General features: G+C 38.1%; 1 protein-coding gene and 1 long non-coding RNA gene across 2 annotated transcripts; one reads left to right on the forward strand and one right to left on the reverse strand.

Moving 5' to 3' along the window:
* Positions 1–331: 331 nt before the first annotated feature.
* On the reverse strand, positions 332–7,139 carry LOC127547373 (uncharacterized). The gene is made up of 2 exons (XR_007950168.1): positions 7,031–7,139; positions 332–685 (listed from the first exon to the last, which is right to left on the reverse strand). It is a non-coding gene; the product is annotated as an uncharacterized LOC127547373 (long non-coding RNA).
* Positions 7,140–35,107: 27,968 nt separating this feature from the next.
* On the forward strand, positions 35,108–60,684 carry LOC127547374 (C-type lectin domain family 4 member F-like). The gene is made up of 6 exons (XM_051974255.1): positions 35,108–35,233; positions 49,787–49,897; positions 50,537–50,638; positions 51,343–51,494; positions 56,973–57,088; positions 58,059–60,684. The coding sequence occupies exons 1-6, from the start codon at positions 35,173–35,175 to the stop codon at positions 58,273–58,275; spliced, it is 759 nt and encodes a 252-aa protein (XP_051830215.1). The 5' UTR covers positions 35,108–35,172; the 3' UTR covers positions 58,276–60,684.
* The last annotated feature ends 264 nt before the right edge of the window (positions 60,685–60,948 follow it).

A 60,948-nucleotide genomic window follows, 5' to 3' on the forward strand; every position in this document is an offset into this window, starting at 1 on the left:
TTTATTGTTTTTAGGGCCCTATGGTCCATCCCTCAACCCTTCCCCCTCCACCACGACACCAAAATTTCCAATTCCCATGGATTGACCGGGAGCTGACCCAAGAACATTTGGTCAAAGAGCATCTTTGGTCCTGTTGTCCTCAAATGAGTTTACTCTGATGAACTATTTCATTTCTAGGTTACTACAGATGTAGAAGAATGAGGTTCCAGGTGCCACATAAGCATTAAAGTGAACAAGTATATGGGACAGATTTAATGTTGATTCACAGAAAATTCATAAAATGCAAAAAAAAAATGAGAGTAACCTACAAACAGATAGAGAAACTACATAATGTACTCAGAGGACTTTAATGAAGGGATTTCCCTGATTAGCCAACCTTATATCATTGTTATAGTATTATCATTTGAAATGAGTAACTCAAAGTCTGTTACAATGATTGGGAACCCCCTTCCCTCTATCCTTCTTTTCATCAGAATCTCCATATTCTCTTCCCTTGGCCACTTTCTCTTCTACCCATCATCCTTTTTTTTCCCACACTTTCCCCTTTTTTGGAGAGGAAGCATGGCGGGGAAGGGAGCGTGTATCCAAAGACAGAGTCAATATCTAGGTTTAATCCTTGATTTTGATATTTCTTAGTAGTTCCGGTCTGGGACAAGTCGATTCATCTCAACCTCAGTTTCCTCTGCTGTAAAATGAGACAATATTAATGGTGCTTAATCAGAATCCATCAGTTTTTTATTTATTTATTTAATTTTTAAAAATTAATTTAATTAATTAAGAATTAATTAATAACTATTTTGATGTAATGATTTCTTCGCTAATCAGACAGCTCTCATTTTATGTATTCGGCACCTCTCTTACGAGAAGGCACCCACAAGCTTCATCAGACCAAGGAAGCCCTTCCAAATTCCCTCCAGCTCTGCCATCCTGGGATTCTGAGCAAGAACGCGCTGCTGGCCTTCGGGAGCCTGGCCGTGGGTGGCGTGGGCCCGTTGCCACATGCTGTGTGAATCATGTTTTTCTTTTGTCTTCCTCCCTGACCTTGGCTGCTGGGGTCCCTTTTTATCCTATATGCAAATGTTTTCTGGTTTCTTTTTTTGCCCTTTGTTTCAGTGAGTTCCTGAGAAATACAGTTAGCAGTATCTAGGAGACATTTTAAGCAACTGACCTATAACTACGGAAACACCTTCTCTCCCCCACCCTCATCTCCCCACCCTGCCTAAAACGCTAGTCAGCTCTCTCCCTTTAAGTTTGAGCAAAGATTGTGCGCACAGAGACCCAGACCATGGCATCTCTGCTGTTCTTTGCTGGAGCATCCTTCCTCCTCCTTCCCAGACTCCTCCTCTCCAAAGCTTCCCTGGCCACTCAAGTTCACACTAACCCCTCCTCGCAATCACAGACTGTTAGAGAAAGGGACTTTTAAGACCATCTGTCTGGCCCAACCCTAGAACTGGAACTTTACAGATGAAAAGACCGAAGCCCCCAGTGGTAAAAATAACAGTGTCTCAGGTCATGCAGGGACTCTGTAAGCTGGGAACTAAAATGCCTGTTTCCTGACTTCCAGTGCCTTCATTTCCACAACACGCATCCACTTGTAAAGGGCCCTGGTACCCAAGGATGCTGTTTCCAGGAAGTGGGCTCCCTCTCAAAGGGGGAAATCTTTCAAGGATCTGGGAAAACCAGGACAGAGAGACGGTGCCATAGTGACCAGTGCTAGACCTGGAGCTGGGAAGGTGCATCTTCCTGCGTTCAAATTTGGCCTCCTTAGCTGGGTGACTCTGGGCAAGTCACTTACCCCATTTGCCTCAGTTTCCTTATCTGTATAATGAGCAAGAGAATAAAATGGCAAGCCACGTCAATGTTTTTGTCAAGAAAATCACAGAGTCAGACACAACTGAAAATAACTCAACAGGAATAAAAACCAGGGCAAAAGGTTTATGGATCTCACGAGGCATAATGGCAAATGTGAATCATTATTATTGGGGTTTTTGGTTCATCTATGAGGATCCCCACTGGCGTTTTTCATAGCTGGTTACTCCATTCCCCTGAGGTCTCTACAGATGAAGTAGTAAGCTTCAGAGGTTCCTGCCCCCACCTCCGTTATGGACCCCACCCCCCAACCTGGGCAGTTTGCCTTAGGCTGGTCTTCCCAGATTTTTCCACCCTACAGGAGGTTACCAATAGCAGCTCCATCTTTACTCAAATCTTAAGCTGATTATTCTACTCACAGACGACCTCCTGACCCCAAAAACCCAACTAGCCCTAGTGAATGGGCACTCCTTGGCACCCATATACCCAATTCCACATTGCTTTTTTCCTCCCTGGCACCAGGGAGTCCAACTAGCAGGTAGCTACGTAGTTAATCTGGAATCAGATAAAGCTGAGTTCAAATCCAGATTCGGACATCTACTAACTGGGCAAGTCACTTAACTGTCGTCTGCCTCAGTTTCCTAAGCTGTAAAATGGGGATAATCACGGCATATCTCTCTCACAGTCATTGAGGATCAAAAGACACAATATGTGCTTTGTAATCTTATTATCATATTGTTGTTATTGTCATTGTTTGTTTTCTACAAACCCCAAAATTTCCCAGTGACGGTCTATCTCCTAGCCAGAGTTTCTTGCAGTGAATTCAAGAACCCCACGGCTTTTTATCACCACCCTCCAGGAGTTTCTATTCCATTAGAAAAGTAGAAATGAATGAATTGGAGGGAGTTATCATTATATGGCTTAGAATGGGCAAATGCTAAGTGCTCTGGGTACTAATCAAAAAGTAAGACATCCTTGTTTTAGGACACCTTCCTTTGTAATGAGGGAAACAGCACAGATAGCTTGTTAAAAAAAATCTTAATGCAATCTTAGATTTTTTTTAAATAAATAAAGACAATGATGGAGAGAGCCATCTGCATCTAGAAAGAAAATTGTGGGAACTGAATGTGGATCACAGTACAGTATTTTCACCTTTTTGTTGCTGCTTGCTTGCTTTTTGTTTCATTCTCATTTTTTTTCCTTTTTGATCTGATTTTTCTTGTGCTGCATGATAACTGTGGAAATATGTAGAGAAGAATTGCTCATGTTTAACATATATTGGGTTACTTGCTGTCTAACAGAGGGAATGGAGGAAGGAAGGGAGAAAAAATTTGGAGCACAAGGTTTTACAAGGAAAACTGTCTATGCGTATATTTTGCAAATAAGAAGCTAAAAAATTAGAATTAATGAATGAATGAATAAAAATAAAGGGCAGCTAGGTTGCACAGTGGATAGATTATGACCCGGATCAGAAGGACTTGAGTTCAAATGTGGTCTCAGACACTTGATACTTTCTGTGTGACTCTGGTCAAGTCACTTGATCTATATTGCATCACAAAAATAAATAAATGAATTAATGAGTGAATGAATGAAAACCATAATGGGAAACCCTATAAAGAAGCTTTCAGCTTGTAAGTCATGGACAAGTCACTTGATCCATATTACATTACAGAAATAAACAAATGAATGAATGAATGAATGAATGAAAACTACAATGGGAAACCCTATAGAGAAGCTTTCACCTGTAAGCCATATCATATATGGATGCCATAGTCTTGAGGATGCAGCAGCAAAGGAGATGATCATGTTTCTTGTTTAAGGACAATTCCACTGATAAAATCCTATCTGTCTCTCATGTTGAACCAAGGACTTTGGTGGCCTTCGGAAGCTATCACTACCGCACCCACAGAAATCATTGCCAGACCACATTACCACCGAGGGTTGCTTTCTAGGCTGTGAGAACTGAGTTGGAAGACTAACCAATGGTGGGGGAGCTCCATCACTCCTAAACTGGTGGGCTTACCTGCCCATCTCAACAGTTAGAATAAGCAGTTGTGGGTGAAAAACAGATCCTATCTCCTCTGTCTCATTATCAATCATTCCTCTCAATTATGGCTGCAAAGCATGAACTGGAATCAGAGCAAGATGTCGAGAGGTACTGCAGTCCCAAAGGATCTTGGGTTGAGCTGGTTCCTGGGGGAGATGGTGCCTGAGAAGAGGACCTTGGTTTTTGACCTGCGGCCACACAGTATCTGGCAGCTCTTTTCTCTCCCCTAGGATGCTCTATTGATATTGAAAGGTAGAAAAAACTGGTCAAGTCTCCTCATTTTAAATTCCTTGAACTCACACAGAGTGAGCCTCCATTCAATGTGTAGCCCTAATCCCACAACTCATTATGAAAACAACCAAGTCTTTCAGCTGAAGGGTAGCCTCTGTCTCTGTCCCCTGCAATCCAAGACCAGCCTGGCAGAGTAGCCCATGGATGCCCATTTATTGGCATCTCTACCTTCACCATTAGAGTCCCTAAAGACAGCACTGACCTGCTGCTCCTCCATCACTGAGGTTCGTGGGGGGCTGAGAGACACAAAAGTGCCATAGGATGGAGGAGAGGTGTCCCAGGGGGGCTTCTGGGATGCAGGAGGAGGGTAATTTAATATTCAGGATCATAGAGTTAAAGCTGGATTCAACTTGTCTGACTCCTTCGTTGGACACATCCAGCAAATGAAGCAAGAATAGGCTAAATGAATTGCATTTTCATTTTAAATAAGAGCATACACAGATGCCGCATTCAAGGGAGTGGGGAGAGAAGTCACAATACAAATATAATCTTACTAGACTGATCTAATAAAGATGTTTAGAAGGTGATGGTGACGGTAAAACATAAGGGAGTTTCACAATGGAGATGGTATTTTAGGCTACAGGTTCTTTAGAAAATCTACAAAGGACATGATAGAGTTTTTATTTAGCAGACCAGGTGGGGGGAAGTATCATAGCCACCCCGGACAATGGTGGTACTCATTTGGAAAACAAATTTGTTTAATACTAGTCAAGGTTTCAAGGTCCACATCTTTTAGTTAGGAAGAGGAAACATTGCTTCTTTAATCTATTTGCATTTTTTTTTTACTTAATCCATATTTTCAGTATGATACCTGCCACTGAATAAGGCTTGTAGCAGAACAAGGCTTGTGTTTCCCAGTTCACACCAGTTTTTTCCCTACATTCATCTGTGTGCCCTGCATCAATGACCAAAAAGCAAGAACTGGTCCTTGCACTAGTAGATATGCTTCTCTCTGCTGAAGATCATTTCCTTCTTAACACTTAAACTTGTCTTTGGAGATCTAACTAGTACAAAAAAAAAGTCTTGAGGCAATACATCACTCCCTCTGGTCTGTAGCGTTCCCTCTTCTGCTGCAAAAAGTTGGGAGTCCAATTACAATTGGTCAGAACCCCCAGTTAGGAAAATTCCCAACATTTAGACAAAGGTTTGGTTCTCTGCCCTAATTTAAATTTGTATATACCTCTGGCTGAGAAGCTTTTTCCATCAGTGGCTCTTCTTGGATTCAATTAAGAAAAGCTGATCACCAAAATCTCATCACTTTACAATGGATTCAGTTTTTGATGCTCCACCCTTTCCCCCCAAGAGCTGCAGTTGGAGAGCTACCCTTCTCCCAAAGCCTTCTTTTATAGAGAACTCAAAACTTTCCAGCTAACTCTTCATTTTCCATCAATAGCTGTGTTTGCTCCATCGAGCATCATGTTCCTGACAAACCTATTATCTGGGCCAAGAAGTTGGAACCAAACAAAGAACACTGATTATTTATGAACAGAATAGAAATTTGACAAGGCTGTATATTGTCACCATATTATTTAGCTTTTATGCAGAGTACATCATGCAAGGTGCCAGGCTAGATAAATCGAACGCTGACATTAAGGCTGTTGGGAGAAATATCAATACTCTCATATATCCAGATGATGCCATTCTGATGGCAAAAAGTGAAGAAGAGTTATGGAGCCTCTTCATGAGGGTGAAAGAGGAGGGTATAAAAGCTGGCTTGAAATTTAACATTAAGAAGTAAGATCTTGGCATCTGGGCCCATCCCTTCCTGGCAAATAGAGGGAGAAGAAATGGAAGCGGTGTCAGATTTTACATTCTTAGACTTAAAGATCATTGCAGATGGTGACTGCAGCCATGAGATTCAAAGACTCTTACTCCTTGAGGACAAGTGACTGTCTTTCTTTTTTTTATTTGTATTCCCAGAATTTAGCACAGTTCTGTGCTACTATGCAGCACTTACTTTATAAATATTTATTAGTAAGTGTTTTATAAATATTTATTAAATTGAATTGGTTTCTTTAGGGTTCAAATAAAATTCAGGTTATCAAAAATATTTGAGTAAAGAAATAAACAGAACATATTATAATGGAGAAGCACTCTGAGGGAAATCGGGGGAAAGAGAAGAGCTTTTCTTAGAATTTGCCTCAGTCCTAGAAAACCAATTGGTGGTTTTAACCCATGTTTTCTTCCCTGAGATGCTTGTAGGGTCCAGTGGTCATCCTTTATTTCTCTTTTCTCTGCCACAGTTTAATCCTACTCTTTCTTTTTTTCCCTCTATTTCCCCTATAATACTAATTCTTTCTGCTCAGCTCACTTAGTCTTACACAGAGTTAAGGAAGCTACCACTCACACATTAATAAAAGGAGGTCTCTATGAAAAGCCCAGCACATCATTCAATCCTGCTTTCCTACTCAAAGATTGACTTCATGGCTCCTGGAGCTAAATGAGTTTTTTTTTTTTAATCACAGGTAGTGAAAGGCAGAGCCTGGCTTTGAGCCTATTCCAGATCTATAGTCTTTTCTGCGTTATGAACGTATACATCTATATATGGAAATTTGCATGTGTATGAACTAGGTGTATATAGATTGATAGATACCTACATCTATATCTATTGATCTATATTTATATACATGTCTATAGGCAGCTAGGAGGCACAGTGAATAATAAAATTGTCCACGCTGGAACATAGCAGAACCAGAAATTTAGGAATCCACTTAGGTTTATTGAGTTTGTTAGCAAGAGAATCCCACCTACATGGGTAGGGACTCCTTAACAGGACAAGGCTTATGCAGGTTCAATTTGGCAAGAGATAAACTGGTCACTATGCACTAGTGCATGGTGATGGGCCTGGAGCCAGGAAGACTTCCCTTGGCTTCAGATACTTACCAGCTGTGTGACCCTGAGGGAGTCACTGAACCCTGTCTGCCTCAGTTTCTTCATCTGTAAAATAAGCTGGAGAAGGAAATGGCCAACTACTCCAATATCTTTGCCAAGAAAATCCTAAATGGGTTCAAGAAGAGTCAAAATAAGTGAAAAACAATGGAATGTTTCTCTCTTTATTATTTTTAATTCAACCATTTAGCCTATTTTTATTGTCGCGTTGTCTATCATCACGATTGCTACTCCTGACTTCTTTTAGTTCATCTGAAGTATGATAGATTGTGCTCCAGCTCCTTATTTTAACACTGTGTGAGTCTGGAGGGGAGGAAGGAAAATAGCAACCGCAATCATCTTGTAAGATCCTGGTAGACTGATTCCCCAACCATCTGGTGGTCTAATAATGGAACTCTTCAAACTCTATAGAAGGACCACCAAACTTGTTGATCCTGCCAACTCTGAATTGTTGCATCTGAAAGGAGCCCCACAGCAACTTAATCTGCCTCAGCATCAAACCCACTCCCACCTCCAGATCACAACCTTCCTGGGCCATTAAATTAAAAACTCAAGAGAAGAGTAAAAGATGCCACATTTGCTCTCAGTAGGAGCTGGGGATCACCATGTTGTGGTAAGTTTCTCCAAAGGCCGTGGACATGAGGGATAACGCATTCCCTTGCACAAAAGGCCATCTTTGAAGTCGTTTTCACATCATGCTCCAATCTGGATGCTTTGAAGCTTTACAGCATCCTTTTCTTGTTTCCAGGCTTCTCAAGACTTGAATAATGCTCCAGAGCATCTTTTAATAAATCTCATCTGAAAACCCAAGTCTTAGGTATAGATTTCTCTCCTTTTCTCCAGTCCATTTTTAGATGCCCAGTTGTCATATAATTGCTCTTTTGAAGAGACCATATCACCAAAGAGAAACACCAGGAGAAACTAAGCCCTTTTTTATTTCAAATTTCTAAAACTCACATAGAGTGAGCTCTCATTCAGCTCCAGTGAATGACCCTAATTCAGCAAATCATTATGAAAACAATCAAGAAGCCCCACAAGCGAAGGGGAGCCTCTATCCCTGTCCCTAAAATCTAAGACCAGCCTGCAGAGAAGACAAGCAAACTGCCCATGGATGCACTCTTTACTGGCATGTCTGCTTCCCATCCTTAGGACTCCCAGGGAAACTCTGACCTGCTCTTCCTGGGGGGTCACTGATGTCAAATGGGAAGCAAAAAAGGTACAGAAACATTCAGCCCCAAATCAGGAATTTTTGCTATTAGAAAAGTAGTAGACTTTTGTTGTAGAAAAATTAATTCTCTAGCTATATCTGCTTAGAGACTACTTTAAAAATGGGAGGGAGAATGGTGATAGACAGAGGCAGGAACTTCTCAGGGTCTCCAGAGGAAAAGATGGGAACAAAAAGCTGGTTCAGCATAGAGCAGGTGAGACGGACCTGCCCTGGTACAGAATTCTCCAGGAGCCAGAACATGACAGACAGGGAGGGTGGCTGGCGGTCTCAGGATGAAAAGACTTCCTTCTTCTTTCTTTTCTCTGAGGGACAATCAGGAGGAGAATTACATATATTTTAGATGTCTCAAAAGAGGAACCTGGAAATAAAAGAACTAGTGGAGGAAGGTCAGAGTCAAGGGTCATCAGGGTGAGTGATATTGCAGGTTCAGTTGCAGATTCACCACAATAAAACAAATATCACAATAAAATGAATCACATGATTTTTTTTTTGTTTCTCAATGCATATATTATACTAGAACATCTTATTCCAGTAACAACAGAGAGGTCATCGTCACTGGATGATAGACTCAGCAGAAGCAGGGGGCGGAGAGAAATGCTGAAAGAAGAAATGGAAAATAGTGGGAAGTCAGGTTTGAAAGGCTTTAAAATCAAACAATAGATCCTGAAGGCAATAGAAAACAATAGAGTTTCCTGAATAGAGAAGTGACATAGTCAGACCTGTGTTTTAGAAAAATTACTTGAAAGGTGGACTGGGATGTGGAGAGATTTGGGTCAGTCAGACCCACGGGTAGGTACTCCTGGAATCGTGGGAGTACAGATGTAAGGTGATGGGCATCTGCCCAAAAAGGGGGGGGCAATGTTGGAGGTAAGGATGAAATCAATTCCAGAAATGTTACAAAGGTAAAATCCACCGTACTTGATAACGGACTGACTGCCCCAGAGCCAAGAAAATTGATGCAATTCTCTTTTGTCTGTAGTTCCTCTATTTTGTTTCTCACCCTGTCTGTTTTGCAGCCCTACCCTAGCACTGTAATCTTTCTTTCTGCTGAAACAAGTATTTAAAAAGAAATTGTCTGTTAGGGAAAGTTAAGAGAAAAAACCCAAATAATTGCCTTTTCTGTTACATATCTCCAGTCTTACCACCAAGACCCTTATAACAAAGCCTATTCAATCAAGGGTGACCCTACACAATTTTTGTTATTCTCCAATCATTGTTCGTCATGTCTGACTCTTCATTTGGGGTTTTAACTTGGCAAAGATGCTAGAATGGATTGCCTTTTTTATCCAACTTATTTCACAGATGTGGAAACAGGGAAATGGGCTTGACTCTCCCAGAGTCCCACAGCTCTGTCTGATGCCAGATTTGAACACAGGAAAGTGACTCTTCCTGACTCCAAACCTGGTACTCTGGGCACTTTGGTTACCCAAGTTATTTCTTGCCAAATTGAGCCTGTAGAATCCTTGTCCTTTTGTTCCTTCAGGGGATCTCCACCCATGTGGGTGAGAGTCTCTTTCTGGTAAACTCAATATGGATTCCTAAATTCTAGTTCTGATTCTCATAGATTCCCACATTAATAATTTTACCTGCTGAGTCTTTTCTAGAATTCTTGTCATGGCAACTGAGCAAATCGTGACTTCTCTACAAATAATTCCTAGGAAAAAGGAACCTAGACCTCAATCAGCTGTTGGGGGAAGATGTCAGGCAAGATCTTACGTCCTCTTCGGTAGTTTGACTAGAGAAAGAGGTTTAGAGCTGGCAATGTTTTAAGAACAGAGAGGGCTGGGAGGCAAGACTCACCCAGAATATTCACCAATATTAAAGAGGGCCCCCAGCTTGTAATCAAATGAGTCAGGAAAGCTTGACATCCAGGAACTGAACTTTCCTTCTCTTTGAAGATCATTTCTGTGAAAACCAAGGGAGAATTCTCATTCTTTTTACCAGCAATTAATAAAAATAAACACAAACCCTTGAGCAGGAATTCAAACTTAGTTCCTGTCATTTAGATTTTTGGACCTCTTCCATTGAACTTGCTAAGTATTAGAACAAGAAATATCTGAATGATTTATGTCAGAAAAGTAATGGAAACAGACATCTTTTTATTTAACTTGGATTCTGTTTTTAGAGTGGTGTGCCTCCGTGATTCCTTGTTGATCGTTGACCTGGAATTCCTAACACTGGTCTGGTCTCAGGAGCTCACCCCCGCTGGGTGACAGACACAAAGCTCTGAGCTCACAAACACCCATCTAAACATTTCCCCTCCCATTTAGCACCTCAATCCGGGCCCAGTAATCGCTAAATGTGGCCTCTGACAGCATGATGCCATCTTAGAAGTGTAAATAGCCGCCACGAGGAAGGAGACTCCTTCACAGACCTAAGGAAGAGCCACAGGTCCACCTTTGCATGCTGCAGACTTCTGGTTCACATCCTAGCTCTTGAAACTTGCCCCTTTGAGATCACTAGTGACCTCAGAGTCAGAGATTCCCTGAACAACTATAGCAATATGGCCCAGGGAGAAGTGATCCCATGTCTTCATTCAGCTCATCTGGGAATAAAAACCCATAGATTACAGCCCTGAAGAGGTTTCCATTTATTCTTCTTCAGATTAATAAATTTTGCACTGGGTTTCTCTTTGATTTCCTGCTATAGCTGATAAAGTGCATTAAAAGAATACTCATCTAGAAAATAATTTCTACTAATGTTTGGGGGCTAATTAAACCCTGACGGTTCAGTAATACAGAAATCCTTAGAGGAGCAGGGCTATGGAGTGAGGGAAAAGCCTATCTTGAAAGCAGACCACAAACTCTCACCATTTTCCTAGCAAAAAGTCACTTGCTGTACATTGAGAGTCATGAATACTATCCAGAATGGTTAATGGAAGAGCGATATAAGCCAGAGAACAAGCTAAGAAGGGGCCAGGATCGGAGATGATGCTGAAGTTTCGCCAGAGTTGGGTAAGAGTCAAGCTTTTGTTGGAGAGAAGGAGGGAGCAAGACATTAAAGGAAAAAGTGTTTCATAGCAAATCAGAGGACCTCAACCTATCTATATTCAGCCAATGTGACCTTCGAACCAGCCAATATACCAATGGGGGTCAAATGTGCTCATCTGCAAAGTGAAGCAATTGGCCCATTAGCCAAATAAAAAACAAATTATGAAACACCCAACAATGTACTGAGCCCTAGAGATGCTAATAAAGACAAAAGACAGTCCCTACTTCAAAGAAGCTCACATTCTAACATGAAAGAGATGATCTCTAAGGTTCCTTTTTGCTCCAAGTTTTGTGATCCCATGATAGAAGGAAAATATAATGATAAACACTGAAATCCATACAGCCCTTAAAATATATTTTTAAAAATTACATCCTCGACTAGTATGGCAGAAACTAGGGATTTGCCCACACCTAATACCACACACCAAGATAAGGTCAAAATGGGTTCATGATGTAGACATAAAGAATGATATTATAAACAAATTAGAAGAACATAAAATAGTTTACCTCCCAGATCTATGGAGAAAGAAGGAATTTGTGTCCAAAGAAGAACTAGAGATCATTATTGAACACCAAATAGATCATTTGGGTTATATTAAGTTAAAAAGGGTTTGTACTAACAAAACTAATGCAGACAAGATTAGAAGGGAAGCAAAAATTATAATTAGAGACCAAAGTCTTCCACTGCAGCAGGGGCCATCTCCAGTCTTGCTGATTTATATCTTGCCATTGGACCCAGATGGCTCTGGAGGAAAGAGTAAGGGTAGTGACTCTGCCCAGGACTGCCTCACTTAAATATAATTCATTTGCAAAGGATGTAATTTTCATTTATTAAAACTTTTTAATTTTCAAAACACATGTATGGATAATTTTTCAACATTCACTCTTGCAAAACCTTGTGTTCAAATTTTCCTCCCCTTCCCCTCACCCTCTCCCCTAGATAGCAAGTAATTCAATATATGTTAAACATGGTAAAAATATAGATATTAAATCTAATATATCCATACATATTTATACTATTATCTTGCTGCAAAAGAAAAATCAAATCAAAAAGAAAAAAATGAGAAAGAAAATAAAATCCAAGCAAACAACAACAAAAAGAGTGAGAATATTATGTTGTGATCCACACTCAGTTTCCACAATCCTCTCTCTGGGTGTAGCTGGCTCTCTTCATCACAAGATCATTAGAACTGGTCTGAATCATCTCACTGTTGAAGAGAGCCACGCCCATCAGAATTGATCATTGTATAATATTGATGTTGTGTACAGTGATCTCCTAGTTTTGCTCACTTCAGTCAACATCCGTTCATGTAAGTCTCTCCAGGCTTCTCTGTATTCATCCTGGGGAGCATTTCTTATAGAACAATAATATTCCATAACCATATTCCATGGTATATAATAATATACCATAACTTAGTCATCCATTCTCCAACTGATGGCCAGCCACCCAGTTTCCAGTTCCTTGCCACTACACAAGGGCTGCCACAAACATTTCTGCGCATGTGGGTCCCTTTCCTTCCTTTAAGATTTCTTTGGGATCCAGACCCAGGAGAAACAACGTTGGATCAAAGGATGTGCACAGTTTGATAACTTAATCATCTCTCTAAGCCTTGAGTTACTCATCTGAAAATCTGAGATCTGGATTACCTGTTACCTAAGGCCATGTGCTTCATTGATCCAAGTCCTTGAGCAACAATGGTCTACATTTACAACCCTGACACATCTTATTTGCTCAGAGGATGATTATTGGACTCTATCCTATGTAACATTTAGACCCAGAATAGCTGAAGTAGCCTGTGAAATGATGCTCTCCATTCTATTAGGTCCATCACAAGTAATGTTGATGAATATTTTCTGGGATTGGTGCCCTGGCTCTGATGCAGAGCTAACTTTCTTTGTTCTGTTCAATTCCAAACTCTAGAGTGAGAAGGACTGGGAACTCCAAGAGTTGAGGCAGTAACCATGGGAAAATAGCATCCCCAGAGCTGCCATCACCCTCGGTATACCATCCCAGATTTAATAAACTCAATTCAGTGGCACAGGAGCACCTGGCAAAAGGGAAAGCCAGAAGGAAAGACTAAAAGGAGAGGAGCTATGACCAAAAAGGGAAAAATCAAAGTGAGCCTTTGGTCTTCAAGTGTATCTCAGAGCAGAAGAAATGGGCTGAAGTTACTAGTTATACCCCTTTTGGAGAAGTAAGAAAAGTTCCCGAAAAATCCTGCACTTTCCCCAAATTTTTCTCCCTAAGCCTGTCCAGTAACAGATCCTAAAATAGATACAGTCTGCTCACTTCCTTTATTTAAATGTCTCCTGTATCCTGATTTTCGTCTCAAAAATAAAAAGACCAGGACTATAGCTAAGGATAAAAATTGAAATTAGGACTAAGAGCCAAACCTCTAGCTGAATGTTAAAGATTTTAGGAATTTTCTTAACTAAGCGTATTGAACCTCTAGGATTGCTACAGTTACAGCTTTTCATCTGATAAATTCAATTAAATATCCATAATAGGAAAAAAAATCAAGAAATAATAACATCAGGTTAGATAAATATAACCCCTTTGTGCATAAAACTAACAACAGTTAACAACTATACAATACACATATCTACATCCCTGTGATGATGTTAATACAAAGCAAATAAACAAAGAGAGAAAAACAATAAAATGCAAGTATATTGAAAATAGCAATTCTTAGGGCAGTTAGGTGGTACAGTGGATAGAGCACCAGCCGTGAAGTCAGGAGGACATAAGTTCAAATCTGGCCTCAGATACTTAATACTGCCTAGCTGTGTGACCCTGGGCAAGTCACTTAACCCCAAATGCCTCAGGAAAGAAAGAAAGAAAGAAAAAAAGAAAGAAAGAAAGAAAGAGAAAATAGCAATTCTAATGTGAGTCAATGAATACTTATGCAGATACATGCAACATTCACATTGCATGTAAACATTAGCATCATCACCTAGCTCCCTATGTAACCTTTCCATCAGTCTCACCTGATCTATTTTAAGTTAGTCTGGTCATTGGTCAAACCAGTGACTCTGGTGACTTATCTTCCCTGTACCTATCTAGTTACGAGTTCATCATAGTTCTCATCAGAATTATAGTCCTGCTTTCCCAGCCCATACATTGCGGAGAGCTCCAGCTGACTAGCAGTGTTATTATGTTCTATGGTACACATGCAAATTCTAGGAAGTCTGGACAGCTGAAATGCTTGGTAGAAAAGATATTGCCTCTGAGGTTAGTCCTTTCCCATTGTTTGAACTAGTGACTGGGTTATAATATAATAAGTCTCTGGTGGAATACCCCAAGGCATGAGGAGAGGTGGGGTACACCCAGCATTTAACACAGTGCCTGGAAAACAGTCAGTGCATAATGAGTGCTTAGTGATTTGACTACACCTTCTAAGACCGCTGTTTTTTAAATAATGATTCTAAGACAGTAGGTGGTAAATGTTCAAGATATAAAGAATAAATTAAAATCACCCCTTCCAGGAGCTTACTTTTAATGCAAAAATAAATTAATAGAAAACATAAACTGTGGAATCAGAATTCTGAACCTCCTGTTTTTGTTGTTGAATTTCCCATAGATTAACACTAGTACAGAGAGGTATCTGGGTAGACTATGTATTGCTATCCTGAAGGACTATGGGAAATCTAGGTGGTACAATTGTTGGAGCACTGGTCCCGAAATCAGAAAGATGAGTTCAAATCCAGCCTGTGATTCTGAACAAGACATTTAACTTCTATCTACCTTAATTTCCACAACTGTAAAATAAAGATCATAATAGCATCTAAATCCCAGGTTTGCTATGAGATCAGATAAATATTCATAAATACTTAGCACATTGCCTGGTATTAATAATGCTTTTTTTTCTTTCCTTTTGGATATTTTTGCCTCAAGATTTAACAATAGGGGGTGGTAGAGCCAAGATGGTGGGGAGAAATGAGGAGTTGCCTGAGCTCTCCCTGGTTCCCCTCAGAAACAATGTTAAGTCAAACAAATGATAGAACCCAGAAAGAGACAGAGCCAAACAATTTTCCAGCTTAAGAAAGCTTGGAAGGACTTCAGGAAAGGTCTACCTCACTTGGGCAAAAGGGGAACAAAGCCCAGCACAGATAGTGCCCAGTGTCTGGACAAAAGGAGATTCTTAGCCACAACTAAGCTAAGGTGAGACCTCTTTGTCCTGACTCCACAGGACAATGGTCAGTCCCAGCATAGAAAACAAACCCTAGAAACCAGGAAACAACATATGTGATTAGGTTGGGCTACCAGAGAGCAGTAAGCAGGTCATCAAGCACATGAGACCCCATCATCCAAAGCCAGTGATCCTATCCATGTTCCCCAGCACAAGAAGATTGGGACAGTTCCCTTTGTACTCTAGAACAGTTCGATTTTAAAAGCCATGACAGAGGCCAAAAACAAGAAAAAAAAAAAAAGACCAAAAAACGAGCAAGGAACAAAAAAGAACCTTAACCATAGAAAGTTACTATGGTTACAGGGAAGCTGAAAACACCAGCTTAGAAGAGAACAAAATGTCTGAATGCAAAATCTCATAGCAGGATATGAATTGCTTTCAAGCCAAAAAAAGCCTTTTTGGAACAGCTCAAAAAGAATTTTGAAAGACAAATAATAGAGGTAGAAGAAAACTTGGGAAGGGGAAATAAGATATGCAAAGTCAATAATTTGGAAAAGAAGGACAAAAATTAACTGGAAAAAAACAACTCCTTAAAAAACATAATTGGCCAAATGGGGGGAAAATCCCTGAAGAAAACAACTCCTTTAAAAGTAAAATTCACCAAATGGAAAAAAAAGGTAGCTTTTGTAAGGAATAGAAAATCAATCCTTAAAAATTATAACTAGGCAAATGAAAATTAATGACTCTGAAACACCAAGAATCAACACAAAATATCTCATTGGAAAAATGACAGACCTAGAAAATAGATTCATGAGAGATAATTTCAAAATTATTGGACCATCTGAAAGCCATGATCAAAAAAAAAAAAAAAAAAAAAGAACCTGGACATCACCTTTCAAGAAATCATCAAGGAAAACTGCTCTAGTATCCTAGAACCCAGAAGATTAAAATGTCTTTGAAAGAATCTACCAATCACCAAAATGAAAACTCTAAGGAATATTGTAGCCAAATTTCAGAATTATCAAGTCAAGGAGAAAACACTGTAAGCAGTCAGAAAAAAACAATTCAAATATTGAGGTGCCACAGTCAGGATTACATAGGACTTAGAAGTTTCTACATTAAAAAACTGCAGAGTCTGTAATTTGATATTCCAGAAAGCAAAGGAGCTTGGACTACAACCAAGAATTAACTACCCAGAAAAAGTGAGTATATATTTTCAGGGAAAAAGATGAACATTCAATAAAATTGGGGATTTAACAATCCTTTCTGATGAAAAGTCAAAATTCAACAGGAAAGAAAAAATGTTATTCAAAGGTTAAATTGTTTACATCCCTACACAGGAAGATAATAATTATAATTCTTAAGAACTGTATTTTTATAAGGGCAGTTAGAAGAAATATACAAAGACAGAAGCTGACTTTGAAATGATGATTTTAAAAAGAAATTAAGGGATAGGAAAAGGATTGTACTGGGAGGAGAGAGGTAAAATAGGGTAAATTATATCACATGAAGAAGCACAAAAGAGTAGAGGGGGAAAGGGAGGGGGATGAGCCCTATCTCATCAGATTTTAAATAATCAAATTTGGCTCAAAGAGGAAATAATATATACACTTGGTAGGGATTTATATACTTACTCTACCGGGAAGTAAGAGAAGAAAAGGGGAGAAAGGGAGAAGTGGATAAAAGAAAGGGTAGAAGTAGCAGTAGACAGGGGAAAGAAAAGGGAAGGGGAAAAGGAGAGCAGAAAGAGCAAACTGAGGGAGTGATCCAAAGCAAAACACTAGTGAAGAAGGACAAGATGAACAGAGAGAAAAAACCATAAACAAGGGAGAAAATGCAATGGAAAGAAATACACAGTTGGTAATCATAACTATGAATGTAAATGGTCCCATAAAACAGAGGCAGATAGCATAGAGAATTAAAAAAAAAGAATCCTACAATATGTCGTTTACAAGAAACATATTTGAAATATAGTGATACACATAGAGTAAAGTTGAAAGACTGGAGCAGAATATATTATCCTTCTGCTCAAATAAAAAAGCAGAGGTAGCATCCTGATCTAAGACAAAGCAAATGCAAAAACAGATCTATTTAAAAGAAGTAAGCAAGGAAACTACATTTTGCTAAAAGGTACCACAGGCCATGAAGTAATATCAATACTAAATATATATGCACCAAGTGGTAGGGCAAAAGTAAATTATAGGAAGAGATGGAGCAAAATTATACTATACATCAGTCTCTTCCTCTCATAACTAAATAACTCTAACCACAAAATAAACAAAAAAGAAATTAAAGAGTTAAATATAATTTTAGAAAAGTTAGACATCATAGACCTCTAGAGAAAATGAAGTGGGTATAGAAAGAAATACACCTTTTTCTCAGTGGTACCTAGCACCTACACAAAAATTGGCCATGTATTGAGGCATAAAACCCTCACAATCAAATGCAGAAATGTAGAAATATTAAATACATGCTTTTCAGATCATGATGCAATAAAAATTATATGTAATAAAGACTCGTGGAAATAAAAAACAAAACCTAATTGGAAATTAAACAATCTAATCTGAAAAAATGAGTGGGTCAAACAACAAATCATAGAATATGTTCAAGAGAATAATAATAATAAAACAACATGCCAAATTTATGGGATGTAGCCAAAGCAGCTCATAGGTGAAATTTTATATCTCTAGATGCTTACATGATTAAAATACAGAAAAAGGAGATCAATAAATTGGGCATGCAATTTAAAAACTTAAAAAGCTCTAAAAAGAACAAATTAATTAAAAACCCAATTAAATACCAAATTAGAAAATTTGAAAATTAAAGGAGAGACTAATAAAATTGAAAGAAAAACCTATTGGACTAATAAATAAAATGAAGATCTGGTTTTATGAAAAAATAATAAAATAGAGTATTCTTTGATTAGTTTGATCTAAAAAAAGAGGAAGACAAAACCAAATTGACAATATCAAAAATCAAAAGGGTGAATTCACCACTAATGAAGACAAAGCAATAATTGGGAGTTATTTTGCCCAACTGTGTGCCAATAAATCTCACAATCTAAGTGAAATAAATCAATAGTTACAGAAATATAAATTGCATAGATTAACAGAAGAGAAAATAAAATAATCCAATTTTAGAAAAAAAAATTTAACAAGAAAATAATGAACTCCCTTAAAAAATCACCAGATGTACAAGTGAATTCTAGCAACATTTAAAAAACAAATAATTCCAATATTATATAAACGATTTGAGAAAATAGGTGAAGGAGTCATAACAAATTCTTTTTATGGCATAAATATTGTCCTGATACCTAAACCAGGAAAAGCCAACACAATGAAAGAAAATTGCAGATCTAGTCTTCTAATGAATATTGATGAATATTGACGTTGAATAATATATTAGCAAAAAGATTATAGCTATTTCTCATCAGAATAATAAACTACAACCACATGGGATTTGTACTAGGAACGCAGGGTTGGTTCAATATTAGGAAAACAATAGCATAATGGACCATATCAATAACAAAACAAAAAAACATATGATTATCTCAATAGATGCAGGAAGAGTTTTCTGACAAAATACAGTACCCATTGTTATTTTTAAAAAATACTTCTAGAGAGCTTAGAAATAAATGGAGTTTTCCTTAAAAGGATAACCAATATCTACCTAAACCCTTTAGCAAGCTATATGAGGATAAGCTGGAAGCCTTCCCAATAAGATCTGAGGTAAATCAAGGATGTCTATTATCACCACTATTATTCAATATAGTACTAGTTTTAGCAATAAGAGGGAAAAAAGGAAATTGAAGGGATTAGAACAGGCCATGAGGAAATAAAACTATCACTCTTTGCAGATGATATGATGATATACTTAGAAAATCCTAAAGCATCAACTAAAAAAAACTATCTGAAATAATTAACAAGTTTAGCAAAGTTGTAGGATATAAAATAAACCCAGCAAGAGATAGTGAAACTCCATTTAAAATAATTGTAAACAAGATAAAGTATTTGGGAGTTTACCTACCAAGACAAAACCAGTAACTATATCAACACAACTACAAAACACTTTTCATATGAATAAAGTCAAATCTAAATAGCTAAAATATTATCAGTTGCTCATGGGCAAGTGGAGCTAATACAATAAAAATGATGGTTCTCCCTAATTTAGTGCCATACCAATGAAACTAACCAAAAAGAATTTATAGAGCTAGAAAAAAAAATTAATAACGAAATTCATCTGGAATAACAAAAGATCAAAATCATCAAGGAAAATAATGTTTTAAATGCTAAGGTGACCTAACTGGACCAGAAATAAAACTAAATTATAAATCAAAATTATCAAAACTATTTAGTACTAGCTAAGAGTGATAGATCAGTGGGATAAGTGAGGTACACAAGACATAATAGTCAAAGACAATAGTAATCTACTGTTTGATAAACCCAAAAGCTCTAGCTTTTAGGACAAGAACTCACTATTTGATAAAAACTGCTGGTAAAACTAGAAAATAGTATGGCAGAAACTAGGCATAGATCAACATCTCACACCTTGTACCACAATAAGCTCAAAAAGGGTACATGATTTAGATATAAAGGGTGATACCATTAGCAACTTAGGAGAGCAAGGAATAGTTTACTTGTCAAATCTATGGAGAAGGAAAAAATTTATAACCAAACAGGATATAGAGAACATCATGAAATGCAAAATGGATACTTTTGATTACATTAAATTTAAAAGGTTTTGCCCAAACAAAATCAATACAACCAAGATTAGAAGAGAGACAAATCTGGGGGACAATTTTTGCAACCAGTGTTTACAACCAGCAGCCTTCATTTCTAAAATACATAGAAAATTTAGTCAAATTTATAAGAATACAAGTCATTCCCCAATTTATCAATTGGGGGTATGAACAGGAAGTTTTCAGCTGACAAAATTAAAAGATCCATAGTCATATGAAAAAATGCTCTAAATCACTATTGATTAGAGAAATGCAAATTAAAACAACCCTGAGGTACCATCTCACCTCTCATATTGACTAAGATAATGGGAAAAAAAATGGTAAATGTTGGAGAGGATTGAAACTCTAATGCATTGTTGGGGGAATTGTAAAACCATTCCAGAAGCAAATTGGAAATATGCCCAAAAGGCTACAAAACTTTGATCCTGCCATACCACTACTAGGTCTGCATACCAAAGAAATCATTAAAAAGGGAAAAGGACCCACATGTACAACAATATCTAGAGCAATTCTTTTTGTGATGGCAAAGAACTGGAAATCAATGGGCTGCCCATCGGTTGAGAAATGGCTGAACAAGTTGTGGTATGGGAATGTAATGAAATATTGTTGTTCCATGAGAAATTATGAACAGGTAGACTTCAGAAAAACCTAGAAAGACTTACATGAACTGATAGTAGTGAAGTGAACAGAACCAGGAGAACATTGTACACAGTACAATTCACATAATGTGATTCTCAACTTTGATAGATATAGCGCTTCTTAGAAATACAATGATCTAACACAATTCCTAAAGATTCATGATAGGAAATGCTACCTACATCCAGAGAAAGAGCTATAGAGTCTGAATGCAGATCAAAGTATACTATTTTTTTAGTTGTTTTTTTCCTTTCTTGTGTTTTTTCCCTTTTGTTTTGATTCTTCTTTTACAACATGATGAATATGGAAATACATTTATATGATTGTACATGTATAACCTATATCAGATTGCTTGCCATCTGAAGGAAAGGGAGGGGAAAGAGTAAAGAGAAGGAGAAAAATGAAAATCAAAATCTTATAAAAGTAAATGTTGGAAACTAGCTTTACATGTAATTGGAAAAAAATAAAAGCCCACTAAGTGGAAGGGGGAAAAACTTAACAATGGGAATGTTTAACCTACTTTTTAAATTTGCTATAATCAATTATATCTCATATATAGGTCTCATAAAGGATGGTATAAGAGGGGACATGTGAAGGAAACAATTAGAGAAAGAAGAAATTAACCTTGGAAAGAATCCAAATGTCCTGTCCCCCTTATTCCCTTTTGAGACAGAAGTGATGGAGGACATAATGAGTAAAGACAAAAAAGAGAAGTTGAAGTACCTCATGACTTAAGACCTCAAATTCTGAAGAGGAGGAACCGAGACCATCTGCAAAACTGAGAGTGTCAATGATAGGCTTGCTGGCCGAGGAACCAGCAAAGCTTTGGGATGCTACTTCGGAAGGAATATATTCCTTCTCCTTTTGGGGGATGTACTAAAGACGAATAAATGATTTGCCAAACAGGATTTCCAACCCAGTTACAATTAGATTGTGAACATGATGTTGGTGCCATCCATAGAGATGGAGCTATTTGAAGGAGGGATGACTTTTAAGGGAAAAAAGAATTAATTCCATTTTCAGCATGTTGAATTTGAGATATTGACAAAAATGAAAGAAATGTTGAATAAGTAGTGAATAAGTTGGTCCCTCCCAGGAGGGAGACTGGAGATCATAGTATATGGACATATGTGTGTGAATATTTAAATTATACCAACAACAATAACTAATATTTATATAGCACTTACTATGGGCCAGGCACTACACTAGGCACTTAATAAATATTATCTTGTTTGATCCCCACAACAATCCTGTGGAGTAAGTGATATTTTTATCCCATTTTACATTTAAGGAAACTGAGGGAATTTGCTCAGGATCAACAGCTAAAAAGTATCTGAAGCCAAATTTGAACTCTACCCTTCCTGACTCTGGGTCTAGAGCTCTGTCCACCAGTAACAGAAATTAAAAGAAGAAAGTACCAAGAAATACAAGTTTGTCAAACAATCAACAAATATTTATCAAGCCCTGAACTCAGCACTGAAACGCTGGTGTTTCCCAGCAGTCACAACACTGTATTCTTCAGATGGTGGTATCCAATTGGACATTTGTCTGAATATCCATCTATATACATGGAACTTAATCACAACAGGCTGCATTCAAGGGAAGAATACAATTTGTGGAAAGAACAGTCGATCTGACTCTATTAGGATGTTGTTTGCATGGGCTGTGGATGGTCTTCTGGCTCCTGTACCAGACCCATTAGCTTTGTGGAACCAAAAGCACTTGCTGAAATTCATAAAAACTGGCATTGGTGTGTTGTAAGGCAGTTGCCCAAATCCTTAGGCACCTCCTCCCATTTTTTTCTCAGAAATTTCCAAATGACATGAGGAAGCTATTTTGACCCCTTTTCTCCTTTTATTTCTGGTTCTTGTTCATATGTGGTCAGTGAGTCCCATCTCATTCTGGGCTGCCAAGTAGCTACACAAGGTCAGACCCTTTTCCAAACCTACTCCATGTAAACTACTAAATACAAGTCAACCAAAAGACACCCTAAGTTTATGACTTATTTTAATTATGCTTGTAAATAAGATATAATAATAAAAATAACAACAACAATAATAATAATAGCATTTGTGTTGCATTTTAAGGTTCACAAAGCACTTTATAGAGGTTATTTATATGATCCTCACAGCAACCCTGTGGAATAGGTGCTGTTATTATTTCCATATTACAGATGAGTAAACCAACCCTGATAGAGGCTGTGACTTGCCCAAGGTCAAGGCAGTAAGAGGTTGAGTCCAGATTTGAATTTAAGTTTTTCTGACTCTGGGATGTTCCCACCATACCATCTATAGATGTCTATAGAACCTTACTCTCCTCACAAATCTTGAATTTGCTCTCCAAAATAATGCATGTGTATGTTGGTAATCTATACATAGAGAATATGTGGAAACCATTCAGGAAAGGATGCACACACAGGGAGTATATGTGACCGGGGCACAGACAAAAAGAATCACTTCATGTATCTGACACTGAAATAAACATTGAAATAATACCAGTGTCATCTGCTGATGTCACCATGTTTCCCTCGTGCTCCTCCATCAGAGTTGCTTTCCATTGGCCCAAGTAGGCATCCCTTTCCACTCAAGGTGGTCATCATCTACAGCTAATTTCAGAAGTTAATCACCTCTGTGACACACCATTGCTGCTGTGATTACAGAGCTTTCCTAAGTTCTTTTAGTCTCCTCCAACATTCACTGGGTCTTTTTTTGTTCTGATAGACAATAGTTTCAAGGTACTCTTTCAGTCTCTTTCTGTGCTTCATCAACCTAGGAGTAAATACAATCTTCAGAATCTGTTGATATTTGGTCCCCCAGTTACTGCTGATGCTATGGTTAGGAAACCTTTACCTATAGAGAAAGCTACCAATATATTCAGCTACAATTTAGAAGCTAGATCTCTCAATAAAACTTCTCATCCAATCACTACAGTTTTCTCAAGTCTTCTCATCCCAGATTCGCAGACAATGAATAGGGAGTTCTTTTCTGTAACAAGACTACCTATTCCTGTTTTACGTCTCTATAAACATTATCATTAAATGAAGGTATATCCTTATTGTGTCTTTCCAAGAATCTGGAATAATTCCAGCACATGAATAAAGGAATCCTTTTTGGGGTACCCTCAATTAATTAATTTGTTTGAGCAAAGGTCTGGGTTGATTATCACCTCTCTCACCTTCCTCTGAATCTCTTGTTCCTAATTCAAAATCTCCTGCTTCCTTATTTTTTATTAATGCTTTTTATTTTCAAAACATATGCATGGATAATTTTTCAACATTGACCCTTGCAAAACCTTGCGTTCCAAATTTTCCCCTCCTTCCCCACACTCCTTCTCCAAGATGGCAGGTAATAAAATATAGGTTAAACATGTTAAAATAAATGTTATATCCAATATATGTATATACATTTATACAATTATCTTGTTGCACAAGAAAAATCAGATCAAAAAGGAAAAAAATGAGAAAGAAAACAAAATGCAAGCAAACAACAACAAAGAGAGTGAAAATGTTGTGTTGTGATCCATACTCAGTTCCCACAGTTCTCTCTCTGGGTGTAGATGACTCTCTTCTTCACAAGATCATTGGAACTGGCTGAATCATCTCATTGCTGGAAAGAATCACATTCATCAGAATTAATCATCCTCTAATCTCGTTATTGCCATGTATAATGATAATTTTCCCAGCAGTTTTTGTCAAATAATGAATTCTTATTCCAAAGGCTGGGGTCTTTGGGTTTGTCAAACACTAGATTGCTATAGTTATTGACTATTTTGTCTTGTGAACCTAACCTATTCCACTGATCAACTAGTCTATTTCTTAGCCAATACCAAATGGTTTTAATGACCTCTGCTTTATAATATAGTTTTAGTCTGCTACAGCTAGGTCACCTTCATTGGCATTTTTTTACTAATTCCCTTGATATTCTTTACCTTTTATTCATCCAGATGAACTGTGTTGTTATTTTTTCTAGATCTATAAAATAATTTCTTGGGAGTTTGGAATGGCACTAAATAAGTAGATTAATTTAGGTAATATTGTCATTTTTATTCTATTCACTTGGCCTACCCCTGAGCACTTGATATTTTTCCGACTGATTAGATCTGACTTTATTTTGTTTGGAAAGTATTTTGTAGTTTTGTTCATATAGTTCCTGACTTTGCCTTGGCAAGTAGACTCCCAGATATTTTATATTATCAACATTTATTTTAAATGGAATTTCTCTTTATATCTCTTGCTGTTGAACTTTGTTGGTGATATATAAAAATGTGGATTTGTTTTGTATCCTGCAACTTTGTTAAAGTTGTGAATTTTTTCTAGTAGTTTTTTAGTTGGTTCTCTAGGATTCTCTAAGAATACCATCATATCATCTTCAAAGAGTAACAACTTAGTTTCCTCATTACCTACTCTAATTCCTTTAATCTCTTTTTCTTCTCTTATTGCTAAAACTAACATTTCTAATAAAGTGTTGAATAGTAATTGCTTCATTCCTGATCTTACTGGATATGGTTCTAGTTTGTCCCCATTACATATGATGCTTGCTGATGGTTTTAAATAAATGCTACTTGTCATTTTAAGGAAAAGTCCATTTATTCCTATACTCTCTAGTATTTTTAATAGAAATGGGTATTGGACAAAAATCATGATAAAAATAAAATGCTTTTTCTGCATCTATTGAGATAATCATGTGATTTTTGTTAGTTTGGTTGCTTCCTTCTTAAGATCCTCAATTTTTGTAAATTTCCAGCTTAGGATTTCCGACAGAGCTCTCCAAAGTCTCAAAACATTTGGTACTTTCTCCACCTAATATAGTGCCTGATACATAGTGAACAACAAATGCATTTTGAATAAATGAGCAACTGAATCCACAACTTAGGAAATAGTGGCTCTCATCAGTGTCCCAATTAGAAGCCTTCGAGCAAAGGTTAAATAGTTACTTGTCTAGTTATTTTATAAAAGGAACTCTTATTTAAGTTGAATTGGGATTTTATGGCCTCTAGAGAAGAAGGAACAGAGAAAAGGTAACACCTCCAAAGTAGAGAGAATGCATGTAGAACAGAAGGATTTATTTCAGGAAAAGCTATACCCCGAAACAGAGGCTTTTTTGGACTGTGAAAAGAGAACTGAAATAATTGTTGTAAGTCTGCCTTCTCTCCATCATTCATTTTTAGTGTCCTCTCCACATAAAGTAGTGCTCTCTTCCATCTTTAAATTTCCTTTTTTTAGCAAGAGGCAGGATACAAAGGAGATAGCGGATAGAATGCTGGGCATGGAAGATCTGAGTTCAAATGTACCTTTAGACATTTCTTAGATGTTTAACACTTGGTAAGTCACTTAAATTCTTTCTGACTCTCATCTGCAAATACGCACAATAATAGTACCTGTCTATAACCCGGGTTGTTGGAAGCATCAAATGAATCAATATTTGTAGAGTGCCTAGCACATAATAGTATTTAATAGGTGTTAGTTTCTTTCCTACAATCCAGCTTTTGAAAAAATCCTTTTTTGTTGTCCTTAGCATTTCTATCCAGTGTGACTCATTCGGAGCTTTAGCACTTCTGATATTATTCCTAAAAGACTATACCATGTTATTATATAGATCACTACTCACTTTCCCTTTTATCCATTGATAGGACCGTCTTTAAAAAATCTAAGTTGATCAATGGACTCTCTACTCATCCACATTAGCTTCTAAACAGTTCCCCCACTTCCACTTCACTAATATTATGTTCTTTGGAGTCTTCAGAGCTTCATTCTTAAGAACCTGCCACCCTTCCTGAGACGGTGCATGAATGAGTTCAAGAGTGTAGAGAAGAAAGGGGAGAAAGCGGGGAGAGGAGCACTTTCTGGAATATAAGGTATCGAGGATAGGAGCAATGCTTCGGAGAGTCTCAGAATCAATGGTAAAACTTTCAGAGTACCGTGGCTGAAATCGTTACACAGAATCCCAGAACTGAAAGTTTGAAAGAGAATTTAATATGACCCAGGTACCAAAGAAATCCCCATCCTAATGTACCCAGCACCTACCTCTCCTTAAATATATCCAAAGAAAAGCAAGTGACAAGGCAACTCATCCTAAATGTTGGAACCTTTCTCCTGACATCCAGCCTAAATTGGCCTTTTGCTATTTAGTCATGACTCCTGGTTTTACTTTCTAGTCAATAATAATTCACCTTCCACATAGCAGCCCCTCTAATACTAGACCTCAGGCATTATGTACCCCATGAGCTTTCTTTTCTCCCAGATGACCATTTCCCACTCATTCAACCAATCCCCATATGAAACGAATTCCAGGCTTTTCATCACCTGATTGCTCTCCTCTAGACACTCTCTGGCTTATCGTCCTTCATAAACTGTGGTACCCTGAACTGAACATTGTACTATTGATGAAATCTGACCAAAGGAAAACTGGACATTACTAACCTACAAATGTTTTTCAAGGTCATGTTAGGATTTGGGGAATTTGTTTAGGGGATTTGTTTTGTTTGGGGTTTTTTTTGCCTATTATAATTTACTGTTGATTCCTGTTATGTTTTAATCCTCTAAAACTTCCAGATTTTTTTTCAGAAAATTGCTGTGTATCCATGTCATTTTCAAAATCTAAGTATAAGACTTTACATTTGGGGCAGCTAGGTGATGCAGTGGATAGAGCACCCGGCCTGAAATCAGGATGGACCTGAGTTCAAATCTGGCCTCAGACACTTAACACTTCCTAGCTATGTGACCCTGGGCAAGTTACTTAACCCCAATTGTCTCAGGGGAAAAAAAGAATTTACATTAAATACTATAATGTCTTATATTCTTAGATTCAGTCCAATACTTTTAACTGGTCAGGAGCCTTTTGGATCCTAACTGTCATTCACCATATTGTCTATGCCTTCCAATTTTGGGTCATCTGAGATAACTTGATATGTATGCCATCCAATCTTTATTCAAATTATTGATAAACATTAAATATTTGACTTATTTTATTAACAAATAATTTTAATAATTTGTAAATTTTTATTTATAATGGATGGTTTTATTTATAATTTATTTTTATTTCTATTTTACAAAATTATATTTGCTAATATGAATAAATTTAATAATTCATAAGATTATTAAATTGCTGATAATAAGTTAGTAAACAAAAGATTTGTTTTATTTTTATATAGTACAGGGACAAACACTGATCCTTGGGATACTCTACCGGGCATTTCCTACCAAGTTCCAATGGTTTTATTCATACCTCATAAAAGAAGGGCATTGCCTCCCCTTCCAATTCATTTAATAGCTTCTGATTTCACCCAGGGTCTCCTATCTAGGAGGAAACCCAGAACCACCCCCCCTCCCTATATTCTCACCATCTGTTGTTGGGTGCACTCCATCACTGTCCAATATTCTAGCATCCCTTTATTTTAAGCCAGAATTCCAAATCCCGTGCTCTTTTCCAGCTAATCACTTCCCAGAAATTTTCTCTTTTGAATCCCTTCTAACAAAGAAAACCTAACCTGTGTCCTTCTAGTTATCGGTTTCCTGTGGAAGACTTCTCTATCTGTAGACATAATTTTTAAGTTCCTTCCAAAAGTGTCATTTGTGGCCCTTGTTTTAAAAACCGCCAGAAGAGGGCAGTGGTGATATGTTTTACTTGTTTTTACAAGTATATCAGCTTCCTTTTCTAGGAACCAGTAAACTTGGTAACTATTTTGATTATCACAATTATTATATAATAATACTAACTATTGTTACTACACCAGGGAGACAAATAGCCATTTCAGCTCCATTTGTTTGGCGTTTGAAGCCACAAACCACCATCCTTCTTCACTTTTTGTCTCCTCTGATAACTTTGGGGGTTCTATTATTTCACTTTTTGGAAAACAACTGCTTCCTTCTAACAACGACCCATTTCTTCCTTTTTTAGAGTTGCTCAAATTAATTTATTAGTCCCAAACATAGTTTTTTAAAAGCATTAAGCAATATTTTACTTTTGACACTTGGAGAGAAGAAAAAGCAGATTTTACATTTCTATTCTAAATTTTGCCTCTTGGGAGAAAACAAGATATACATTTGGATAACGCAAACCCACGTCATTCAAGAAGCGATAGTCACAAATTTGTTTGCTCAGTGAACTTTCAACTCTGTGTAAAAGAGAACTGGCCCATGAGAACACAGTTCTGACATACTAAGCTGATGCGATCCCCAATGCTGACTGTGGAGCATTCTATAACAGTTGTTGTTCCCCTTACCCTGAGGTGAGGAAAGGCATTTTGATAACTGACCATGATGAGAACCAGAGCAATATGGTGGGGAAGAGAAAGTGGCTGACCTTTGTAGCATTCCCCTCCAAACAGCGTTCAGATAAGGCCTCAAACTGAATTCTGGAGCATCCTCTACGATAAAAGATTGGGATGAGACCATCCTCCAGACTGAGACGACTTAAAGAGGCTGGATGGCAGGTCTTTAAAGCTGAAATCCAAGGGGAAGCTAGGTGGTACAGTGGATAGAGCATCAGCTCTCAAGTCAGAAGGACCTGAGTTCAAGTCCAGCCTCAGACATTTAATACTTCCTAACTGTGTGAGCTTGGGCAAGAATTGCCTCAGGGGGAAGAAAAGAAAGGAAGATATTTTAAACAAATATAGGTAGATAGATGAATAGATGAATAAATAAATAAATTTTAGAAATTTTTTAAAACTGGAACCTCAAAGGTTGAAACAACAGTTGTAGGTCTTGAGGCTGGCAAAATCAGCAGCAGCAAGTTTTAGTAGCTCTCAAGGCAGATAGTAAGGGGATTTGGCAAGTGATCAGAAAGGGTCAGTTAGATGGCGTAGTAGAAGGAGTGTGGGCCTGGAGTCAGGAAGGCTCATCTTCCCGAATTCAAATTTAACCTCAGAAACTTTTTTTATTATAGCTTTTTATTTACAAGTTATGTGCATGGGTAATTTTTCAGCACTGACAGTTGCAAAATCTTTTGTTCCAACTTTTCCTCTCCTTCCCCCCACCCCCTCCCCAAGATGGCAGGTAGACCAAGACATGTTAAATATGTTAAAGCATAAGTTAAATACAATATATGTATACATGTCCAAACCGTTATTTTGCTGTACAGAAAGAATCGGACTTGGAAATAGTGTACAATTAGCCTATGAAGGAAATCAAAAATGCAGGCGGACAAAAATAGAGGGATTGGGAATTCTATGGAATGGTTCACAGTCATCTCCCAGCATTCTTTCACTGGGTGTAGACGGTTCAGATCATTACTGCTCTATTGGAACTGATTTGGTTCATTTCATTGTTGAAGAGGGCCACTTTCATCAGAATTAATCATCATACAGTATTGTTGTTGAAGTAAGTAATGATCTTCTACTTCTGCTCATTTCACTCAGCATCAGTTCATGTAAGTCTTTCCAGGCCTCTCTGAAATCATTCTGCTGGTCATCTCTTATGGAACAACAATATTCCTTAATATTCCTATACCATAACTTGTTCAGCCATTCTCCAATTGATGGGCATCCACTCAGTTTCCAGTTTCTGACCACTACAAACAGGGCTGCCACAAACATTTTTGCACATATATGATTTCAGAAATTTAACTGTGTGACCCTAGGTAAGTCACTTCATTCTGTTTACCTCAGTTTTCTTATCTGTAAAATGACCTGGAGAAAGAAACGGCAAACTACTACAGAATCTCTGCCAAAAAAAATGGAGTCACAAAGAGTTGGACGTGACTTAAAAAATAACTGAATTGAAAACAGAAAGAGACTTTGAGATTCTTCTGTGTTAGCACTGGCCACAAGACAGGATCCTATTTATCAACTCACTTGGTTATACCCATTTCTGAGTCACAGGGTCAGGGCAGAAATACTTGCAGTTCAGAGGGAGCAAGGACTCTATTGAAAGAAAAGTACTTGGATCACACCACTTTAGAAGTACCAACCACTTCCAAACTCCCAGCACTAGCTCAAAAAACAGTAGAATGCAAAAGCTTGGGACAGTGTCCTCTCACTTTCACCCCTGGAACAGAGCCCAACTTCCACATAAAGCTCAAAAATGAGCAAACACCAAAAAATATCATGACCATAAAAACTACTACCATGTCAGGGAAGATCAAGACAAATGGATGGATTTAGAGGGAAGGAGGGAAAGAGAGAGAGCATAGATAGATATGTATATGTAAAATACTCTGAAAACTTTAATATATCATAAAATGTCTGTTGTGATAACAATAGAGTGATTCCCATATTTCTAGATTTAATGCTTATGAAACAGCTGTCCTTTAAGATAAGCATTATAAGGATTAGTTTTCCCATTGAACAGATGAGCTGTTAAAAAGATGAAATAATGTGACCAAGATTAGCTTGTGTCAGCCCCAATTAGTGGAATCAAAGACACTTCAACACCTGAGCAGCCTCAACAATCACTGATGGGAGAATCTGCATCAAGAGCTGAGAAACAACAGGACAAATTGACCCCACAGAAGAAAAAACAGCTTTTCCCTCCACTAGAGGAGGGAAAGAAAAGGATCAGCTATGGTATCATAAGGCACTGATCCTCAAAGCCCAGCAAATTATACCCAAGGAGAACATGAGAACTACTCCATGAAGTGAGAAAAGACTTCCAGTAACCAGGAACTGGGTATTTGCCCTCTAACCAACCTACTCTCCAGAGGGAAATTGTGTGAGCAAGGGGAAAATACAGTCTCAGTTCTGGGGAATGTGTCTCCAACAATTGTCCCTATTATACCTACTTAGTAAATACCTATTTTAAAACCTGATTGTTGATTCCTGTTATGTTGTAACATAGCAACTGATAATGTTACATTAGAAGAATATCTCTGATAACTTTGGGGACTTTTTAGATAACTTTAGATAACTTTTTAGAGGACAAACAACTGCTTCCTTCTAACAACGACCCATTTCTTCCTTTTTAGAGTTGCTCAAATTAATTTATTAGTCCCAAACAAAGTTTTTTTTTTAAAGCATTAAACAAAATCTGCTATTCTCAAGGGACCCCAACCTGTTCATTCACGTGGATCTGGGGAAATAGACCTTAACAAAGATATTATCAATGTATTAGATGAAGAAACTAAAAGGTCATTGTGAAATTATTCTCATTAAAACTGCTTTGCAGAAATTTTGATCTTTGTCACAAGGGTTGGCAGAATCCCTTTGGTATCAGCAGTTTTTTATCTCAGAGTCATTCTGGCTATTTCCGTTTATATGCTCTCACTCTTCCCTTTGAGGAAAGGGTTTTGCCTAATCATATTACATCAAACTCTCTGAGTCTCAACTTTCCGATACATAAAACGGGAGCCGTTATATTCACGCCACCTACTTCACAATATTATTGAAAAAAGTTTGCTTTAGAACCCATGAAAAAACAAACTCTTCCCACTGAAATGATTTACTCCAAAATTCCCAACAAACTTTTGACAAACTCAGGACTCTTTTCTCAAACCTCATCCTTCTTTGTTTCTCTGAAGCATTCAACTCTGAGAGCAACTCCCCTCTTCCCTAGAGATCCCTCTTCCTCTGGTTTCCTTGGTACTGCTCCCTAATGGTTCTCCTTCTGTCTAGTTGTCACCTGGGTCCCGCACTTCACTCCCACACAAGACTACATCCTAAACCCCCTTCTTTTCTCTCTACATATACCTAAATGATTCATAAGCACAGTGGGTTCAGTTAACATTGCTTGTCCAATTCTCCATGTGGAATCTCTTTCCAAGGCGCCATTCTTGCATCCCCAAAGGCCGATTAGACATTTCCAACTGGAGGTCCCAAAGGCATCTCAGAACTTTAACAGAATTTATTTTTTTGCCAAAACAAAATAAATAAATCCCTTTCTTCTTCTTAAGCTTTGTGTTTCTGTCCAGAATATACCGGCATCCTTCCAGTCCTCCAGTTTGGCAACCACAAAGTCATCCTTTCCTGTCCCCTCTCCCTCCCTTATGGTACTCAATCATGCTCTAAATCTTGCCAATTCTGCTTTCACATTTCTCCCATCCCCACGCTTCTCTTTGCTTCCATAGCCACAGCCAAAGCCATCAAAGTGATATTTCTCAAACAGAGAGATGACCCTGATCAAAAACTCCCAATGGCTCCAACAATAAAGTAAAAACTTTCCTGTTTGATGTTTGAATTTCTTCATACTTTGGTTCTCCCTTAATTCTGTAAATGTATTAAAGATTACTCTTCTTAACACATGGCAGCTGGGTGGCTAGTGGATAAAGTGCCGGGCTTGGAGTTAGGAAGTCCTGAGATCAAATCTAATTTCAGACATTTACTATCTGACTTTGAGCATTTCACTTAACCTAGTTTGCCTCAGTTTCCTTATCTGTAAAATGAGGAGACTCATTCCTGGAGAAGGAAGTGGCAAACCATTCCAGTATCTCGGCCAAGAAAACCCCAAATGGGGTTGGGAAGAGTCAAATATGGCTGAACTACAACCTTCCATAATCCCTCTAGCAGTCTTTTTACTAATAAATTTCATGGCTTTTTCTTAGACTTTTTTTCCTTGTTTCCTTTGTATTTTTTAATGTTGCTGGTCACTCTCTTCTCCTGAACACTTTCTACTCCTTTTCTTTGACACTGATTCTCCCAGATCTGAACTCATGAAGATGGGTCTTCTTGACTCCAGACCAGTCCCAAGCACCGTACCACTTAGCCGTCCATTAATGGGAAAACAAGCGCATGGATATACCATTGATGGGACTATGAATTGGTCTCATTATTCCAGAAAGCAATATAGAATTGTTCAAAGTGAACACAAACTCTATTTAACCCTTTAACCCAGTGATTTCACAGCCAGGCATTTATCTCAAAGAAACCAATGATAAAAAGTGGAAAGGCGCCTAGAAACCAAAGTGCTTAAAGTAGCATTTTTATAGTAGCAAAGAAATATTTTAAAAATAGATGCTCAGCAGTTTGGAGAATTGTTCAACAAATAGTGGTATATAAATGTAATGAATATTATAATAAAGAATAATATATAATAATTCTATAATATGTAATATAATAATGAATAATAAATATAATAAAATAAATAATATGATATATTATAAAAATGATGAATGTGAATGGGAGAATTTATATGAACTGATGCAAAGTAAAAAAAAAAAAAACCGGGAAGGCAATACCCATGATAACTGGGAAAAAATGTCATTGAAAGAATAATCAAAACTGAATTCTGCTAAATTATGCTTAAGCTCACCATTTCCAAAAATGATATGAGAAGGCATTTTTTTTCCTATTTCCTTGCAAAGGTGGAAACTCTGTATGTGGAACATTTGAGATGTGTTTGACTCTAAGGTTATCTTTGCTAAACTGACTTTCCCTTTTTTTATTCTTTGTTATGAAGATTATTTTCTGGGGGGAGAAGGGAAAGGGATGTATTGGGAAGTGAAGATTATATAAAATTAAAAGCTTTTTAAAAAGATTATTGGCAACCTCAAATAAAGAATTTTCTGCTGAAAGATGGGGCAGGAAGTGAAATTTCAAGCAATAGAGAAGTGAGTGGATGGTGAGGGAACTAACACCACCTGAATTTAGATAACTTATTCTAGGAGTTTGACAGTAAAAGGAAAAAAAGATAGAAGAAGACCTGGGATGTTTGTACGCAATGCAAATAGAGATAAGGAGCTACAGAGAATGAAAGAGGAACTATCTGATAGGACAAATTCCTAGAAGAGATAGGAGAAAAAGGAATCGACAAATAGAACAAATTGTCATTGGTGAAGCCAGTTTAAACAAGAGAGGAAATGGATGCTGGAAAATTGAGATTTGGGGCCTTTCTATGAGGAGCTGGGTCAGCCACTAAAGAATGCTCATAATATTTTTACTTATGATTCCATCCAGTAAATGTACTGGAAACTACCATGTGAGCGAATGGTCCTTTTAGAATATACAAAGCTTGGGAGACAGTAATCTCAAGGAAATAATGGCATAAGGCCTTTTGATAAAATTATTACTTTATTGGGAATATTCATGCCCTTGATGGAAAGTTTTACAGGGATTAAAAGGAAGATTAGTAGCTCAGGGCTGAGAGCATTCCCTGTCCCTTACTTGGAGACTGCTCTGCAAGAAGCTGGTCCAGCCCCATCCTGAAAGGTTCAGATGTAGGGTTTCTCCTTTACTCACCTGCTTTCCTGGTCCAGAGAAAGTGCCATATATCTTCCAGCCCTAGAGCAGCCTATAAGTGGCAGGCATGGCTTCCCATATCCAGCCTTGCCAGATGTCTTGAAATAGTGCTGACCATTTTCTTTCTGATCTGATTTGATATTTACTGGATGGCCACGAGACCACAGATAAAAGTGCATTTTTACACACATCCTCTGTGGTTGGAGTATTTTTGGCCAAGCCAAAGTAGCAACTTCCACTTTTTCCTCCCACTAAGCTTAGAGAGTTTAAAAAGCTTAAAGTTTGCATCTGACACTGTGAAAGTCAAGACCATGGACACTGAGAACATCTATATGAACTTTCATATAAGAACACCACCACTGAAGTCACCGCGTGAGTACGGGAGCCTCTGAGCCCCTTTTCCTCCTCTTTGCTTTAATTTCTGGACAAACCTAGAATTTCATTTTACTATTCGGACTAAAGTCCCATCTCCCGAGCTCTCACCCAAGGCTCTTCAAACCCAAAGGTTCTGTAGGAGAAGAAGAGAAGGAACAAAAGCTGGTGTTTTTACTTTCCTGTCTACTCCTAGTGCTCGGTATAGGGATCGTATCCAACAGTCCTAGACAGATGGTGACTAACAAACAAGCTGGGGAGAAATCCTCAGAGAAATTCCATGATGAATGGAATCTGCCTTAACAAAGTGACATTAAGTAAAAATTAATTTTGTCTCCATTTCCCCAGCACCTAATGCACTGCCTTATATACAGTAAGCACTTACTGAATGCTGATCACCTTAAGGAGAAATCAAAGAATAAATAGATTCCTGGCAGTGACAAGGTTAGATTATAAAATGAAAGAAGGGAAGAAGGGAAGAAGCATTTATATAGTATCTACTGTGTGCCAAGCACTGTGCTAAGAGTTTTTCTATAATTATTATATCATTTGATCCTGATAAAAACCTTGCAATGTTGACACTGTTGTTCTACCCATTTTGCAGTTGAGGAAACTGAGGCAAAAAGAGGTTAATTGACTTGTATGGTGTCACACAACTAAGAAGGATCTGAGGCTCTCTCATCTTTCTGCTTCTTTACCTATTTATTTATTGTGTCAGTTAGTGAATCAAATGAGCCAGAATTGGACTGTTAAGATGATGTGGGTTCAAATCTACCTCACTGTATAATGTTTGTAATAATGACCTTACTGGTCATCATGATCAAATGAAATTATATGCTGTAAGAAATATTTAAATGATAGCTGTTAGCATCTCCAGAGCGTTTGAAGGAAGTCTAAAGATTCTCTAACACAAGTCCCTCCCACATTCCAGTGCTTTATTTTTTTAATTTTTTTTTCAAAAAGCAGGTGGTTTTAAAATTAATTTGTTTTCTCCATTAAACAATTTTAAGCAATATTTAATTTTCCCCTAATTACATGTAAAAATAATTTTTTTACATTTGTGGGAAGGAAGGAAGGGAAGAAGGAAGGGAGGGAGGGAGGGAGGAAAGGCGGGAGAGAGGAAGGGGGGGGAGAAAGGGAGGGAGAGAGAGAGGATGAAAGGAAGGAAGAAAGGGAAGGAGGAAGAGAGGGAGGGAAGAAGGAAGGAAGAAGGAAGGAAGGAAGAAGGAAGGAAGGAAGGAAGGAAGGAAGGAAGGAAGGAAGGAAGGAAGGAAAGAAGGAAGGGAGGAAAGAAGAAAGGGAGGAAAGAAGAAAGAAGGAAGGAAGGAAGGAAGGAAGGAAGAGAGGGAAAAGAAAGGAGGAAAGGAGGGAGAGAGAGAGGAAAGGAAGGAATATCTTTACGAGATATTCTTCTAAACTGTTTTCCAGTTCTTCTACCAATTTTTTGTCAAAGAGTGAGGTTTTATCCTGAAAGCTGGAGTCTTTTGAGTTATCAAACACTAGAATACAATGCTCATTTACTACTGAGTCTTGTGTACCTGTTTTATTTCACTGATTCATCACTATTTTTTAGCCAGAATCTTACAGTTTCATGATTATAACTTTAATAATATAGTTTGAGATTTGGTATACCTAGGCTACCTTCTTTCACATTTCTTTTCATTAATTCCTTTGATATTTTTTACCTTTTATTCTTCCAGATGAATTTTGTTATGATTTTTCTAGCACTATAAAATCATTTTTGATAGTTTGATTGGTATGGCAATGAATAAGAAATTAATTAAAATAGAATTGTCAACTTTATAATATTGGGTTGGTCTATCCATGAGCAATTAATATATGTCTGATTGTTTAGATCTAACTTTATTTCTGTGAAAAGTGGTTTGTAATTGTGTTCATATAGTTCTTTAGTTTTTCTTAGCAAATATTTTATATTGCCTATAGTTATTTTAAAAGAAATTTCTTTTGGATCTCATGTTACTTGACTTTGTTGGTAACATAAAGAGCATCGATTTATTTTATGTTCTGCAACTTTGCCAAAGTTGTTGATTGCTTCAACTGGTTTTTAGATGATTCTCTGGAATCCTTTAAGCATACAGTCATATCACCTGTAAAGACTGAAAGTTTTGTCTATTCCAATTCCTTCCATTTTTTTTACTTCCTTTATTGTTCTAGCAAACATTTCTAGAACATTATTGATTAATAGTGGTGATAATGATAACCCTGATCCTATTACAAATGTTTCCTGATTCATTCCAAAATTTTCTCATGTTTTAATAAGAATGGGTATTGTATTTTGTCAAAAAAAACAAACAAATCTTTTTATGCATCTATTGAGGTAATCATATGGTTTCTGTTGGCTTTGTTATTGATTTAGTCAATAATGCTGATAGTTTTCCTAATATTGAATGAACTTTGCAAACCTGGTATAGTATATATTATTATATTATACATAATTATTATATTATATAATTATTTTATTATATATTATTATATTATATATAATATTATATATTATCTTGTGCATATTGCTGGAATCTCCTTGCTAGTAATGTATTTAATTTTTTTTAATTTGTGTATCAAACCATGTCCCAAAGGGCTACAAAACTGCATATATTTTGATCCAGCAATATCACTACTAGGTTTATATCCCAAAGAGATCATAAAAAAGGAAAAGGACTCACATGTACAAAAATATTTGTAGCCGTTCTTTTTGTGGTGGTAAAGAATTAGAAATTGAGAGTATATCTATAAATCTGGGAATAGCTGAACAAGTTGTGATATATGAATATAATGGAATACTACTGTGCTATAAGAAACGATGAATAGACTGATTTCAGAAAAACCTGAACTAAAATGAACTGATGATGAATGAAGTAAACAGAATCAGGAAAACATTGTACACAGTAACAACAATATTGTATGAGGATAAACTATAATAGACTTAGCTCTTCTCACCAATACAGTAACCCAAGACAGTGATTTGCAATAGAAAATGACATCCACATCCAGAGAGAGGACTATGGAGACTGAATGCAAACTGAGCATACTTCAATTGTTTTTATTTGTTTTCTTCATAGTTTTTTTTTCCTTTTGTTCCATTTTTTCTTTCACAACATGATTAAATAGAAATGTTTAACACAATTATACATGTATAACCTACATCAGATTGCTTGCAGTCTTGAAAAGGGAGAAAGGAATGGACAAAAAGGAAAAAAATATAACTTAAAATCTTACAAAAATGAATATTGAAAACTATATGCTTAATTGGAAAAAATACTGTAAAAATAAAACTAATAAATTAATAAGAAATTTGTATCAATATTCATTAGGGAAATTTATGTATGATTTTCTTTCTCTAGTTTGGTTCTTCCTAGTTTTAGTATCAGGACTATATTTGTGTCATAAAAGAAATTTCACATATTTTCACAAATAATTTATGTAATTTGGAGTTGATCTTTAAATGTTTGGTAGAATTCACTTGTGAATCCATCTGGCCTTAGGGATTTTTTCTACAGGAGTTCATTAATGGCTTGTTTAATTTCTTTTTTTTTAATTTCTTTTATTTTTAACTTATGGAATAAAACACACATTCCTATTTCATAATACAACAGAAAGATGATGACACATAAAACTGCAAATCTATTATGTACAATATACTATTCCTTTCAAATATGCAACAAAATTATCATGTTCTTGGACCCAATCATTCTTTAGGATTAGATTATTTAGTTTCCAATTAATTTTAATCTATCTTCCCATAGTCTTTTAAAATATAATTCCTATTGCACCATAATCTGAAAAGGGTAGTGATAATATTTATGCCTTTCTGAATTTGATTTTGAAGGTTTTGTCCCCTAATACATGTTCATTTTTTCTGTTACATGCTATGTGCTAATGAGAAAAAGGTATATTCCTATCTTACCTCATTCAATTTTCTCCAGAGATATATCTAAATTTCCTGAAATTCTAAAATTCTATTCACCACCTTAGCTTTCATCTTATAATTCATTTAACTTCTTTAGAAAATTGATATATTATGTTTAGTATTAATATTAGTTTATTGTCAATGGTACCTTTTAGCAAAATGCAGTTTCCTCCCCTTTTTCCTCTTTTAATTAGATTTATTTTTACTTTTGCTTTATCTGAGATCAGGATTACTACCCCTGTTTTTTTTTTTACTTCAACTGAAATATAATATATTCTCCTCCAACCTTTTACCTTTATTTTGTGTATATTTCTCTGTTTTAAGTTTCTTGTAAACAACATATTATAAGATTCTGGTTTTTAATCCACTCAGCTATCCACTTATTTTATGAGAGAGTTCATCCCATTCACATTCACAGTTATGATTACTAGCTGTGTATTTCCTTCATCTTATTTTCTCCCCTGTTCATCCTTTTTTCTTTTTTCATCTTGTTCCTCCTCACTACTGTTTTGTTTCTGAACACCCCCTCCCTCAATCTGGATTAAGTAATTTTCAGCCCAAGATAACTTAGACAGACAGGAAAGGTCTGTCTTATTTGGATAAGAAAAGAGCAGTGAAAATAATGTCCTGAGAAGCCAGTGAGAGGCTCCTAGCCCCAAGACAGACACTCAACCAAGGCCTTATGCCCCAGCTCAGCAAGCCAGCAGCACTGTGGACCACCTGTAAGGCCTCCAGGCCCCTGCACAGCAAGCCAGTGGCCAGACCTCTGGGTCCTGGTGCAAAAAACTTGGGACAATGCCTCCTATGTTCCAGGAGCAAAGATGACTCTTAAAGGTCATGAAATAGGCTGGAAAATGAGCAAATAAACAAAAACTCTGACCATAGAAAGAATTAGGGATGAGCCATGATCTTTGTGTGTATCTCTAATTTCTATAATTTTTCCTGAAATCAACATATTGTTGAATTCAAATTTTTAATTTGCCATCCTTTTCCATTTTATGGGCCAATTTGTCCCACACACATTCTAAGCTTAATTACTTGTTGTAATTTTTCCTATTTTTCCTCACTGTCCTTATCCTATGTACCTAATCTCTCCTTTACTTCTATCTGTTACCATACCCTCATATTCCTTAAGCTACCCCACCCTCTAAAAGTCCCTACCTTATCTTCTCCCCCTATCCTATGCCCTCTGGTGTTCTCTTCTTTTCAAAAATATGATTGTTCTCTTGGCGCAGATTTCTCAGGAGGTTTCTGGAGTTTAGTTTCAGTTCCAAGTAATAATCACCTCAAACACAGCCAACTGATAAAAGTTCAAATCTTTTATTGTCTCTTCCAAAATAGCCCAGTTAGCTTTCTTTGGTTCCGAGAGCTCTCGTTTCTAATCTTTTGCCTCTGCCAACTTCTGCCTCTAGCTCAACTCCAACTCCTGGCAATCTTCCGAACTGACCTTACTCTACTGACTCAGCTCCTTTTTATGCTCTTTTAGAGGTGTAAACTCAAAGGTTGACTCCTCCTCCGAGAGTGGGATTATGGGAGGTGTGACTCTCATTCTTGTGAATCTCATACTGAATTCTGACTTGTGAGTCTCCCAAACTTGTGAACCAATGTGTGTGAGCTAATGTGTGAACTCTCAAAGGTGCAAACCCAAGCACACAAGCATTGCTTCCATCAATTCCAGTGACTCAACACCTTGTTTCAAGTTCTGGCTCATAACAATCTCCTTACCTTTTTATAGCTTTCTGAATTTAGAAGGTTTTATACATACATGGTCTGACAAGAGCAGAGGCATTGGAAGAACATACCACCTCGCTAAATCTTGGAAGCTAACTAAATGTCCCATTTGCTTTTAGTTGTTGTTATTTTCTCATCATACTTTTGGAGCATAATGAACTGTTATCATCACACAAAAATATTCCCTAATCAAATGATCATTTCTAAAAAGCCATGCTCAGCATGCAGGTAGTTCTCAGTAAATAAGGTTTGAATAGTTTAGGTGAAACCCAACTGGAACTAGGTAAGTGAGACCTATAAAGACCAAACCAAAGACCACTGGGATTTTGTGGAGGAACAAAATTCAAAGATCTCAGAATTAGAGTCAAAAGGGACAATATAGTAGAGGTCTTTTAGTTCAAGACACTCTTCATTTTACAGGAGGCAACTGAGGCACATAAATGACATGTCTAAAGATTTGAACTTAAGACTTTCTGAACCTGTTAGGGCTTTCTGACTTCTGTGAACAGAAGATTTTACATTTGATACTGGAGGTCAAAAAAAAGGAGCTACTGGAGTTTATTGAGTAAAGGCCAGATCTGCCCTTTAGGAAGATCACGTTGGCAGCCTTGAGGCAGGTTCATCAGTTAGAAGGTTTTGCAATAGACCAGGAAAGATGAGGGTCTAAATGAGGGCTATGGTTGGGTGACTAGAGAGTAGAGAGTGTATATAGGAGATTTTGAGAAGGTAGGGCTGACAAGATGGCAAGTCATCTGATACTTATCCTCTCGTGGAATTACCTGAGGTTTGGTGAAGATTCCCTATGGTCACACAGCTAATATGTGTCAAAGGTGAGAATTGAATCCAGATCTTCCTACCTTCCTACCTTAGGACAGTGCTTCCAAGAGCAGAGCTTGACCATAAAAGTAAAAAAAAGAGGAAATACCAAAAAAAAGAAAGAAAGAAAGAAAGAAAACGAGCAAGAAACAGAAAAGAATCTTGATCATAGAAAGCTACCATGGTGCCAGAAAGACCAAAGCACTAACTTCCAGATGAGGACAAAATGCGCACAGAAGAAATCTCAAAGAGTGATACGAATTGGTCTCAAGCCCAAAGAGACTTTTTGGAAGTGCTTATAAAATCTTTAAAAGGCAAATAAGAGAGGTAGAAGAAAAAATTAGAAAACAAATGAGAAGTATGCAAGAGAAAGTTAATAGCTTGGAAAAGGAAGGAGAAATTGACTGAAGAAAACAACTCCTTAAAAAATACAATTGGCCAAATGCAAAAAAAAAAAAAAAAAAAAAAACCACTGATGAACCCACACCTTCAAAAGTAGAATTAACCAAATGGAAAACAAAAAGGAGATACAAAAGCTAACTGAAGAAAATCACATATTAAAAACTGGAATGGGCAAAAGGAACTCTATGACTCTATGAGACTGCAAGAATCAGTCAAACTACAAAGAATGAAAAAATGGAAGAAAATATGAAATACTTTAGTGGGAAAAAAAGCAAACCTGGAAAACAGATTTAGAAGAGACAATTTAAAAATTATTGGTTTACCTAAAGGTCATGATAAGATTCTTTAAGAGATCACCAAAGAAAACTGCCCCAATATTCTAGAAAAAGGGGAAAATAGTCATTGAAAGAATCCATAGATCACCTTCAGAAAGAGATCCCACAAGGAAAACTCCAAGGAACATTGTTGTGAAATTCCAGAACTATAATCTCAAAGAGAAAGTATTTTTTGCCAGACAAAAACAATTCAAATGTCAAGGAGCAATGTCAGGATGACCCAGAATCTGTCAGCTTCTATAATAAAGGATCCAAGGGCCTGGAATATTACAGAAGGCAAAAGACCTGGGGTTACAAGGAAAAATTAACTACCCAGTGAGACTCAGCATCATCTTTCAGGGGAGGAGATGGATCTTCAATGAAGTAAGAAACTTTCAATCATTTCTATTGGGAAAAAAAAACAGAATTAAACAGGAAATTTAATCTACAAACACAGGACTCAAGAGAAGCCAAGAAAGGTAAATGGGGAAAATAGATGTTATTTAAAGGTTAAACTGTTTGCATCCCTAGATGAAAATGATATCTGTAACTCTTGAGAACTGTAACTGTTACTGGGGAAGAGTGGGGCATCACATAGATTGAGTGTGAAGTTGTGAATGGACTTTGATGTGATGATATTCAAGAAAAAGACATTAAGAGGTGGGGAAAAGTCTTGTACTGCAAGTAGAGGAAAAGGGAGGTATAATGGGATGATTAGCTCACATGAAGAGGCACAAAAGATCTAATACAATTCAGGAAAAGAAGGGAGGAGGATGAGCATTGTCTGAAGTTTGATCTCATCAGTTAATTAAATCATTCAGTTGGGTATAGAAATTTATCTAATCTATAAAGATGTAGAAGGAGAAAGAGGAAAGAAAAGGGAGGGGCAAGATAGAAGAGAGGGCAGAAACACTAGGGGAAAAGGTAAGAGATGGGAGGAAGGGGTGACAAGAGATAAAGTAGTAGGTGGAGTGGGTAAAAAAAAAAGCACTACTAAGGACAGGGTAGAAAGAGAGAACAAAATTATAACTGGAGGGAAAATAGAATGAAGGAAAATACAGAACTGGTAATCATAACTATGAAAGGGAATGGGATGAATTCTCCCATATAGCAAAAGCGAATAGCAGAATGGATTAAAAAACAGAATCCTACATTATGTAGTTTACAAGAAATACATTTGACACAGAGAAACACTTACAGAATAAAGATAAAAGGCCAGAACAAAATTTGTTGTGCTTTAGCTGAAATAAAAAAGCAGAAGTATCTCAAATAAAGCAGAAGTAAAAATAGCTCTATCAAAGAGAGATAAGCAAGGAAAGTACATCTTGAAAAGAGGTACAATAAACAATGAAGAAGTAAGGATACTAAATGTATATGCATCAAGTAATAGAGTAGCCAAGTTCTAGAGATTTAAAGCCAGTTACAGGAAGAAACAGATATGAAAACTATACTGGGGGGGGACCTCAACCTCCCCTCTCGGAAACAGACAAATCTAACCACAAAATAATCAAGAATGAAACTAGGCAGGTTAATAAAATCCTAGAAAATCTAGATGTGATAGACCTCTGGAGAAAATTGAATAGGGACAAAAAGAAAGATACCTTTTCTTGGCAATACATGGCATCTACACAAAAAGTGATCCTGTATGAGGGCATAAAAAAATCTCACAATCAAAAGAAAGACAGAAATAGTAAATGCTTCCTTTTCAGACCAAATGCAATAAAAATTATATGCAATAAAGGGGCAGGGAGAGATAGACTAAAAACCAATGGGAAATTAAATAATCTAATTCTAAAAATGAGTGAGTCAAACTCACTCACAAAAAGTGATTTATTAATCACAGAAACAATCGCTAATTTCATCCAAAAGAATGACAATAATGAGCCAATATACCAAACCTATGGGATGCAGCTCATGGGTAGGCAGAGCTAAATAGTACATGAATAAAATAGGGAAAGAGGAGATCAGTGAATTGGGCATGCAACTAAAAAAAAGTTAGGAAAAGAACAAATTTAAAACCCCCAATTAAATACCAAATTAGAAATTCTGAAACTCAAAGGAGAGAAATAAAACAAGCTAAGTATTCAACAATTAATAAAATTAAGAATTGGTTTTATGAAAAAACAACAACAAAATAGATAAATCTTTGATTTATTTGAATAGAAAAAGGAAAAAAAAAAAACAAATCACCAGCATCAAAAATGAAGTAAAAAATGAACTTACCACTAATGAAAAGGAAATTAAAGCAATAATTAGGAGCTATTTTGCCCAACTGTATGGCAATATGTCTGGCAATCTAAGACAAGGATTAATATTTACAAAAATATAAATTGCCAAGATTAACAGAAGAGGAAATAAAGTACTTAAATAGTCCCATTTTAGAAAAAGAAATTGAATAAGCCATTAATGAACTCCCTAAGAAAAAATCTCCAGGGCAAAATGTATTCACAAGTGAATTCTAACAAAGATTTAAAGAACAACTAATTCCAATACTATGTAAACTATTTGAAAAAAATAGGTAAAGAAGGAGTCCTGTCAAATTCCTTCTGTGACACAAATATGGTATTAATACCTAAACTATGAAGAACCAAAACAAAGAAATAAAATTACCAACCAATCTCCCTAATGAATATTGATGCAAAATTTTAAATAAAATATTAGCAAAGATATTATAGCACTTATGATCAGGATAATACATTATGACCAAATGGGATTTGTACCAAGAATTCAGGGCCAGTTCAATATCAGGAAAACTATTATCATAATTGACCATATCAATAACAAAACCAACAGAAATCATATGATAATCTCAAAAGATGCAGAAAAAGCTTCTGACAAAAAACAGCATCTATTCTTATTAAAAACACTAGAGAGCATAGAGTAAAAGGGAGCTTGCTTTAAAATAATAAGCAGTATCTATCTAAAACCTACAGCCAGCATTATTTGCAGTGGAGAGAAGCTGGATGCATTCCCAATAAGATCAGGGATGAAACAAGGATGCCCATTATCACCACTATTACTCAACATTGTACTAGAAATGGCAAATAAAACTATCACTCTTTGCAGATGATATGATGATATACTTAGAAGATTATCCAAAAAGCTACTGGAAACAATTCACAGCTTTAGCAAAGTTGCAGCAAAATAAACATATACAAATTATTAGCATTTCTATATATTACTGACAAAGTACATCAGAAAGAGATAGAGAAATTCCATTTAAAATAACTGTAGAATATACTTTAACATATTTAACATGTATTGATCTACCTGCCATGTGGGGGAGGGAGTGAGGGGAAGGAGGGGAAAAATTGGAACAAAAGGTTTTACAATTGTCAATGCTGAAAAATTACCCATGCATATATCTTGTAAATAAAAAGCTATAATAAAAAATAAAATAAACTGTAGACAAAATAAAGTAAAAATACAAGTCATTCCCCAGTTGATAAATGGCCAAAAGATATAGACAATTTTCAGATGATGAAATTAAAGCATGAAAAAAATGCTTTAAATCACTATTGATTAGAGAAATGCAAAATAAAACAAGTCTGAGGTACCACCTCATACCTCTCAGATTGACTAAAATGACAGGAAAAGATAATGATGAATGTTGGTGGGAATGTAGACTGGGACACTGATGCATTGTGGGTGGAATTGTGAACTGATCCAACCATTCTGAAGAGCAACTTAGAACTATGCCAAAAGGGCTATAAAACTGTGTATATCCTTTGATCCAGCAGGGCCATTACTGGGTCTGTATTCCAAGGAAATCATAAAGCAGGGGAAAGGGTCTACATGTGCAAAAATGTTTGTAGCAGCTCTTTTTATGGTAGCAAAGAATTGGAAAATGAGCAGATGCCCATTAATTGAAGAATGGCTGAACAAGTTGTGGTACATGAAGGTAATGGAATATGATTGTTCTACCAAAAAATGATGAAGAAGCTGATTTTAGAAAGGTCTGGAAAGATTTACATGAACTGAAGCTGAGGGAAAAAAGTAGAAATAGGAACATATTGTACACAGTAACAAGAAGAATGTGCAATGATCAACTATGAAAGACTTGGTTCTTCTCAGCAGTTCAGTGATCCAAGGCACTCCCAATAGACTTTGGGCAGAAAATGCTATCTGCATCCAGAAAAAACAACTGAGGAAATTAAGTGTAAACCAACACTACTTTTCTCTGTTTTGTCTCGCCCATGGTTTTTCCCTTTTTCTCTGATTTTTCTCTCCCAACATGATTCATAAAGCAGTGTGTATTAAAAATAAATAATTTTTTAAAAAAGGAAAAAAAACTCTTAAAAAATAGCATTCTATCCACTATGTCATGCTATCTAACTATATTTGCATTATGACCTCTCAAATTATGTGACTGCAATTCTGTAAAAGTAGCATTATCACAATGCCTAGATTTTTCCTTTGTTTCATTCTTAACTGAAATCCTAAAACAAAAAAAAGTGTTTCCATATACAGAGAACACAAAAAGAGAATTCTTATGAATTATGAATCTCTAATTTATAGCACTTGCATTTAAAACAGCATATAAGGAATTCTATATGTTACTTTCAAAATGGTCCTGCTTGGCTGGGCTTCCTTCTGAGCTGCCTTCTGGTCTCTTCTGTGCATTTAAAAAAAGTGTTTCAATGTCAGTCTTTTTGGGGAGAGGGAGTATCACTATTAATAACCCCTTTTCCTTAGTACCCTCAATTAAGAACTATGACAGTAAAAGAAAATTATAAGAAAAAACATATTAAATGATATAACCAAGCAAAATGAATCTATATGGTGACAATGTGTATGTATACACATATACATACATACTATACATATGTATGTGTGTGTATGTGTATTGCATCTCGTGTCCATCATCTCTAAGTGGGCACATGCTTTATGAAGGGCTTTCCAGAGATACACTTAATCATTATATTGATCAGGGTTGTTGAACCTCTCAAATTTTTGAACATTGTACACAGGAACAGCAATATTGTAGGATGAAATGTTGTAAATAATTTCACTATTCTCAGAAATACAATCATCTAAGACAATACTGAAGGATTTATGATGAAAAGTGATGTCCATCTCCAGAAAAAGAACTGATGGATCCTGAATGTAGACCAAAGATGCTTTTTCTTTTACTTTCTTTATTTTGGCAGCATTTTCTCTGTATTTTTTTTACATCATGACTTACATGGATATGTATTTTGCATGACTACCCATATATAATTTATGTACAAATGCTTGCCTTCTCAAGGCAAGGGAGGAGAGGGAGGAAGAGAATTTGGAACTCAAAATTTGAAGAAAGAAAAAGAATGTTTAAATTGTTTTCACATGTATCTAGAAGAAAAATAAAATATTACATTTAATCTTCTCAAAGTGTTTATGATGTTACTAACCTTGTGTAAATCACTCTCCAGGTTCTGCTCACTTCACTCTGCCTCAATTCACACTACCCAGAATTCTTTGACATCATATTTTTTTATCCTTTCATAATTAATATTCTATTGCATTCATATGTCAAAGTTTGCTCAATTATTCCCCAATTGTCTAAGAGGCCACATGAGTCACCTGCTTCGATTCTCATCATCTTTCCTCCTTTCACTAGTTTATTTTGTTTGTGACTCCTTGGTCCATTTCAATTAAGTTCCTCATGATGTTCACTCCCTCCACCACTTCCTCCATCCTTGTGTATTCTTCTTTTAAGTAGGCAAAATAAATTCTGCCTCACCCCCGTCTTCCTGTTTTCTATATTTGTATGTTCCCTATTTCTTTCTTTTCATTTGACCCTCACAATAACCCTAGGTGCTAAGTGCTGTTCATATCCCCCTTTCACAGTTGAGAAGACTGAGGCTGAAACATGGTAAGTAATTTGCCCAGAGTCACAGAGCTAATAAGTGTCTGAATCCGGATTTGAACTCAGGTCTTTCTAGCTTCAGGTCCAGTGGTCTGTGTACTATGAAATCCTTTAGCTGCCCAGAAGCCCATTTCTTAAGTAATATTTATTTATTTTTCTTTGGGGCTATTTATTCTTTTCCTAGTCTTTCCTCCAGAGCTTTTATCCCTTTTTTTGTCTATTGCTTTATTTCTTCTGGGTATTTGTATAGTCTTTGTGGAAAATATATATACGTTTTTCTTGGAGTCCCTGTGTTTCTTTGGGAGTTACTCCTCTTTGGGAGAATCTCTAAGTCCACAATAATTGTGGATACTGGTCACCATTTGCTTTGAATTATTTCTCTCTCCAGCTTTCCTTCCTAATTTGGGGCTTTGTTCCAGAGCTCGAATCCTCCCTCCTCTGAAATTTTGGCCAAGGCCCACTCTGTGTGGTTGGACCTGGCTCACCTGGCAACCTGTGCTGATGGATTTACACCTCCTGATGCTAGTCTCCTCTCCTTTCCCCACTTTATCTTTGAGATTTGGAAAGCTGACTCTTTAACGTCCTTGGTAACATCTCAGGACAGACTGACCTCAGAACCTGCAGACCCGTTTCTGAGTGAAAGCTGCTACTCGCCACTCCCCAGAACTTTGAAGGTCTCCCCAAGGGCTTCCTCATCACCCTGAAGCATTCTCAGTCTGTTCTTGCTGCCTCAGGATGAAAAGTTTTGCAGGCTGTATATGCTCTTCGCCCATCTCTCTATACATTTCCCAACCATCTCTGGTCCTGTTGGAAGGCTACTGCAAGCTGATTCTAGAACTAGCTTTGCTGGGGTCCCTCTCTTTTTGCTCTAGATCTTCTGGCTGACCTCCTGTGCGATCTAATTTCTGCAATTTTTGAAAGGTGCAAAATTCAGGGTTTTTGTCAAGTTCATCTGCCTCCCATTTGAGCAGCCAGCTTGGCTCGCGTTCAAATCCTGCCTCGGACGCTTATTAACTCTGTGTCCCTTAAGCCTCAGTTTCCTCATCTATAAAAAGGGAGATAATAATAGTCCCCAGGACAATTATGGGGATCAAATGAGGTAACATATATAAAGCACTTTGCAAACTTGAAAGCATTCTAACTGTTGTTATTAGAAGTCACAATGGCCAATTTTTAATGATCAGAAATGAGTTTTTGCATTTATACGGGGCTCGTGTGGCCACTGCAGACAGATTGTCTATCCAAAAATAATCAGGTTTGCATAAATGAACACGTATGTAAGAAAGAGAGAGAGAGAGACAGAGAGGAAGGAAGCTATCATGGGGAGGGTGGTAAGGAAAATTAAAAAGGACAAGGCTGAAAGAAAAGGAAACAGACTTGGAAAGCTGATATAACTCTTGGTCTCCCTTCAGACTTCTCGGCCAGGATCCAGTCGGCTCCAGGAGCAGCAGAGAGACTCTGGAAGCCATTTCCCCAGGGCTTCTCATGAACACTTTCCTTTCCTCCCCCAACAGAGCCAAAGGCAGAGACACAGCCAGTCTACAAGAATCTCAGGATCCTTTATGCCCTCCTCCTCCTCTTTGCTCTGATGCTGGTGGCTTCCTTGACAGCTACGGTGGTTCTATGTAAGTCCCCCTGGGGGTCTGGGCTCCAAACCTCTGGTCCTGGTCACACAGGAAGAAAGCAGAATCCAAGAGGAAATACCTGACCAATGATGCCTCCAAATGACTGAAAAGGATCCAGGATAGTTCTTCTAACACACACACACACACACACACACACACACACACACACACACATATAGTACATATTATATATATTGTATATAACATGTCACATATATATTATGTATATTATATAGAGAGAATTGTTGCCATTTTCAAAATATTAGAGATGATTATCATCTCTCCAATAGTACACAGTCACCATTACAGTCTTGTGTAATGGAAAGGGAGCTGGATTTAGTCTGATCCCAAGTTCAAATCCAGTCTCTGCTATATATTGCTTGTGTGATTTTAGGTCAATCACTTAACTTTCCTCGGCCTCAGTTCTCTAAAATGAGGGCTTTGTACTTCAGATGACCTCTGAGATTTCTTTCCGATCTAAATCTATGCTCCTGTGTTCCCATGATCACCCACAACTAGCCAATGAGCCCTTGGCTTGGATCCTAGTCTTCCCTTTCTGACTTTCTTAGAAATGGAAAGGTGGTCTCGGGAGCCTGCCCTGAGCCTCCCCCATCTCGCCTGTTTGTGTACACTGTCTAGACTCGTGGGAAAGTGCATGTCTACGGCTACATGGGACCAGGTTGCAACAGAGACATTTGGAGAAACTCAACGCTTCCTATCAGGAGCTTCAACATCAATACCGTGAGTTGGGCAAGTTGGGCCCTAGGGGAATCCTACCCCGGACTGAAGCAGACTCTGCTCTGGGACTGGGGCACAAATCCAGTAACAATAATACTAATCATATCTTGCCCAGTTTCCTCATCACCCTGAAGTATTCAATACTTCCCTAGGAGGCCCTTCCTTTCTGTCTCTGAGATCTCTATAATAATTCTGGGTTCCCAAGCCCCTTTTGGCTACTATGTGTATGGGCATATATATATATATATATATATATATATAATATATATATATATATATATATATATATATATATATATATATATATAAAGAGAGAGAGAGAGAGAGAGAGAGAGAGAGAGAGAGAGAGAGATATCTCATGCAGGTGTGCAAGAATTTCCAGAGATTTATAGGGGCCTCTGCACACATAGAAAATTGAGGGAGGGAGAACTCTTCTTAGTCCCACAGGTTTCCTCCTTCTCTGCTCTTCCCATCAATCATCTTGTAGAGGTTTATAATTTGGGATCTGGGAACTTTTGAAAAAAAATTGATGGATGCATTTCAATAGAATTACTTTCCTTGGGGCCTTTATATTTTTACTTTAGGCATCTGAAGATATGATTCTGAAAAGGCTTCGCCAGCCACAACATAAATAGATTCAGAACCTTTGGGCTGGAGGGATCTGCAGCCCCTCCCTATTCACATGTTGTCTCTCCCCATCTACTAAGGGACCATCATCACCCTCATATCTGAAGGCTGGAGGTTGCATAATGGGAATATCTACTATTTTTCCAGTGTCAAAAAGCCCTGGGCAGAGGCTCAACAGTTTTGCTTGTCTAAGAACTCCAACCTGACTTCGGTGACCTCCAAGGAAGAACAGGTCTGTGGGGCAAGCACACACACAGAAACACACAGAAATAGAGGAAGAAGAGAAGAAGGGGGGATAGGAGCAAAGTCTTCTTTCACACTAGAGTGTGTCCTTTACACTTTATTGTGTCCAAGAAAGGACAGAGCTAAGGAGTTAAATTGAGCTTATACAATGATTATATTGCCTGTGATGGGGTTCTTTTCCTAGGGTTTTCTACCTTGTTCAATACCACCTCAGATACTTCCTAGCTGTGTGTACCTGAACAATTGATTTCACCTCTCTCAAGCTCAGTTTCCTCATACGTAAAATAGGGTTAATCACAGCACCTTCTGCCAGGGTTATTTTAAGGATGGAATGAGACATTTGTAAAGTACTTAAGTAAAGTACAAACGGTGTAAGTACCTACAATGATACTTCCATAGAATTGGTTTCCTTTGCGATCCTGGGTATTTTATTTTGTGGATTTAAAAACATTATTCTGAGAAAGAGTCCAGAGGCTTACCAAATGGTCTAGGGTGCATGAAGGATGAAGAGTCTGTGCTCTAACATACTTGACAGAGATCACTCTGACTTTGCCTGAAGATTTCTAGGAAGGAGACCCACTATTTGAGCAATAATCCATTCCACTTGGCGCTCTCCTTGTTGGGCAGTCTGTATTTCCAACAATTCTAAATTCTCTCCCTGGAGACCTCTGCTTTTGCTTCTGGTTCTACTGACCAAACAGAATAAATCTAAAATATCAGTGATGTCCATCTCACCATATATGACTAGTCCGTGCATATTAATTTAGAAAACCATATATGAATATTGTTCACGTTATAATTTTTTAAAATGTGTTTTATCTCCCAATTTTACCCAAAGAACAAACAGTATTTGACATCCTCTGCATAATAACTATCAAAGAGACAGAGAGAAAAGACAGGGGAGAAGAGGGAGGGAACAAGACAGAGACAGAGGGAAGAGAGACGGGAGGTGGAAGGTCGAGACTTTTTAGGAGGAGATAAGAGCACCAGAGGTCCTGGAAACACCCTCAGTATTTTTCTCACAATCACAAAATCTCAGAGTTGGAAGATATTTCAGAATCAATTGGTTAATCAATAAGTACTTATTGAGCTTAAGTTCCTATCAGTATTTGCTAGGTGCTATGATATAAAGACAATAAAGAAAACAATCTCTTGCCCTCAAAGAGCTTATATTCTAATGCAGATATCACATAGGGATGAGTTCTAGAAATACAAAGGTGGTTGTTCATCTTTCATTTTGAAAGATGACCAATGATATCAAAAGTGATATCTTGAATTGCACAGAATTAGATTTAAGATCTAATCTTATTAATAACTTATTAATTATTTATTAAGTAATAAAATTTAAAATCAGCTTTATTCTCTTCCTGAGTCCAATGGCAGGACAAAAGTCAAGGCTAAAGTGGAAAAAACCTCTGCCTTTTAGGAGGTTGCATTCTATTGCGAGACCACATGTATATATTTCAGTCTAGACAAAATGAATACAATGCAGACACATAGGAGTCACCAACAGAAACTTGGAGGATGAGGAAGGGATGGATACGTGTAGAAAATGGCATCTGAACTGAGTTTTGAAGGGAAATGGATTCATAGCATCGGAGGCAATGAGACAATACAGCTCAGTCATGGGAGCTAATCTGTACAAATACATGGAGATAAAATAGAGTGCACTGGGTCAAAAACAATTTTAAAGTCTTTAAGTTGTTTTTTTTTTTTTAAATAATCATGCCAGGGTAATTTTTTACAGCATTATCCCTTGCACTTACTTCTGTTCCGATTTTTCCCCTCTCTCCCTCCACCTCCTCCCTCAGATGGCAAGCAGTCTAAAGTCTTTAAGTTTAAATCTTTAAGACAAGTTTGGCTAAACCACAGAGTGCAAAGGGAAGTGATATCTAATAATCCTGGAAAGGTAGGTTGGAGCCAGGCTGCTCAGGACTACATGTTCAAAACAGAGGCATATATATTTGATTCTAAATGAAATAAGGGAGCTGTTTGGAATTTTATGAGCAGGGGAGTGACTCAGCCAGATGTGCATTTTAGAAAGCTGGCTGCTTTGTGAAAGATGGATCGGAGAAACAAGGGAGAAAGAGGAAAAAGAAAGGGAGAACAATTAGAAGGTAACTATAACAGTCCAGATGAGAAGTGATGAGGGTCTGCGCCAAGAAAATGGTCATTTGAGTGAAAGGAAAGGAATAAATTCAAGAGATGTTGGGAAAGTAGAAGCAAGACTTGGCAATGGAATGGATTTGTGGGATTGAAAGACTGGGAAGAAGTCATCTAATAGTCCAACTCCTGTCTTGACAAGAATCCTACACATCTTCTTTCAAGTCAAATTTAAACTATAAATGACTATTGTCTGGGTCTTTTTATTCTACTATTTCCAATACAACTCAATGATATTATCACCTACCTATCAACCCTTCATCTTGTCAATTTAAGTCGATCACTCCTAAAGTGCTCTCTAATTCTATCAGCTAATCTACTCCCTCTAAGCCATCTTTGGGTCATACTGCCTGAGTCCCAGCATCTACCTTCATTGGGAAGAAAATCCCAATGAAAATCCCTTGAATTAGCGAACTTTCTCTTCATCTTGTGTCTCAGGTCCTCCTACCATTTCCTGGACACCTCCATGTTGTGTTCCAGTCAAGTATCACTCCCCTTTTCCTAATTCTAACTCAAAAAATAGTAATCAGATCAACACTACCATTTCACAAAGAGCTCTGTGATTCCAACCACCTTTCCCTGCTCCCCAGCTACCATGATGCTTATTGGGGTTGTCTTCCCCTATTAAAATAGAAGCTACTTGAGAGCAGGGACTTGTATTTGTAATTCTAGTGCTTAACATTATATCTGAAACTAGTAAGTGCTTAATAAGTTTTAATTCATTCTGTTTAATAAACCTGCCAGAAAAGGAAAAGTAATCTAGCAAAATCTGCTTTGGTTTTTGTGGGATTTTTCGATCATGATCCATAGTTTGAGAATTCACTGGCATCCTAGGATTTCTGTTTCAGAAGGATAGGGATTCCCCTCTTAGCCCTGAGACAATATGGGAACAATAACGATCTCTGATCTAGAAGGCAGGCTTGAATCATGTCCAAGGAGTTCTTGAGGAGACATACACTGTCTTTGAGGCAAACTAAGAGGAAAGAGTGAAGACCTTAAGAGTTGAGCAGTAATAATGAAGGACAGCCCTCTCTTCCCAGCCCGACCAAGAATTAATGAAAAGGAAAGAATTAGTGATGTGAAAAAAAATAGGAACAAGAGAAACTGAAAGGACTGATCAAAGGGAGAAAATGAAAGGAGTACTGAGCCCCAACAGACAAAGGAGAGATCAAGTTGGGTAACTGGCTCCCTATGGACTTCTAGGAACAGAAAATTCAAACAGAAATTACTGGTTGTACTGAGCTCGTTAAGAAATAAGGGAAGTTCCAAAGATAGGTCTGCTCTTTCCTCAACTTTTCTTCCTTACTCCTGTCTAATTACAAATACTGAAATATTCTCTGCTTGCTTCTTTTACCTAAATATTTTCTGTATCTTGATTTTTGTCTCAAACATAAAGAGACCAGTTTTTTATTAAGCACCTACTGTGTACCAAGCATTGTCCCTTAAGTTCTTGGCTTACCATGACAGGCAAAACATTGATCTAATAGAGAAAAATAACACATTTTTAAAAATTGAAAAAATGAAAAAAAGGAAGGACACTTGTCTGGGGGCAAAACGAAATCCTCCAGCCAAGTGGGAAATTAGGAGAACTACTAGTTGAAAATGATGACCATGTATTGGTCAACCTGCCATCTGGGGAAGGGGATGGAGGAAGGAGGGGAAAAATTGGAACAAAAGGTTTTGCAATTGTCAATGCTGAAAAATTACCCATGGATATAACTTGTAAATAAAAAGCTATAATAAATAAATAAATAAAAACAAAAACAAAACAAAACAAAATAAAGGTTAGAGACAAATTTAAAGGCCAGAGACCTACCTTTGAATGTTAACACTGGGAGACTCTGAGTTACTGTGATTGTGCTCTTAATTATTAGTCTGTTATAAACTCCATAAAGCCTCAGGGGATCCCATAGATCCAAGTGGCCATTAGACCACCCCGTGACTAAAAATGTGAACTAATTTTTAACAGAGTATAGCTGGTTAAATCTCCCAAGATGAGTGGAGCAGGAGAGTGATAAGTACCAGCCAGTCAACTACACATAGCCAAAACCACCGATTTATATGTTTGCCAACCCTTCGGTTCCTTTAACAGATGTTCATTGCCCATCCTTTTAACAAAACCTTCTAGAAGGTTACCAAGAACTGAGATCCGGCTCACTGGCCTGGACCCCCCAGAATCCCACAGGGTAGTCCTGGAAAACATTTTCCGTTGAGCAGTGGGGGACTCTCTCCAAGACAGGAGGGCTGGTCTGAACTAATTCGGCCGTAGAACTGGCCAGACTAGTATTTCGTTTAGTCCGATTAAGGGAGCATTTATTAGCAGGCACTGTGCTCAGCGGTAGGGATACAGAACCTGTAAGATAGCAGTCCCTGGCTTCTAGGAGGTACATTCAGGGCCTGCAGAGCCAGCTAGCACGGAGCTGAGGGTGACATTGAAGCATTTGCGCCTCAGAAATCGGCAAAGGCCCAGATCAGGGGATGATTTATCGTCTTGTTGGGGTTAAATGGCTTACCCAGAGTCACACAGCTCGGAAGTGTTCAGCATATTTTTGCTATTTCCCCATTACTTTAAGTCTAAACAATTAACAAGACAATACTATTGCTGTTCCCAGGGTAGCTGTCCTCCACTAGCTGAAGGATCGAACTGGACCCAAGACTTTTAAGAAAGTCCCATGTAAGGTTCTAGAAGGCATCCCCACCCATATTACCCCTCTCAGGTAGCTGTCCTCCATTAGCTAAAGGACCTAACTGTCCTTAGCTGACAGAACAAGGGATTGGGAAATGGGGCCCAACAGTAATAACACGATCATTTTTGAGGTAGAAAAGGAGACGAGACTTTCTCTGGGTTGGTCCCAAAGTCAGAAATAAAGCGAATGGATTAAAGGCACAGAGAGGCAGGATGCAAAGCAATCTAAAGGACATCCTAGTAATTAGAACTTTTCCTAATGGGAAATGGATTACTTAGAAAAGCAGCCACAAAACATCTTCTCCGTGAACTGCGGGCTGACTCTTACACGGATGCCCGCCTTCTGATCCTAAAGAAAGAATTCCTTCCCCAGCAGCTGCCACGGATGGAACATCTCCAAGGCTTTACCGGTTGTAAGATCCCATCAAATACTTGTTAATGATTGATTCCCTAAGAGAATCTTCCTGATCATTTGCCAGGATCAGTCCAGGCTATGTCTTAAACTACCCAGTCACAAAACATAGCTCTTACTTGAGAGCACAGCACAGGGCTGGGAGTTTCTGATTTTCTCTCTACATAAAATGGCCAAAAAATTCACTTGCTTATCTTTCTCTGTAGGAGTTTCTTTCCCAGGGAACTGGAGCTGACTATTGGATTGGCCTGACTGACCAGGGCAGTGAGGGTGTCTGGCACTGGGTGGATGGGAATCCCTATAATCAATCTGTGAGCGAAGGGTGAGTCCATCACTTCATCAATTCCTGCTTCTTCTTTTGTATCAGCATGGGGCAGGGTGGAGAGAGGGAGGGGAAGAGGGGGAGAGAGAGGAGAGAGACACAGAGAGAAAGAGAGAGAAAGAAAGGAGAGAGACAGAGACAGAGAGAGAGAGAGAGAAAGGAAGAAAGAAAGAAGAAAGAAAGAAACAAGAAAGAAAGAAAGAAAGAAAGAAAGAAAGAAAGAAAGAAAGAAAGAAAGAAAGAAAGAAAGAAAGAAAGAAAGAAAGAAAGAAAGAAAGAAAGAAAGAAAGAAAGAAAGAAGAAAGGAAGGAAGGAGGGAAGGAAGGAGAGAAGGAAGGAAGGAAGGAAGGAAGGAGGGAAGGAAGGAAGGAAGGAAGGAGGAAGGAAGAAGGAAGGAAGGAAGGAAGGAAGGAAGGAAGGAAGGAAGGAAGGAAGGAAGAAGGAAGGAAGGAAGGAAAAGAAAGAAAAAAGAGAAAAAAAAGAAAGAAAAAGAGAGAGGAAGAGGCAAAGAAAGAGAGAGTAGTATATATGCATGTGGCTGATTTAATTCTCACAACAACCATGGGTGGGAGGTAGTATTATTATCCTCATCTGGGGCTATAATATAATATAACATAACAGCTGCCTTACTGGGCTGTTGTAAGGATCCAAGGAAAGAAAACTGGTGAAGTGCTTCTCAAACTTTAAAGCTCCTTTTCAATGGTAGCCATTCTATTAAGCCAAGATGGTGCAAAGATGAGGTGGCGCTTACTGAGGAAACATTGGGGGGACGGGAGGCCCTCAGTCACAGGAGGACAGTCCCCAGGATTTCCCATCCATGTAGTATTTGCCTGGAAGCCCTTCTGGGCCCACCCCCATCACGTCCCTGGGGGATTCTGAGTCTTACTTGTCCTGAAAGCACGATGCCCACAGAGAGACCAGGCTAAGTGGGCTCAGCCTCTCCTCAGAATAAAGTCCTCCTTCGTTCTAGGTTCTGGAGGCTCGATCAGCCAGACAACTGGGATCAAGGAAAGGGTTTCACGGAAGATTGCGTCCATTTAATTACTGGAAACCTGAGGGCTTGGAATGATGCAAACTGCACCATCCACCACCAATGGATCTGCAAGAGTTCCCTGAAGAGCCGCTGGCTGACTGGGTCCCCTCTCCTCCCCATCACTCCCCTGCCTCTAGCAAGATTGAAGCCTTGACAGAAGGCTGGGGGTGTCCGCGAATCTGTCCCCTGCACCCCCCCACCTCCATTCTCTCCCTTTCTGTGCTCCTTTTTCTTACTTAGCATCAATAGCAAGTGAGTCAGTGAGTCGGGTCAGACCCACTTGTTTCATTCACTCAACAAATCTGGAAAATTATTCCACCCTTTTTGCATTTTAAAAAGACTGAACCCAAGCGGCCGGTGGTCACCTTAAAAGCACCTAAGGAGGGGCAAGAGCTGACTAGGCTTGACTTCAGAATGCCCTGCGCCCCACTCTGTACGTCACTTTCTCTCTCCTCCTATAAAATGTCAACTAAACCATCTCTCGGACCTTGCGAATGTGAACCCAATGGTTCTCTTTTACACTCTTATGGCGGCATTCTAGGCCCTTCAATGAGTAGGTGGGATGATCATTTTTCATGGAGAAATTGGACCAAAGTCCCTCAGCTTTTAAAAAAGAAATCAGCCCCTTCTCCACAGAATACACTTAGCCTAGTAGGCAAGGCTTTCCAGTCTTTATTTTTCTCACTCCATTCAATCTGCCAGCCCATTCCCTGCCTCTGATGATTAATTGATCCCTCTTTCTGGAAAGCGTGCATCCCTCACCTCTGTAGTCCGGAGTCCCTGGCTTCCTTAAGGATGTAACTCAGCCATCTCCAAAATTAGGCCCCCCAGTTCTCCCGGCCCGACTGGTTCCTGGCAGCGACTCCCCCTTGAGATTTCTTTGCATTGTTATTGTTACTACATTGTTATTTTATATGGTATATGTATTATATGTGTGTATACTACATGTGCATACAGCATATTTAGCATGTATACATACAGTACATATTACATGCTTATGTGTGTTTGTGTATGTCTACATTGACCTTACCTTGCATTAGCTATCTCCCCTGATAGTTTGCGGTTATAGTGAATAGAGCAGAACCCAGATTCAAGCCCTACCTCAGACACTCTCTGGCCATGTAATGCTGGGGAGGTTGATTTCATCTGCCTCAGTTTCTCCTTCTGTAAAACGAGGGTGAGCAGCACTCACCTCACAGGGATCGGACAGGTCACAAACCTTAAAATGTTCAAGAAATGGAATCTCACCGTAGTCCCTTGAACAGAGACCCCAACACCAGAGAACAGCGTGGGACAAAGTTCAGGACTGATTCAGGGGCCCTGATACCTCGCAAACTATCAGAATACGTCCCCAACCTTGAGGGGAACATGGGTTTGGGGAGAGGACTGGATGGGATAACTGGAGCCAAGACATTAAGTTCTGGGAAAAGTCCCTTTTGCGATCCGTAGCTCCCCTTCCTCCAGCTTAGTGCTTGCTGATCCTCTGGGAAGTTCTAAGTGCATCCACCCTTGTGGTTCTCCAAGTCCATTTTGTTTTTTGTACTCTATGGAATATGGCCCTTCCTTCCAAAATAAAAAACATGAGTGAACATTAAGCCTTCGATACTCCCTGAACCGAAGCTGCCTGTCCAGGAGGGACGAAAGCCGGCTCCTTCTCGCTTTCCTGCCTTTCCTTTCCTAAGCTTATAAAGCGATGCTCTGAATTTGTCCTGGAGTCGCCCCTCGCCTCCCAGGACACCTCTCGGGACGTCTCCCAGGAAGCCTCCCGGGAACCACCTTTCCATCTCAGTAACTGAGTAGCCAAGTGTGTGCGTCTCATGGATGTGTAAAGGGCTGAAACCCCAAGTAGATGCACTGAGGTCGGACAACCGAGCACGTAAGGCTAATTACTGACCGGACATTAGCATATGCTTGGAAAATGGCCCCTCCCGCTATGCTGTGCTGGTTCCATCATTTGGTGCATTCAGAGAATTGTGGGAAGGATCAGGGGGTGGAATAAGACAGGCCAGGGTCACTGTGGCGATAGAAGAGGAAGGAGGAGGTCGTGGAGATACTGCATCCATCCCCTTCACTTCTACCCCTAAAGACCAAGAGTAAAGACCAAGGACTTTTGCTTCTCCTGACTCCGGCTGATTCTAAGGCTAACCCGGACAGCCTGGGTGCAGCACCATTTATTTCTGTCACACAGACCACTATCTGTGCACAATCTGCCATATAAATGGTTGGGAGCTCCCTTCTGGTACCGCAAGCTATCCTGAAATTTCCTTCAGGTCTCGGTCTAATTGCACAGACTTCCGCGCCCTGACGTGGGGATTCCGGGGCCTGCTGTAACCATCCTCGGGATCTGGGGTTTCCGTGGAGCTGCTCCAAAAGCCACAGGGGGCCTGAGCCCGAGAAGGTACCGACCCGTTTGCTGTGTGAGTAAAATACAGAGTGAATCACAAACAATACAAACCAGGGCAAATGCATGTTTTTCTCTAAGGGGAAAAATTAGTATATTAAAAGTCATGTGTGGAGACATTAATAAAGTGCGTGAGACCGGGCCCCGGTGAGGAAGGAAAAATGTCTTTATTGAGCCGCAGGAAAGGAGGCGTCTTTGTGGTTAGGGAACATCACTACCGGCCACAGCCGAGGGAGGGGGGGTGGCCCCTGGCATAGATGATTGTGCCCTGGCCATTAAAGCATGCTGATTGCTCTACGGTGACTCACCTGCCTCTGGTCATCTTTTTCCCCGAGGCAGTTGGGGCCGCCTTGCCCGGGGTCCCACAGCCAGTGGCACACAGAGAGCTGGGCGGCCTCCCGGTGGGCGCAGGGGAGAGAAAGGGAG

Source organism: Antechinus flavipes, chromosome 2 (genome assembly GCF_016432865.1).
Source record: "Antechinus flavipes isolate AdamAnt ecotype Samford, QLD, Australia chromosome 2, AdamAnt_v2, whole genome shotgun sequence".
Taxonomy (NCBI): domain Eukaryota; kingdom Metazoa; phylum Chordata; class Mammalia; order Dasyuromorphia; family Dasyuridae; genus Antechinus; species Antechinus flavipes.

Bases quoted from the DNA above. Each gene is read 5' to 3' on its own strand.
- LOC127547374 (XM_051974255.1), top strand. From the start codon at position 35,173: ATGGACACTGAGAACATCTATATGAACTTTCATATAAGAACACCACCA. The intron at 35,234-49,786 runs GTGAGTACGGGA...CTCCCCCAACAG, and splicing joins ACCACCACTGAAGTCACCGC to AGCCAAAGGCAGAGACACAG. The intron at 49,898-50,536 runs GTAAGTCCCCCT...TACACTGTCTAG, and splicing joins GACAGCTACGGTGGTTCTAT to ACTCGTGGGAAAGTGCATGT.